The sequence below is a fragment of the Rhincodon typus genome, chromosome 40 (genome assembly GCF_021869965.1).
Source record: "Rhincodon typus isolate 14 chromosome 40, sRhiTyp1.1, whole genome shotgun sequence".
NCBI lineage: Eukaryota > Metazoa > Chordata > Chondrichthyes > Orectolobiformes > Rhincodontidae > Rhincodon > Rhincodon typus.
This window is the reverse complement of record NC_063371.1, coordinates 16,556,945-16,617,892: the sequence shown is the minus strand read 5'-3', so window position 1 is coordinate 16,617,892 and position 60,948 is coordinate 16,556,945. Positions and strand designations below refer to the sequence as shown.

The 60,948-nt window shown below is 42.5% G+C and overlaps 1 protein-coding gene across 1 annotated transcript; it reads right to left on the bottom strand.

The window, feature by feature from the left end:
* Positions 1-2,293: 2,293 nt before the first annotated feature.
* LOC125487331 (probable G-protein coupled receptor 139) lies at positions 2,294-39,869 on the bottom strand. Its single transcript, XM_048618526.1, has 4 exons — positions 39,831-39,869; positions 36,884-37,095; positions 3,534-3,661; positions 2,294-3,192 (listed from the first exon to the last, which is right to left on the bottom strand). Exons 1-4 carry the CDS (start codon positions 39,867-39,869, stop codon positions 2,294-2,296), a joined length of 1,278 nt encoding a protein of 425 aa, XP_048474483.1.
* Between the last annotated feature and the right edge of the window lie 21,079 nt (positions 39,870-60,948).

The following is a 60,948-nucleotide window of genomic DNA, read 5'->3' as shown; positions in this document are numbered from 1 at the left end:
GCTGCTGCCTGGTTCAATTCTAGCCTCGGAGTTTGTGGAGCGTGTACGTTCTTTGGATGCTCCAGTTTCTTTCCACAGTCCAATGATTTGCATGTTAGGTGAAATAGACCCACTGAATAGACCCGAAGTATGGTGTATGAGATAGGTTAACTAAGGTAAATGTGAGGTTACTGAGATAGTGTGGATGCTTCTGAGAGGATTGGTACATACAAGATGGGCCAAATGCCTTGTATCTGCATTGGAGGGTAACGTTATACTTTCAGGGATGTTATGTCATGTTTGAGGGAATTGCTCAGACCTCCGAACCACAGCTCCATGCACACCGAATGCAGTTTGAACAAACTTACCATTCCTGACAAAGCAGTTAGAAGGTAACACATGAAGAACGCATAATCGGTGGGCTGTAGCCTGCAAAAACAGCTGGTTATAATCAAAACTTAATTATCTTTCAGCCAGAAGATTTTCCTTTGCAGACTTCTCAAATCATAGTTTGCGTCAGTTTATTTTTATGCTTTACAAGATGGTGCCAAACGAGTTGAGAGCACGTTAGAACTGGAAAACAATAACAAATGAGGTAACATGAAAAGCAGTATCAAGTCGATAAGTTTGCTATGCGGAAGTAGAACATTTCATTCATCTCCGTGGAAATGTCGGTACAACAATCTATAAAATCCATATTCCACGACTGCACAATAATAAATAACATCCCGACTGCACGACTGCTTTATTCAATTACTGGCAGTGAATTCGACGTCTCTTTCCACGAGTGTGATGCAAATTGCAGCAGTCAATGATCTCAGAAATAAATTGAGTGATATGGAATTCCTATGCTTAACGGGTCAAGTGTGGAGAAGGAACTGACTCGACTACTTCACGGGGAACCAGCGGAGACAATGAGGGCCAAATGGCCTCCTTCTGCACTATTAGTTAAGGAAAACCATGAAGTTTGTTCTCAATCTGCAATTTTAACGCCAGTGTCGTGGATAACGATATTGTTACTTTCTCTCCCTCAATCTTCCAAACAATAAGTTAAAAAATAGTATGTGATTTCTCAAAACTCACACCTAAGAAGGTCAGAAATCACACATCACCAGGGTTATGGTCCAACATAAATACTTTTCTTCTGCTCGTCCTGCTGTCAGGGATGTTTCTCTATTAATTCGACTTTTAGCTAGAAGTGCCGTGGTACCTTTTATGGATATATGGTGCTTTATTAGATTGCTTAACGATTTCGTGTGAGAGCTCGATGCTTATTTTTCAGATGCTGGTTCGCTCTCACCCTGATTTTCAAAATCCACTCCTTTTGTACCTTAGATGACATATAAAATATTTTAAAATACCATTGGTCCCGAGGTTGCCAAAACCATCAGATTTAAATTCGGTTGACTTTCAATCGCTAAGGGCTTGGTTTAAATTATTTGGTTGATCCCAGCTCGTTGCCAAAACTTCAAGTCAAGCTTAAGCTTTCCAATCACACAGCCAATTGATACATGCTTTCATTTCAGAACTGGCTGTACAACTTCAGTTACATATGGATGCAGCTTTTTTTTTCTAGATAAATCACTAAGCTTAGAAAAGCACTTTACCTCATAAAGGAACCACACACTCTTTCCCCCTATAATTATTAGAAAGAAATTCTGGCTTCCTGCCTTTCAAGTCACGAATATTCTGCACAACTTCGTAACACTTAATTTTTCCAAATAGAATCTCTAGTTCGTGATGGATAATATACCAGCCAGTACAATGTTGTAATTCAAATTGAATATTAAAGATGGAAGAAGTGAAGAATCCAATTGTTAGGTAGAATGTAGGTTCTTCCTTAATTCCCACGCAATATGTGATAAGAGAATCTTCCTTTTTGACTTTGAGGAAGTGTCTACCTAGAGATTGCAAAATTCACACCATACTTTCAGCAGAATCGGCAAGGTCTTCTAAAATAGCAAGTGAGATAGTTCGACGCCAAATATAATTTTCTTGAGTTAAATTCCAGTTAGTATTATATTATTTTGGTGCCATTTGTCTGACGTTACTGGACCTTATCATAATTATCTTTGATACCTGAATTTGATGCAATAGGAATGTTTAATCAGCAAATGATTCAGTAAAGTAGAAAACAGCAACTGGCGACAACGTCGAGGACAAAAACCCAGAATTTTGCACGTGACCTTCCTCCAGTTTTCACATTGCTAGTAAAAGAAATCTAAAATAGGAACAAATGGAAGTTGTGACGTCACTACCAGCAAATTTCTCGAAAGAGTTGATTTATTTGTATCCATTTTTTGCGTTTCTGTTCTTATCTTTTCCTGTTGATGTATCTGAATGGAGATTTTACCACACTCTTTAGCTCTGCTCTGAACTTTCTCTGGGCTACTGCATAAATACACGGGTTTTGAAAACAACTCAACAACTTCAAGAATGATCCAGTTTCAGTGGCGATATAATCAGGGTTATTTTGGTTTCCCTGGTAATACCTAGTGCTTACAAATCTGGTAGTTACAAAACTCACAGCGTTTGTCAACCAGAGCAATATAAAAGTGACTGATATGGAGAGGAGTAAAATGATGGATTTCCTTCGATTCTCAGTCTCTGAGTCTCTGTGATTCTCACTCCCGCGGCACATAAGTACTGAACGCGTTCTATTGGCCACTAAAATACGTCTGACAGTTATTGAATTAAACAGGAAAATCAGGCCAAATGGAAGCCAAACGACTGAGGTGCTGTAAAACCAGACAAACGCTATTCCTGCAGGTGAAGAGAAATAAGCAGCTCTTTGGCGACAACCCCACTGCACCTTGTTAATTATTTGGTTAGGTTCAAATTGAAATAAAATTGGTATTTCCTTTAAAAGAGTCAGAAACAAAAATGTTATTATAACTGCTACTGCCGTTCTTTTGGTGCAATACTTTATTTGAAACTTCTGGCAGCAGATCACGACAAATCGATCGAATGTAAAGGAGACTACGTACCAAACAGATAAATCGAGAGACACAGCAGTCAGATATAAAATGACCCTGCACACCGGTGTGTGGGACAAGAATGAGAATGGAAAGTGATAAATGAAGATATGATACACAATCACATTGATGATAATGACCAGTAGATCTGTTATTGCCATTGCCACCATATAAACAGAGATACACTTGGAAAGGCCACAGTTTCCACTTGAGAGAATCAAGATTGTCACCAAGTTAGCTGTAAACAGTTAGAGCAGATAATTAATATTCCAGTGTCTGATTGGAAAAAGAAAACAGAGATAACTATTGATAGTACATCAATCCATTCAGTGTAACTATCAAAATGGGAGAACAACCCACATATTGAATAAGATGAATACTCTGCTGCAGACATCTACCTGCAATGGATGGCAAGACAGTTATAAAATCCAGGAAATCCTTTTATCCAGGTGCTTTAAAGAATATAAATATCAAATCATTTTTAGAGGGTTATGTGGATACTGCAAAAAAAAAGACTAACTTTTTTCATTAAGAAAACACTTAACACAGGTGAAAAACTAACAGGTAAAACTTACTCACCAGGAAGAGCAACCGATGCGAGAATTGGGTAGTAAGCCTCTTTCACCAGCTGAATAGCAGGTTTGTACATTTCTTGGTCAGAATATGATTCTTTGTCTCCAACCTGAAAGACTGTGGATGATACACACCTATAGTAAGAGAAGGAACTTCATATTTGTACTGACATCAAACCTACAGGGAATCAAGCATGTTGATGCATCCCTAAGATTACTTACAGTAATTTAACAAATGTATTCGTGTCAATTATTTCTTCTGAAGAAGAAAACACCAGCTTTGATACAACGTAGAATCCCTACAGTGTGGAAACAGGCCGTTCAGCCCAACAAGTCCACACCACCCCGCTGAACAGCGTCCCACCACGACCCATTCCACTACCTCTGCATTTTCCTCATGTCTAACCCACCTAACTTAAACATCCCTGGGCACTATGGGCAATTTAGCATGGCCAACCCACCTACCCTGCACATCTTTGGACTGTGGGAAGAAACCAGAGCACCTGGAAGAAACCCACGCAGACACAGGAAGAACGTGCAAACTCCACACAGACGGTTGTTCAAGGGTGGAATTGAACCCGGGTCCCTTGCACTGTGAGGCAGCAGTGCTAACCATTGTGCCACAGTGTCGCCAAGTTGGATAAAGAATTATATGCAACTGGAAAGTGCAGCCTCACGGTATTAGTTGACAGTTTACTTCAAAATGAATGAGGCATAGGAGGTCCATTCAGTGCTTGACCAATGGTAATTCTCTCACCTTGCCCAGATCAGACTCCAATCATATACCTATAACCTTCTCCAGTTCACAAACTTCTGTAGTATCTACACACTTCATTTCCTGCCCTTGAGTTATCACAATTTTAGTCACTGCCTCATTGGTACATTTTAGACTGCTTGTGTTTTATTCATGAAATTCTATCTGCACTCAGATTCGCTTTAGTTCGGAAGAGGAGATGGTTCAAGTACAGCCAAGTTACAACTCCTCAAAGGGGTTAAAAAAGATAGTAAACAATTCCGGAGCTCCTTTGGTGAGAAAGTGATGCAATCAATCAGCTAGTTGTCTTATTTTTCCTGACAAGGGTTAGTCATATATAGTTTTCCAAGTAATCGTCTCGTCCTTTCTTCGATAACATCTTTCTAAGTGGTTCAGTGCCGGATTTCATTTGATCACGGACTGATAAATCAGCGTGGTATGTATTAAAGGCTATCAAAGTTGCTATGTAGTGCAGTCACGGGTTGTAGAAGGAAAGTCTGCCGGTTTTGAAGATGAAAAATCAAGAATGACTGTAATCTTCTAGTGCTGTCGGCTGCTATTAGTTGCACATGCAATGAGTTTCTCTTCCTTCAGTAGTGGAGTGAGATAGAGACATAAAGTTGGACAGCGTGGAAAATATCCCTTTGGTCCACTTCGTTCTTGCTGACCAAGTATCCGAAATTAATCTAGCCCAGTTTGCCACCATTTGTCCCATGTATCTCTATCTGGATGCTATTCAAATGATGTAACTAATTCTGCATCCACCACTTCCTCTGGCAGGTCATTCCATAGATGCACCACCTTCTGCATGCAAAAGTTGACGTTTAAGCACTTTTAAAATTTACCCCTCTCACCTTAAACCCATGCCACCTACGTTTCGACTCCCGTATCCTCGTAAAAAGACCTCAGATATTCACATTGCGTATGCGCTTCACGATTTTGTAAACCTTTATAAGGTAACCCTTCAGCCTCCGACGTTCCAGGGAAATTAGCCCCAGCTTATTTAGTGCCTCCCGAGAGCTCAAACCCTCCAATCTCGGCGAAATCCGTGTGAATTTTTTCTGCACCCTTTCAAGTTTAGCAACATCCTTACAAAAACAGGGAGACCAGAATTGAACGCAGTATTCAAAAACTGGCCTAAACAATGTCCTGTAGAGCCACGACAGGACACAGCAACCCCTATATTCAGTGTATTGAATGAATTCAATGAACAACAAAGAGAATCGTACAAAACGCCTTCTTCACTGCCCTGTCTACCTGCAATGCCACTTTCAAGGATCTATAAACCACCATCCCAAGTTATCTTTGTCTGGCAACTCTCCACAAGACCCTGCTATTAAGTGTATTTTCTGCCCTGATCTGCTATACCAAAATGCAACACTTCACATTACCCTTCTTCTTTTGGTCCGAATGCAACTACAGTTTCTAGTATCTTTCCTGTATCTGAACTGACGCCGGAAGTGGTGCTGTTTCTAAGTTGCGTCTAGCGTTTACAAACACACTGAGCGTGCTTGTTCATCTTAATGTCATGAATGTAATGGAGTATATAGTAGATATTTCATTTCATTCATAGGAAATGAGCATCCCTGGCAGGGATGGAAGCATATACCATATTCGCTGCCTCACACTTACAACTCAGTGGCAACTGAAACACCTGGCTGTGCAGTCAGACTATTGTATTTACAGTCATAGAGATGCACGGCACGGAAAACAGATCCTTCAGTCCAACTCATCCACGCTGATCAGATATCCTAACTAAATTTGATCCTATTTGCTAACATTTGGCTCATATCTCTCTAAACCCTTCCTATTCATGCACCCATCCAGATGCCTTTTAAATGTTGTAATTGTGCCAGACTCCAGCACTACCTCTGGCAGTTCATTCTATACATGCATCACCCCCGGCATGAAAAAGTTGACCTTTGGGTGCCTATTAATTTTTTCCCATCTCAACTTCAACGTCTGTCCTCTAGTTTTGGACTTCCCCACCCTGGGAAAAGACCTTGTCTATTTACCCTACCCATATTCTTCTTGATTTTATAACCTGTATAAGGTCACCCTTCAGCTACTGATACTCCAGGGAAAATAGCCTCTCCCGATAGCTCAAAACCTCCAACTTTGGGAACATCCTTGTAAGTCTTTTCTGAATCATTTCAAGTGTCAGAATATCTTTCCTATAACAGTGAGACCGGAATTGCACGCAGTATTCCAAAAGTGGTCTAACCAATCTCCTGCACAGCCGCAACGTGACCTCCCAAATTATATAATCTGGCGGGGCACTACCTTAACATTTCTGTCTTTAGTAATATGATCAGAAAATAAACACACATAGAAAATCTGGGCTTGGTTTCAAATGTATTTCTGTTGATACGGCAGGTACGTTTCTTTACGTTTCTAGCAAAGAAATTTAAAAGGTAAAGTCCTCTTCGCCTGTCAGTAGTTGCGAGTCAGCATTACCGACACATTTGATGTTATTCGGCAGAGATGACAAGTTCCCGCACATAACAAAACAATCTGATCAGAATTTGATATTTTTCCAACTCAACACGTTGAAGACTTGTTATGCAGGACAAATCGACACTAACATGTACTCCCTGCAAATGTTGTAACTTTCAACTGAAACGTCAGGCAGTAGTGCTCTCATTTCAGCATGTACATGAATCATGTTCGTTGAAAAACCGAAGTAAACGCATGCTAAATTCGAATTTTCCGTGTAAGAACGTTATGCAACTCTTCCCTTTATACCCTACCCCAAAGAAAACCACAGCGTCCCACCTGAAAACCTCTCAGATGCCTTTTCAATGTATCAAACTTCTGATGGTTTTATTTATTTTCTGAACTTCCTAGCAATTATATTTCCGTAGCATTAATGCTTTGTACTATTGTTTTTTTTTTAATGAATTAAAAGTGTGGAGTTCTGCATTTCTGACGAGGCTTTCCCCTCAGGGCTACCTTTGAAATGAAGAACAATACTTATATTGTGATATTGCAGCTTACTAATATTTGGGGAAGGAAAAACACAGCCATTTTTTCACAGCAGTCAGCTTCAGCATTCTGACATTTAAAACTCGACACAAACACTCAGAGAGCTGTTGCCAAAGTGTAAGTAGATATGGTGAGTGTAATGTTGAGGTGTTTGCGTGAAAGTGCCATAGTGTTAGGGGTGTTGTGGCAGGTAAGTGGGATGTCAGATGGATAGGGTACCAGCTTGGAAAGTGGTGGTGTGCAGAGTCTAAGATGCCAGAATGGTAGGGATAGTTTCCAGGTTAATAGGTTTCCAGATAGGTAGTTTAGAAGCTGTGAAGTGATAGGCTATAAGACAAAGGATTTCAGGGCAGTAGGTAATATGTTGCCAGCTTGATATGATGCCAAGACAGAAGGGGTAGCGTGCCAAGTCACAGGGACAGCGTTGAAATTGGCAAAGTAAATGATATGGACTTTAGAATGTGTTAGAATGGCTCAGAGAAATTCGGCCTGCTGGCAGTTGGGAAGGTAAAGCTGAAGGTTAGTCCAGCGCAGAATGATTTAGTGGTATGAAATCTCGGGTTGGGTCTTGTGTGGGTTTTGTTGGTGGGCCGTATCCCTCTGGTCCGCCGTGGGAGCTGGCAAGTGTCAGGTTAGATCTAGCGCCAGAGGTATCTGATTTGAGCCGATCCAGCAGTTGCGTCAGCGGGCTAGATTCCTGGTGGATGTGTGACAACTTTCTTATTCTGGAGAAAAGTGAGGTCAGATCTCCAGTCCAGTAAGGATCTGCAGGTTGAGTGTTGGGAATTTGAGCTGCAGTGGGAAGAAGCGGAGGAACTGGAAGGGGAAGGAGATAGAGGGTTTGAGGTTTATCACCTGTCTGGAGGAAGTGTATATTGAGTTGAATGAGTTGAGTATGTGCCAGTTGGGTCGTTACATAGGCATTAGATGACATACTTAATAGTCTAACGTTTCAAGAATAAAAAAAAAATTGAAACCTTACAAAATCTCAGATTGAAATGGAAACTTTGAACAGTTTCAGGTGTAGGTTTATTTACAGTTTGAAAGTATAATTTCCAGGGCAATTTTTTCGTTATCCTCTACAAGCAGGATTCTGCAGGTCCCCATGTACAACTTCCATGTATGTTGGCCGAAAGACTGCGTGTTTTCAGCATTAAATCTGAAGGCAGAACATCTGGAACTGTTAACTCTTTCAGATACTCCTCACTTAGTAGCACACTAAAAGAAAATAAGATCCCATTCCTGGAGTTGTTGTATAAATTGAACATTATGAAAAGTATGCAGTAATTTCCAACAGACCTGTCTATGAAAGCCCTGTTTGATGGAAAGTACAGACCAGATTTTTGTACAGAAAAAGAATAAGTCTGTTACTAATACATAGATCTGGAAACAATGGAAAAGATGAAAAATTATAAATCGACAAAGTGACTAGTTAGAGCTTTAGCCTGCTAATAATCTACTTTTCGACACAATATTCGGACAGACACAGAATTGGAAAGAAAACAGCGAATTTGAGGTGGTCAGTACAGATCATGAGAAGGCAGACTGCTTGCATGCAATTGTCACTGGAATGCACGCCGAATTACTGAGTGATATGTTAAGAATGAAAGTGAACATAGTGCTGCCTATAATCCCCAAATCCTGTTTATGAGTGGGAACAGTGCCACTAGTGGGACTGCATGGTTATTATTCAGGCAGCAATGACATTTACACATAAAGTCTAGTTCAGAAATTAAGTTTACCAGCCTGATTCCTGGAATGGCGGGAATGCGGATTTAGGTGATGGATCAGTTAACATTATATCACTACAGTTTATAAGAAGACGAGGGTAACTACAGAAAGCTATCAAATTCTACCAGTATCACTCAGGGTAGAGGAAGTTCCACTTTTACTGTGTTCTCCTATCATTAGGCTTCACACTCAATTCCCCTCACGCTACTATCTGTTGTAACTCGTACTCTATTCAATTAGCAACATATCTTACGTCTATTCAAACTCCACACCTTGAGTATCTGTATCCCTCCGCCCAGGCTCACACAATGTCCTCCCGTCAACAATTCTCCCGCTTCCGGAACCCAATCTGTTCCTTTCTCAACCACTCTAGGCCTAGTCCCATTCTATTCTCTTCGCAAATCTATCTCTCGTGCCACACTGTTACGTTAGCAACATGTTAGCTCGATTTGCATTCTGCTCCGTGAACATCAGTCAGTACCATGATTCCCATTGTGTACTCCCACTCTGCTCCCTTTTAAATGCGCTCCAATCCCACGCTCACTGTTGTAGAAGTTGATGTGTTTGCCGAGCTGGGAAGTTTGATAGCAGACTTTCATCCTCTTACTAGGTGAATCCTTGGTGCTGTGGAGCCTCCTGTGAAGCGTTGTTGCTTAGGAGGCTACACAGCACCGAGGATATCACCCAGAAAGGGGACGAAACATCAGCTGTCAAACCTCCCAGCTCGGCAAACACACCAACAAATACAACCAGTACCCAAGCTACACCGAACCACGCTTACTGTGTTGCACATGATCGGACCTAATTCAGACTGTGCTCTCCTGGCAAAAGATACTTGCCCCACCCAAAGCCCTATTTCCCAGTAACAAATACCATGCACACTCCGACTATTCCCAGACTAAGAAGTTTGAACTCCTCTCGCAATCTGTTCCCCTACAACAATCTCGTTACTGCTACTCTGTACTAAGTGTAAGAGCCTCCTTTCTCCTTTGCAGTCTCTTCGCAGATTATGAGGCTCTTTTTCCACTCTCAATCTGCTCCATTATCAACAAGTTCAGAACATACTTTTTATATGTTGCTAGGAAATAGACTGCAGTCACAATCGCATTCTATTCTAGCAACAGACTCCATCCTTGAGCAACAACCTCCAACTGAACCCCAATTCGATCTAACTTAGCTACATACACCGACTCAAGTCCCAGTCTCTTCCCCTACAATAAGCTTTGGTTCCAAATGACTAGGCAATTCTAACAATAGGCCAAAACCAAATTCCCACGATCTCCCTCACAATTGGCTCAGATGCCAATCCCACTCTTGCCCCCTGCAAATCTATCCAGTCCCCTCAATCACTGCTTAACAGGCAAGAGATTCTAGGACTGCTCCAACTCTGTTCCTCTGGCATCAGCCTTTTCTCCTTCTTCCATTCCTTTTTTTTTTATCAGCAACAAGCTCTTTCTGTATTCCAATTTATCGAACCCGCTATTGACTGCTATATCACTTCCAGTCTGTTCCCTTTTAATATACTGCAGCTCAGCTCTGAATTTGTTCTGTCAGCAACAGGCCCCAGTGAGACTCCCAAACTGTATTCCGAGAAAATCTCTAACCCCAATTCCATCCTGTTCCGTTAACAACTGTCTCGGGTCCAGTTCTCATTTTGCTCCATGAACACTAGCATTCTTCCCCATTTCCAAACTTTTCTCACTTCTACTCTATCCCAGAGCTAAAGTCTCCATGACCGCTCCAACGCCAAATCTGATCTTCCAGCAACAGAATTCTGCCCCATTCTCACTTTTTGTCCCTAGCAACCGTCTTCAATCGCTATTCATCAAGATTCGCCAAGCAAAAAAAAACAAAATGGTTCTCTCCTCATATTCCCCTAGCAACAGATACATGTTCCTAGGTTTTCTCTGTTCCCCTACAAAAGACTCCGACCCCACACCAATATTGTCACTGAATAACAGTATACTCCCACTGTGTTTCCCTGCCAACCAACAAAGTCCCACAGCCACATACTTTACTTAACAATGGCATCCAGCTCCACTCCCAATCTCTTCCCTGCACGACACTCTGCTGCCACAGCTCTCGCTGCTTGTCGAACAACAGATATAGTGACAAGTCACATCAGATTCATCTAGCAACTGAATCTCGCCCTCTCCCTCTTATGTTTCACAAGAAATATGTTCTGACATCACTCGCACACTCTTCCCGAGGAACAGGCCCCAGATTCACTCCAGTTCAGTTCCTCCAGTCACTGAATCCAGAATAACTTCCCAAGAAACCTGCCGTGGTTAAACTCTGATTTTGCTCCTGGAAAAACGGCCTCCGAGCCCACTGCCATGATGTTGTCTAACAAACAGTTTGATTATTTGATTCCAATCCCTCACGGTTTCCCTTTCAACTAGTGCCACCTACATTGCCATCCCATTTTCAGAATAACTGTCTGTAATCCCAGATAAGCTGTTTCAGGTCAAATTCATACACTACTCCCTTATTCCCCATTTCGATTTTATCCGAGAGAAGGAGAATCAGGCCCCATTCCCAATCTGTTCCCAGAGAAATACTCGCGCATTTTCCCATTTCCTAATCTATCCCACTAGCCATAGAAAGCAGCTATAATCCCCATTGTGTTCCCAAAGTAACAGTTTTCTGCCCTACACCAAATCGTTTCCCATTAGCACATTACAAAGGGAAATACCTGGCTCCATTCCCTTCGCTCTGAAGCTTCTCTGAGCTGTTCCCCTCCGGCGTAAGTCTTCAATCCCACTATATTTCTCGGGGAGCAGATTGTGTCTCCTCCCCACTCTGTTCCACTGGAAACAACCTGTTGTCCTACCTACGCTCTGTTCCCCTGGCAATGGCCGGTTGCCCAATCCGCACTTCATTTCCAGTGGAAATGCCTATGGCCCAAAACCTTGTCTGCTTACCTAGCAGTAGCCTGAAATCCTACACCCGCTCTGTTCCATTAGCAATGCCCCGGGTACTCACTCCCACTGTTTCCTCAGCATCATGCTTCAACTGATGTTGTCAACGACTGTGTTAAGAAACAGAACAAATATGAGAACAGCACCCAATTGCACGTTCTTCATAAAGCCATTCACCGTTCTGATATGTAAATGAATCATCTTTCCTTTAATGTTGCTGAGTCAAAATCCTGGAAGTCCTTTTTCAGGCTTTTTGTAGGTGTATTTGCAGCACGTGGACAAAAGCAAGTAAAGAATGCAGCTCACCACTTGCTTGCTAAATGAATCTGAGGATATGTAATAAATATCTGCAAGACGTTCATTCCATCAGGTCCACCAAAGTTTCACATCCAGTCCAGAAAAAGAATCAGATATCCCCGCATCCAAGGTGCATAAAAGGCTCTGATTTTCCAGAGAGTGTCAGGTGTAAAGCTTAAAGTCAATCAGCAAACTGAACAGAAAACAAGGCTCTGTCCCTCCCTCTGTACAGCCGGGGTGCCAGAGGAAACATAGTCAAGGTGGCAGAGTGGGATTTCTAATGCATAGTGCCTTGAGCAGTTTGGCTGTTTGGCTATGGGACACGGAGAGGCTGAGAGAGAGGGACGGAGTGAGATAAGGAGAAGGAGCCAAAAATGGAGAGAGAAATAATGAAAGGAATCTAGCATGGAGGGAGAGAAAGTGAGCTGGAAGGGGGATGGGAAGATAGAAAAAAAAACGAACAAGAATTATAATGTTGACATAGTGAGAGCGAGAGGCAAGAAGTGAAGGAGATTTTGGGAAAATTGGGAGAAAAAGGAAGAAAAGTGAGAGAGACGGTCAGAGGAATAGCCGTGAAGAGAGAGTGAGGAAATTGTGAGAGAATGTGTGTGGTACAGAGGACAGGAGGGACAGAGAGAGAGAGTGTGTGCAGAATGGGGGTCCAATATTCAGTAAGGTCAGGGAGAAAATGGAGGTGAGGTCGGAGGAAGGTAAATATAATAAAGGAGGGAGCGAGGCTAAGAGGGAAAATAGGTGGGAGGGGGATATGAATTGAGCTCAGAATACAAGCCACCACGGGTGAAAACAAAAACAGAATTATTTAAACCCAACTCATAGGGTCTTCCATTTTCTAGCCCTATCGTTTGGCATTTTCAACGCATATTTAGTTATTACAAATTTAATTTGGTAGATTCTGCAATTAAATTGTTGAAATTTAAAACTAAAATGAACACTTATTGTTGTCTAAATCTGACGAAAAGTCACCGAACTCGAAAGTTTAACTCTGTTTTCTTTTTCCTCAGATGCTGCCAGACCTGTTGAGCTTCTCCAGCAATATCTGTTTTTATTTCAGGTATCCATAATCTGCAGTTATTTACATTATATTTGTATTGCAAGGTTAGACAATCCTGTACTACATTCAATATATTACTTCAGTGATAGGCCGTTTCACTGCTGAAAATTTGAATTAAAATGAGAAAATATTGGATTTATTGATTAATTGGTGTATATCATTGATTAATTTGAGTGAAATGACATTTCAGCATATCCCTCAGTTGACGTCTGAATATGGTCATAAATTGTGGCGTTTTTGCAGCAACTGATGAGCTGCAGTATGAAGCCCAAATCTATCACAAGCCAATCGAGATATATAGACTGATACAACGCACTGTACATCCGGTTCCCATTTAATAAACCATTAATGTTGACCATAACAGGATGAAATTTGTTGTGATCACAAATTTTAAAATGATGGATTTTGTCTGCTGTCAAATGCTGTGTCCAGGTGAGGCTATGTGGACTCTGTTAGTCATTTAAATGTGTCTGACATTGAAAAACCTGAGCAGCAGAATGTTGATAAATGGGATATTCGGGGTTAGAATGTTAGGAGGAACTGGATTGTGGTCCAGAGTGGGAAATAATAAGTATCGACTGTTACATCAAAATAATAGTAAATGATCTTAAAATAGCTCAGCACGCTCAATATTCCCAGAAGCACAGCCACTGTTTTCACATTGCTATATTTAATTTTCAGCTCCTGGTCAAAACTAGTGACAGTGAGTCACAGAGAAAAGTCAGTGAGTGCATAAAGCAATACGCATGGGTGTATATTATCCCTCAGGAAATTAAGAGTCCCAACTGTGCAGAAGGAGGCCTACAGCTCATCGCGTGCGCACTGTACCCAGACCAAGGTCTCTCCCCATAACCCCTTTAATTAGCATAACTAATCCTCCTAGCCTGCACATCTTTGGACATTATGGGACGATTTCACGTAGCCAAGCCTGCACCTTAACCTGCACAATGTTCGACTGTGAGAAGAAACTGGATCACCCGAAGAAAAGCAAAATAGACGCGGGGAGGAAGTGCAAACTCCACAAAAATAGTCGCCAAAGGCTGAGGTGGAATTCAGTCCCTGTTGAAAACTGTGCCACGGTGACGCCCCTGTTCATTGTGAAGGATCAGAATGTGTCTCAATACCAGGTCCAGGATAACGACCAGGTGATCAACTGCTGCCATGGAGCAGCAGAAGTGACACATGAAGATAATCCATTGTTTTTATACAACAGGAAGAATATTGTCACTAGGTTAACTGTGAGGAAAGAAAAGAAACAAAAAAAAGGTCATTAGCCTGAAGGCAAAGATACAAGAATATCTGTTGAGTTGGGGACCTGTCGACATTTTAATTCTGTGCCACTGTATTCAGTGATTTGTTGAAATAATTGGAGCTAAAATAACAAAGGAGAACGTCGGAAACATTTTTTTTAAAGTGAGGTAAAACACATGAAAAAATACCTCCCCATACACATCCATAAAAAAGAAGATTTGTCGAAACTTCGTATTCACTAGAACACACAAGAGCAGAACAAGTCACCTCCTCACTTTAACCAACAGGAAAGGTGAAAATGTCACTGTCCTGAAAGAATCTTTCCCAGTTCCTTGGAGACAAATTGTGGTTGAAAATTTGCGTCTGCTGGTCTAAATTGTGTTCGATCCTCAATATAACACAAAAATTTAAATGTGAGAAAAGTATATTCGCCCAACACACACGCATAGGGTTACCCATCTCAAGACACATCTCAGAGGCAGTCATGCAAAGACTAGCACAAGAAGGGCCTAGGCCCGAAACGTCAGCTTTCCTGCTCCTCTGATGCTGCTTGGCCTGCCGTGTTCATCCAGCTCTGCACCTTGTTATCTCAGATTCTCCAGCATCTGCAGTTCCTACACTCTCTAACACACTACATTTCCCCACATTCAACCTAAATTGTGGATTTGTTACATGGATGACACATTTTTCATTATGAAATGCTCCAATCTAAAAGTGACCCTCCGCCTCACTAACAACGTATTCACCAGGATTAAATTCATGAGAGAACAAGAAAACTACAATCAGCTTTGGTTTCTGGACGTCTGAGTTGAACTAATGACCAACGGGGAATTCCAAACCTCAGTATACAGGAAAGCAACGCACACTGACTAAATCCTCAAGTTCCACAGCAACCACCTCAATGCACATAAATAGAGCTATATTAGGACACTATTTGAATGGGCCACCACTCACTGCAACACGCCACAACTACGCAGGAAAGAGGAACAGCACCTGTACAAAATCTTCAGTATGAACGGATATCTCTGCAACATTATCCACAGATGCCTACTAAATAGTCAACAACAAGAGGGAACAGTATACTGTAATACACTGGCCACACTGCCCTACATCAAAAACATATCGGAACTGGTGAATATGTTGTTGAGCTTCCTTGTTGAGGGGCGGGAGTCGGGAGAGAGAGAGAGGGGACTGCTGGGTAAGTAAAATCATATATTCTGGCAGTGGAAATCTGCAGTAAATTTAAGAAAGAATCCACGAAAGAAGTATCAACAAATTTAATTAACTCATTATAATAAATTATATGAATTAATAAAGTAATTAAAAAAGTAGAAATGGCTGGAAAGGTGATGTGTTGCTGCTGTGTGATGTGGGAGCTGGCTGATCCCATTGAGAACTGCAGTGACCACATCTGCAGCAAGTGTTGGTTGCTGGAGGAATTTCGGCGAAGAGTTGGTGAGATCAAATCGGAGCTTCGAACAGTGTGGCACATCCGGGAGGGGGAGAAGTACCTGGACGCTTTGTTTTTCAGGAGGCTGTCACAATATGGTAGATTAAGTACTTCAAATTTGGTCAGTAACCATGCGCAGCAGCGTGTAACTGTAAGCAAGGCAGGTAGAGTATCCTGCAGTCAGGAACAGAGTAGAATCAGCTCTTGACTTTGTCCAACAGGTACGAGGTACTTGCTCCCTGTGTCGATGAGAAAAAGGGCTGCGGGGAGGATGAGCCAACTGACTCCTGCACCGTAGTATGTGAGGCCATTCAAGAGGGGGGGAGCAAAAAGACAAGTGGTAGTTGTAGGGGATTCTATAATTAGGCGGAAAGATAGTGTCCTTTGTAAGCAGAATCAAGAGTCTCGCATGGCCTGCCCGGTGCCAGGGTAAGGGATATCTCTGACTGGCTTGAAAGGATATTGGAGGAGGAGGGGGAGGATCGAGTTGTTGAAGTTCATGCCGAAACAAACAACATAGGAAAGACAAGAAAAGAGGACCTGTTCAGAGATTATCAGGAGCTCAGAACCAGATTAAACAACAGGGCCTCAAGGGTTCTAATCTCTGGATTACTGCCCGACCAACGTGCTAATTGGCATAAAGACATGACAATAAGGGAAGTAAATACGTGTCTAAAAGAGTGGTGCGGGAAAGAAGGGGTCCTTTTCACAGTACTCTGGCATCAGCATTGAAGAGAAGGAAACTGTACCCTTGGGTACATCTGGGACCAATGTTCTAGCGAAAAGGGTAAATAGGCTGGTCAACAGTACTTTCAACTAGATAGTTGGGAGGTCGGGATCGGAAGGGAATGGTGAAACTTGCCCCAGTGGGAAACAAAGCAGCAGGTTATCACGTGCATTGGTGGATTCAACTACGTGGACAAGTATGAAGGAAATCACAGGGAAGGAGAACTCAGGAGAGGTTATTAAAATCTCCAGCACAGGCACAAACAGGACAGAGTGTTTGGAAAGGGGTAGCAATCAAACACTGGAAAAACGAATGACAATGATAAAGGGGAGGGTTACTACAGGACTAAAGGTGTTATGTGTAAATGCACGCATTATAAGAAATAAAGTTAATGTGCTTGTGGCGCAGATTGAAATTGGCAGGTATGACGTGGTATGCATCACGGAGACGTGGTTGCAAAGGAATCAGGATTGGGAATTCAATATCGAAGGATATACATCCTATCGAAAAGATAGGCAGATGGGCTGAGGGGGTGGGATTGCTTTATTAGTGCGAAATGAAATTAAATCAATAGGAAGAAATGAAGTCGGGTCAGACGGTGTAGAAACTGTGTAGGTAGAATTGAGCAACCGCAAAGGTAAAAAAAAAGACATAGTTGGAGTTGTGTACAGGCCTCCAAACAGTAGTCAGGAGCTGAGGCGCAAGATGCACCAGAAGATAGAAAAGGTGTGTAAGAAAGGCAAAGTCGCAGTGATCATAAGGAATTTCATTATGCAGGTGGACTGGGAAAACCGTGTTGGCAGTGGATTGCAAGAATAGGAGTTTGTGAATGTCTACGTGATGGCTTTTTGGAGCAGCTCATGGTAGAGCCCACAAGGGAACAGGCAAAATTGGGTTTAGTGTTGTGCAATGAGGCAGACTTGATAAGGGAGCTTAAGGTAATTGAATCCTTAGGAGGTAGTCATCATGAGATGATAGAATTTACTCTGCAATTTGAGGGGAAAAGATAGAATCAGAGATAACGGCATTGCAGCTGAATAAAGGCGACTACAGAGGTATGAGGGAGGAGTTTGGCAGAATTGACTGGAAGAGGAGCCTAGCAGGAAAGACAGTGCAACAACAAGGGCAGCAGTTTCTGGGATTAATTTAGGAAACTTAGCAAAAATTCATCCCGAGGAAAAAAGAAACATGGTACTTCTCGTCAGCCTTCACGATGGCAGACACGAGTAATCAAGAGAGTAAGGAAGCAGAGCTGAGTATGGTGGCCATCACCAAGGAAAATGTGCGAATAAAACTGATTGGCCTGAAGGTGGACAAATCACCTGGACCAGATGGGCTACACCCCAGAGTTCTAAAGGAGATAGCTGAAGAGACAGTGGAAGCGTTAGTGGTGTTCTTTTAGAATATGTAGAGTCAGGGAGGGTCCTAGACGACTGGAAAATCACTAAGGTGACACCCCTGTTTAAAAAGAGAGTAAGGGAAAAGATGAAAAATTACAGGCCAATTAGCCTAACTTCCATCGTGGGTAAGATTTTGGAGTCCATTGTAAAGGATGAGATTTCAGAATATTTGGAAGTGTACAGTAAAATGGGGCAAAGTCAGCATGGTTTCATCAAGGGGAGGTCATGCCTGACAAATCTGCTAGAATTCTTCTAGGAAGTCTTGCGCAGGGTAGACCAAGGAGAGCCAATGGATGTTATCTACCTGGACTTCAAGAAGGCCTTTGAAAAGGTGTCGCACAGGAGACTGCTGAGTAAGATGGTGTTAGAGGCAAGATGCTAAAATGGATAGTAAGTTGGCTGTCTGGCAGAACGCAGAGAGTGGGGATAAAGGGGTCTTTCTCAGGATGGCAGCCGGTGAGAAGTGGTGTTCCGCAAGGGTCAGTGTTCAGACCACAACTTTTCATTTTATAAATTATTGATCCGGATGAAGGAAGTATTGGCATTTTGGCTAAGTTTGCAGACAATACAAAGATAGGTGGAGGGACAGGTAGTATTGAGGAGGTGGAGAGGTGGCAGAAGGATTTGGGCAGGTTAGATAGTAGGCAAAGAAGTGGCAGATGGAGTACAACGTGGGAAAATGTGAGGTCATGCACTTTGGTAAGAAGAATAAAAGCATTGACTATTTTCTAAATGGGGACAAAATTCAGAATTCTGATATGCAAAGAGACTTGAGAATTCTAGTCCGGGATTCTCTAAAGGTAAACTTGCAGGTTGAGTCAGTAGTCAGGAAGGCAAATGCATTGTTGGCATTTATTTTGAGACGACTTGAATATAAAAGCAGGGATATACTACTGAGGCTTTATAAGGTTCTGGTCAGGCCACATTTGGAGTATTGTGTGCAGTTTTGGGCCCTATATCTCAGGAAGGATGCATTGGCCCTGGAGTGGGTTCGGAGTAGGTTCACCAGAATAGTCCCAGGAATGAGAAGCTTAACATATGAGGAACATTTGAAGACTCTGGGACTATACTCTTTGGAGTTAAGAAGGATGAGGGGCGTCTAATTGAAAGTTACAGAATACTGAATGGCCTGGACAGAGTCGATTTGGGAAGATGCTTCCATCGGTAGGAGAGACTAGGACCCGAGGGCACAGACTTAGAGTAAAGGGAAGGCCTATTACACTAGAGTTAAGGAGAAAGTTCTTTAGCCAGAGAGTGGTGAATCTATGGAATTTACTGCCACGGAAGTCTGTGTAGGTCAGGTCATTGAGTACATTTAAGACTGAGATAGATAGGTTATTGATTATCAAGGGGATCAAAAGTTACAGGGAGAAAGCGTGAGAATGGGTTTGAGGAACTTATCTGCCATGATTTAATGGCGGAGCAGACTCGATGGGCCGAATGGCCTAATTTCTGCTCCTATGTCTTATTGTCTTATGGCCTAACTGACAAGGGGGCTCCTACAACAACGAGGTATCATGGTGGCACACAAGCCCACAGCAACTCTACGACAAATACTCGCAAGGATTAAAGACCCCTTCCCCACAAAATGCAGAACAACATAGTTTACTAAATACCATGCAACCACTGCCACAAGCATGACATTGAACAGACAGGAAGGAAACTAGCAATCAGAATTCATAAACATCAGCTCGAAACAATGACACAATGAACTTTCCTTAATATCAGTACACTCGGACAATGAAGGCCATCAACTTAGCTGGGACAAAATAACCATAGTAGGCCAAGCCAAACATAGCCACACGCAGGAATTCCTAGAGGCATGGTTCTCAACCCACAATGCAATCAATAAACATATAGAGTTAAACCCCATATACAAACCCAAAAAGAAGACAACTGGAAATGACGCTACACACCATATCAGACCAGACAGAATAAATTTTAAGCTGAGTGGAACAACATCGCTTCATTGGAGGCCTCACTGATGATGTTACCTAGCATGATGACAAAGCGTCTAAACGAAAACAAGCCAGCTCTGCGCGCAAGTCAACAACCTCAATATATTTAACTGCCTAGGGAATATTCACAGCAGTGTCTTCTTCTCCCTGGAAGAGATTCTTTCCCTTGAGGTCTTATTTTCTGTTCACTTAAATGACATCCATCCTTTCAAATGTAATGTTGGTTACAGAATATTCCACCGAATATTTGGTCATAGATCGTTCTGCATAAAGTTGGGTATCGAATTTTCCAGAGAATGTCAGTTGTAGAATGTTCTGGAGAATACCCGCAACAGAACGTTTCACATAATTTGCGTATATCCTGTTCCAGATTCAGGTAATTATAGAATGTTCCGGATAATGTTTCAGACCGATCCAGGAGCAGAAAGGCCAGTAGGTGAATTAGCAAACTGGAAAAGGGACTGAACAGAGTCGGTTTATTACAAACACAGGAACATGCACTAAAGGTACGTCAGAAGGCCATTCAGCCCCTCAAGTCTGTTCCACCATTCATAATGATTCTGGCAGATGCAATTGTGTCCTAAGCTCCACATTCCCACCGAGTCCCCACAAACATCGATTCCACTGTTATTTATGAATCTATCCTTCTGTGCTTCAAAATATTCAATGATGCTGCCATTACCTCTGTCTGGGGAAGAGATTTCGAAGGAGTCATAACTCTCTTGGAGAGAAAAAAAATCACTACATCTGCAAAGTGAATCGTATATACATTTAAAAAAAAACACAGAAAACGTGTCTCGAACCCTAAAGCCATTTTTGACGTTTACTGCAAGTACTTAACTTTGAAGCAAGGAAGCGTCACTGCAAATGTACGCAGTCTTACTCAGATCACGTATGGATGACTGTGGGTCATGTTTTGTCTATTTGCCTGAGAAAGGATAGAACTAAATTAGAAGCAGTTCATAAAAAGTTCACTCAACTGATTCTTCAGATTAAGATGATGTCCTGTGTGGAAATGTTGAGCATTTTGAGTCTAAACCCAATGTCGTTGAGAAGAATGAGTGGCAATCTTATTCAGGTGTAACCAGCACTGTGGTGACTTGACGTGGTGAATACTGACAGGATGTTTCCCAATGGGGGGGATGTCTAAAGTTAGTCGGGGTGGGGGGGCACCATTTAATATATTGGGTCTTCATTTTTAGACAGAGATACGTACGTATCTGTAAGGGGCTTCCCCAGAGCTCAGCAAATGCTGAAAATGTTAAATATTTGATCGAATAAAGAGTCAATGATTATGTGAATCTGGAAGACACTTTCAGTCATACAAGACCACTACAAGGAGACAGGACGAGACAAAGCAGCACCTCTGAAGAGTTACACAGCAACAGGATGATGTCATTCAGCCCGTTGTGTACATTACATAGTGCTAGAGAAAATCATTCAACTCTTCTAAGTTGCTACGTAAGAATTGTGGAGCTCCAGTTAACTAACAGGAGGTAGAAAGTCGAGGTCAATTCTTATTTTCAGGTTGGAAAGATGAAAATATTGGAGTCCTTCAGAAGTCAACTTGGATCGTAGAGTACTTATAACCGAAAGCACTGATTTAGTTAAGGGGAGTGAATGGGTTAGAGTGGATTACCGCATACACACAGACAGAGTTGTCAAGTAGATTGAGAGTTCACAATGGAATATAAACAAGTGAAAAATGTGAGCAAATGTTCGGCAGCAAACAAAAGTGTAATTAGGGTTTTTGGAACGTGTCCACTTTGGCAGGAGCAGTAGAACAACAGTAGCTATTTAAATTGAGACAAATTTGAGAATACGGTGTTACAGAGAACGTTTTGTCTCCTGGTACGTGCGTAAAATTTGTACGCAGATGCAACAACTGATTAAGACGGTAAATTGAATGGTGTTGTTTCTTACAAAATGTGTTTTAAGGAAAAAAAGTTAAGCAACTTTTTTCAGCAACTCGGAGGCTGAGGGTGTTACCCAGCATGATAACGAAACGTCTGTGGAACAACAAACCAGTTCGGTGAGCCAAACAACCTCAACACCCACAACCCAAGCTACAAATCTACTCCAAAACCTTAAAGTTAAGCAAAGCAATGTACCAAAACAATATTAGGAATGTGTTACTATGTCGATACAGGGCATTGAGGAGCCAAACTCTATTGCACTCTATACACTTTTGATCTCCTTAATGGAAAAACAAGGTGTAATTGCTTGGAGCAGTTAAAAGCTGTTCCAGTCTCTTTTTATAATCCAGTTTTGCTTCTCTTGCTTGTTTTTTTCACTTCCCATCTGCAACTGTTCTCGTCATGTTAAAATTTTGAATGCATTTTCTGACAGTTATAAGGACAGTTTTACTTATATGTCTTAATTTATATCTTTCTATCCTTCATTTTCAGCGGACAAACCTTGAATTTACGTTCACCATCTCAATTTTCAAATCAGCAAATTGACCAGCTGCGACGTTTCTCATGAACATTGTTACGCATTCCAGCAGCAGAGGTCCATTCTTAATATATTGAAATTGGCTTTCACCCATTTCATCATTGACTCTTTATATTTTGTGCTTTTCTTTTCCTACCGAAATTCTGAATCGCATTTTTCTACCACATTCTCAAAAAAAAATCTCTTCAAAAGCGGTTTTTCTACAGGTGCACAGAACAGATAGTTATGTAGAAAACTTGCCTGAGCAAAATATTGGATCGCTCTCTCCCACTCCGCCCTCACAATCATTCATAAACGTGTCCCACTTTCTTTTACCTTCTGGTCAAAACACTGTAAGTCACATTTTCATGAATAGTAGTTCATGAAACTCCAAACTCATCAATTTTTGGACAATCTCTGGCATTCTGTGAATATTCAAAGATGCCCGTCATTTTGTGCATTAAAAATAACCTCAGGCTGACGTAGAACAGAAATACACTAGAAACTTCAACGTTTGCATTGTAATTGCTGAGCGGTCATACTTTAATGTGGATTTCTCTGAAGCATCATGAGATATGATTTTGAGCCTATTGGTTCTGAATGAATTACACCACGATTGGTAAATTGCAATTTAAGAAAAGGAATAATTAACTATTGTGATTGGAATTCTGCAGCTGAACCTTTTTACTAAATATATTACATCATTGCAGGGAATTGACTGTCATGAGATGCTTCGCCTTATTTAATGCTTTGTATCGCAATCTCAATGTTCTTATCGAGATCGAACAGCATATAACTTCAATACTTTGAGAGTCTACTGATTCAAATTTTGACATAGTGAGATTATCTGCATCAAAAAGAGAAAAATCCCTTGAGATAGAAATGCATTATCTAATCGGCAGTGTCCTGAAAATATATTACAATACTCTTACTGTTACTGGCATACCTGATAAGTGGATCATAAGCAATCAAACTTCTGTAAAATGGTGTGGGAGTTGGGGTCTGGTTAACATTCTGTAATGGGTAAAGTTATATTCTGTTCTACTATTTACTGTTAAACAGGTATCAATCAATGATATTGTTTTTGTAGAGATAAATGTACTGAATTCCTTCTAGTATTTGATTGTGAGCCACCAAAAATGAATGCATGTTTTCAGCTCACAGGTGGTCTGAATCATCAAGCTATTTCATACCTTGAAATCCCATACACATAGTCGATATTGGGAGAAGTATTAGCAACGATAAAGTTCTATTAGTTATATATCACTAGCATGTGCGGGTTAGCTAATGTGAATGGTATACATGAATGGGAAATTACTTTCTTAGAAATCCACTAAATAGATCACAAGACAGTAATATACACCTGAGCCAGTGGACATATTTTATTAAGAGCATTCACTGAAACATTTTCTTCAATGTGGTTTACTAGCTGGAATTAAACAAGTTAGTTCTATTTCTAAATTAATCTTCAGGCTCTCCCAGTCAATGCAGCTGCCTCTGCATGTCTGATAGATTAGAAAATTTGCAGACAGATTAACATTTCTGTTTTCAGCTACAGTAAAGAAGCTTGTTAGCTATTTATTGACAGATAAACAACTGGATAGTGTGCCAGAGCGTAGCTGTATAAGGGCGCTCACTATGCCTTGGGTAGTCATGTAAGGGTGTCATCATGTAAGGGTGCTGTCATGTCTGGGGGACTCATGTCGGGAGGTTAGTCATGTCATGGGCAGTTTTGTTAAGTGGCAGCCGTGTCAGTGGTTTGTGGTGCCAGGTGTGAGGCATATCCGAGTTAATTATGATAGAGGGTAGTCTTGTCAGTAGTTAATTGTATCTGAAGTTTAGTCATGTCATGGGATAGACATTTTGGGGGATAGCTGCATCAGGATAGGATCACATTGGGGACGTTGTGTTGGGAGGCCAATAGTGTCAATGAGTAGCCATGTCAGGCAGCAATCACGGTGAGGTTTGGACGTGTTGGCGGCTGTTCTGTCATCGTAATACATGTCAGGGGTTAGCTGTGTCAAGTGTAGTCGTGTGGAGTGTGGCCATGTCAGGTGGTAGTCATGTCATGGCGTTGTCTTGTCGTGAGGTAACTATATCGGGGGAAGCCATGTTAAGACACAGTCGAGTTGGGATTTAACCATGTTAGGGGATAGTTGTATTGGAAGTGGGTGTTCCCTGTCAAGGGGTAGCCGTGCTGTGGGTAGCTGCCGCAGAGATTAGACATATCTGCGAGCAGTCATGGGGTGTTGTGTCGGGATTAGCTGTTTTTAGCTTGGTCACTGTTTCTGGGTTAGTCATGTTGGGGTGCTGTCGTGTCCAGGGCAAGTGTTTCAGTTAGCAGCCTTGCCAGAGGAGTGGAGTGTAGCTGGTAAGTCGGTGGATTACTCTACCCATTTCGATCGAGGGTGTGCAGGTAATTGGATTGGTGAGGTGGGGGAGGTGTACAGTTATTTCAGGGGTGGGTGGTAGTTGGGTCAAGTCGGAGAGAAGGAGTTCTCCTGCTTCTTAAGTATAATTAATATTTCTACAGTGGAAGCATAAGAACGAAAGCAGCTTTTGATACGTTTACCCTTCTCCTGTGCTGACAGAATTCCAGACCTCAACTGGAACCGTCCACAGTGGCTGTACCCCGTTTAGGATTGTACCAAAAACAGCAAATGCTGGAGATCACAGCGGGTCACACAGCTTCCATGGAGCGAGAGTAAGCTATCGTTTTGAGTCTAAATGATTCCTCATCAGAGGAGGCGATGGCCTCGTGGTATTATCGCTGGACTGTTAATCCAGAGACGCAGATAAAGTTCTGGAGACGTGGGTTCGAATCCCACCATGGCAGAACATGGAATTGAATCTAATAAATATCTCTAATGATGACCATGAATCCACTGTCCATTGTTGGAAAAAAAAACATCTGGTTCACTCGTGTACTTTAGGGAAGGAAACTGCCATCCTTACCTGGTCTGGCCTACATGCGATTCCAGACCCACATCAGTGTGGTTGACTCTTAACTGCTCTCTGGGCAATTAGGGATGGGCAATAAAAGCTGCCTTAGCCAGCAACGCCCTCATCCCATGAATGAATAAAACAAAAATCAGAGCTGAAGTGAGGTGTAGAGGAGAGAGCATTAATGTTATAGTTGAAGGAGGGTGAGTGGGAGTAGTGAGTATAGGGTGCCGGTGGAGAAAAGATGCAGGTAATTCAGATTAAGTGATCAAAATGTTGGAATGGCAGATCAATGGTGTGTCTCCTGATGGTAACTGAAATTCCAACTCTTGCAGGAGACACATCATTGTACTGCCATTCTCAAATTCTGATCACTTAATCCGAACGATCAACATCCTTTCACCACCAGCACCCTACACCCACTATCCCCATGTCCCCTCTGTCCAGACTACATCTTAAATGCTGTCCCCCTTCACACTTCACTGCAGCTCTAATGAACAGTCATCTAGACGTGAAACGTTAGCTTGCTCTTTCTCCATGGATGCTGCCTGATCCGCTGTGATCTGCAGGATTAGCTGTTTTCAGTACATATTCCAGCATCTTCAGTAATTTGTTCCTACATTCTAACGTGGTAATGTTTAGTTTATTTTGTCCCTGCACAGTCTAACATTTTTAAAAAAAAAAAAAACAGTTCACATCTCGCTGTAATTCATCCGCTGAGGGACGATAACCTAAAAAGTGTCAGGTGTGTTTTAATCTGCAAAACCCAGATGAATGAATCTGAAGGTGTCAGTCGGTCAGCCACTGCTCAGGCCACATACTTCATGTTAGCACGGCAATGACATTGGCTTTCTAAATAGAGAAAAGCAAGAAAGACACGGACTTGGAAATCCATGTGCGTTTGTGTGCAACGTAGACTCACCAGAATGATGGCTGGACAGCAAGTGGTCAATGGCGTGGGATTGAAATGAGACAAGCACGGTGCTGTGTCCTGGAGTTTAGAATACTCTGAAATGAAATGTTTGTAAGAGAATAATAGAGATAGATTTGAGATAGATGGAGAGAAAGGCAGTCAAGGGAATTCATTCTCTTCCTTTCACACCTGAACTTAAAACCATTTTGCATCTCTTTGTTTGTCTTTCACCACCATTAACAGCTGCTATGTTTTTGGCCCTTGCCCTCTATGCAAATCATAGCGCCTCTGCTGTTTTTGCTTGAAAGAAAAGGTAAAAAGCAATTTGCGAACATCATTCAGTTTGGTAGAAATCCCACCGATTTCGAAACATTAAGTCTGCTTTCTCCCTCCACAGATGCTTCCAGATCTGCTGAGTTTATCCACCAGGCACTGCTGTTGGCAGCAGAGTTACAGCACACACGGTATTTTAGTTTAAAAACAAACTTCTCCAGACCTCGGGACTAAGGATTTTTATTTTAAAAGAAGATGAGCTGGGAAGCGTAATTCCAGCGGGCAAATGAAGTAGCAAAAGCCAAATACAGAAGTGGAATTTGTGGGAAAGAAACAACTGGCAGAGAGAAACCGTCCATGCAGGGGGAACTGCAGACCAGGGGAGAAAATATGTACGGTAATAGCAATCACATTGTCAGAAGTGCATTGCAAAGTGAAATAAAAGGAGGCAAAAGACACTCCCTCTCTTGGACCATGATATAGTAATCTACTTTCAGCTCGATCGCAAGCCACCACGTCTACAAATTCTGTGGTCAAGTATTCGGCTTTCAGGGCGGTTGCATGTGTCAGCACACCCTGTAGCATCAACCTGACAGTACCTTTTATATGATTCCTGAACAAGTAGTGAAGACTCCGAAAGCTTGTGATTTCAAATTAACCTTTCTGACTATAACTTGGTGCTATATGATTTCTGTCCTTGTCTCTACATCCTCATCAGTGGGTGTGGCCCTTTGATCTTTTCCTTACAAATTGTGTGACTGATGCCACCTCTCTCACTAACACATGAAGACAAACTGTTGGACGAAAACCTGGTACTGTATGATTTCTGACAATGTCTGCCCCCAGTCCACCACCAGCAGCTACACATCAATATCTCTGAGCCCATCCCAGTCCAACACCAATAACTCCACATAAACTGATGACTTTTAACACTGAAAACATTGATGCACCTTTTCCTCGACGTTGGGGCTGGCTTGCTTTGTTCTCCCAGCCTCCTCTTTGTCCACCTTGGACTGCAACGTCTGCAGTTTCTATTTTTCCCTGCATCTAACCTCTCACTGACTCACATCACACAACAGGCACAGCCACTCACTGTCAGACTTATGCACCTTCCCAAATCGCCTCCTCAAAGTGCAGTGCTTGTGAAATATCGTGAAGATCACGAATCATGTTGAAAGTCTGTTCTTTTCGTGAATTCCACACTGAAACCGAGTCTGATTTATGCATTTGCATATCTCTCTATAAAGGAAACACCCCCTCCTCTGCTTCCCACAAGCTGCAAGCTGATTTACGGAAAGAAATCCCCAGAAGTGTGCAATACACCCGAAAGTAAAGGTTTCACTTCAGTCTGAGACAGTGTTCAGAATTTGATGTCAACGCCAGTAAAAAGCAATTACTAAGCTCTACTTGAATCACGTTCACGAATTTAACCAGATCCTCTCCAAAATGACACACGTCTTCCTTGTTATTTTGCTGGGGCCTGGAACCAGTTGGAAGGGATTTCATTAGGAAGCGATTGCCTCGTCTTCTCAGCTTGAAATCATAGAATTGCTACTGTGTAGAAAGAGGCCAGTTGTCCCATCGTGTCTGCACAGACTCTCTGAAGAGCAAAGCACCCTGTCCCTGCAGCCCTGCCTTTCTCACGGCTAACCCATGTGGCTGCACACCTTGGCACTGTGTGGAACCTGGAATTCCCAGATGAAACCCACGCATTCACAGAGAGAATGTGCAAACTCAACCCATACAGTTAACCGAGGTTGGAATCAAAACTGGGCCCTCGTCGCTGGGAGGCAAGTAAACACTGTGCCATCTTCTTGTCTCAACTGTTTTCGCCAACATTCCCAAGTAGAGGCTTGTTACAGGTTGGACACAATAAACGCTAGTTGCTGAGTAGTGGCCTGTTACAATCGAACATGATCGACACTTGTTGGTCAGCCTGTAACACTTTGAAAACAGTCGATTGTGGTCTAGGCCCGAAACGTCAGCCTTTCTGCTCCTATGATGCTGCTTGGCCTGCTGTGTTCATCCAGCTCTGCACCTTGTTGTCTCGGATTCTCCAGCATCTGCAGTTCCTACTATCTCTGATTGTGGATGCTAATCTGTTTCAGATTGAACACAATTAACACTGATTGCTGAGGGCTGTTACAGGTTGAACATAGTAGACACTGGTTGCTGAGCAGAAACCTGTTACAGGTTGAACACTGTTGACACTATTTGCTGAGTTGAGGCCTGTTACAGGTTGAACACATTAAACACCGGTTGCTTTGTAATGGCTTGTTGCAGTTTGAACATAGTTGACATTTGTTGCTGAGAAGACGCCTGTTACAACTGGAACACAGAAAACACTGCTTGCTGACTATTGTCCTGTTATAGTTGAAACAGGAGATACTGGTTGCTGTTCCCGATGGCCAGGGTAAGGGATTGGAAGTACAGACCTAGAGAGTCACAGTTTAAAGGATACAGGGTAAGACTGAGACAAGGAAAACTATTCTCACCAAGAGAATGGGAGAACCTGTGGAATTATCTGCCACAGAAAGGGGTCAGAACTGAAACATTGATCAAGAAGGAGATGAATATAATTTTCAAGACTAAAGAGATTAAAGGGTATCTGGTGAAGCGTGTTGAGTTGAAATGTATACCGTGATTTTATTTATTTTATCAACAGTTACTTGGAATCGCACTGTGATGGCTCACTGACCCACATCAGAAATTGACTTACCCCCTCTGGAGGACTGAGTGATCGAGTTGATGGGGGATAAATCCACCACCGAGGAGATCTCAGTGATCGCTGTGATGGCGCTGGTGGGGTTGGGGGTTGATCTGCATGCTGGGGGATAGCGCCAAAATTCGAGTGTAGCTCACAAGAGAAAAGGTTACCTCAGACTACAATGGGCTTTTGATTAGATGGGCCTATGGCCGAGGAGTGACATAGAATCCCTACATTGTGGAAACAGGCCCTTCGGCCTAACAAATCCACACTGATCCTCAGATCTCCTCACCCAGACCAATCCCACTGTAACCCACATTACCTACGCATCCCTGAACACTTTAGGCAATTAAGCGTGGCCAATCCACCCAGACTGCACATCTTTGGTCTATGGGAGGAAACCGGAGCACCCAGAGGAAACCCACGCAGACACGGGGAGAATGTGTAAACTCCACACAGACAATTGTGCGAGGATGGAATTGAATCCGGGCCTCTGGCTTTGTGAGGCAGCAGTGCTAACCACTGGGGTTCCATTTTACAAAGGCAAAACAGTGCAGGACTTAATGCTAATGTCCTGGAGAGTGTTACTGAACATATGACACCTTGGGGTGCAGTTTCATAGTAACTTAAAGTGCAATCAAAGATAGAGACAGAGTTTTGAAGAATTCGCCTGGTATGTTTGCCTTTATTGATCAGTACAATGTGTGTAGGAGTTGGGAGGTCATGTTGCAGCTGTACAGGACATTGGTCAGGCCACTTGTGGAATACAGCACACAATTCCGGTCTCCCTGCAATAGGAAAGGTGTTGTGAAACTTCAAAGGATTCAGAAAAAAATTACAAGGATGTTATCGGGGTTAACAAAGTGTAGAGCTGGAGGAACACAGCAGGCCAAGCAACATCAGAGGAGCAGGAAGGCAGACGTTTCAGAACTAAACGCTTCTTCAGAAATGGGCCTATTTCCATTTCTGAAGAAGGGTCTAAGTCCGAAACGTCAGCCTTCCTGCTCCTCTGATGCTGCTTGGCCTGCTGAGTTCATCAGCTCTAACCTTGTTATCTCAGATTCTCCAGCATCTGCAGTTTCTACTATCTCTGTTATCGGGTTTATAGGGTTTGACCTACAGGGAGAGGTTGAATAGGCTAGGGCCATTTTCCCTGGAGCATTGGAGGCTGAGGAGTGACCTCATAGAAGTTTATAAAATTACGAGAGGCATGGAAGGAGTAAACAGCCAAGGTTTTCTACCTGGAGTGCAGGAGTTCAAAACTAAATTCCATCAGTTTAAGATGAGAGGGGAAAAGTATAAAAGGGAGCTTAGCGGCAACATTTTTACCCTGAGGGTGGTGTGTGTATGGAACGGCCTGTAAGAGGAAGTGATGGAGACGGGTACAATAACAACACTTAAAAAGCATCTGGATGGCTGTATGAATATGAAGGCTTTGAGGGATATAGACCAAATGGTGGCAAATGAGACTGGATTTATTTCGGATCTCTGGTCTGCATGGACTAGTTGGACCGAAGAGGCTGTTACTACGATATGCATCTTTATTAGTCTATGACTCTACAATCGTTGTGATGTGGGTACGATCCACCCACCCTGATGGCTAGGTGATCAATGTGATAGGTGATTGATTCACTCCCCCCGGATGACTGGGCAAGAATTGACAGATTGCCAGGCTTTGGTCCTACCTGCAGAATATCAATCTGGTGCTCATGCAGTGGCATGAGGCAGCCAGGAGAGAGTGATTTTGCATCACGTTAAACACAAGAGAGACAGAAACAGAGCGAGGGGCTGTGAGACTCAGAATCAAGATTTTTCATTCATTAATTCAAAGTGGGCCTCATTGCAGGCAGAGCTGTTCATATCTGGGGTGTAGTGGGTGGTGGCAGTTGTGTCGGTGACAGTCGTGTCCGACTGTTACCACACTGAGGGGGCCATCATATTGATGGGGTTATTTGTCAAGCCAATGTCCGGCGAATAACCGGAGTCAGTTTTCCAGCTCCCCAGGTATTAGAATATCACTTCCTATGACATGTCCCTTGCTGCCCATTCCGACTTGATCCAGGAGCCAAGAAATGACCAGACACAACCTTCAACACTTAAACAGACCCTTTACTTGAAATCACTGAATGACCAGGAGGTGGAAACAGCCAAGTGGAAGGGTCTTATAAACAACTGCGTGACTTATTGACAAACAACAGATCCTGCTCTGTCGCGTGTAAACTGAACAAAATACAATATCAATAAATAACATTACTCCTCTGCAACTAAAGGCGGGAGTCTATCTCACAACTGAGCGCAGATTAGCAAACTGACAGCACTGAGCTCCTCCAGGATGTAACTCCTTTCAGAAGAGCTGCTCCCAAGCTAGGAGCGGGACCTGGAAAGGGACAGCCCCATGCTCTGTGTCTGCCGTTTGGAGCGGCTTTATTCCTGGAACACCAGCCACTGTTCGAGCCCAGAACACTCCAAACTGTCCCTGTCCACTCTCACTGCACTTGGCATTTCAAGTTTAATTTTCATAAAGACAAATTATGTGTATGTGTATGCGTGTGTGTTTGTGTGCATTTCTGAAAAAAAAGACATGAAAGATGATATTGTTGAATCTGGCTCAAAATAAAATTGTTGCTTCATCGTCTTCCTTTGAAACTTCTTGCAATACAGAGTGTCAATTAGTATGGTACAGCTGGTAATGGGTGCCCTCGGTCTACAATGTGTGCACATCGCTGATCACAAGACTGTCTCATTTCAGCTTCTCCCTGTCAAAAATGTAAACCAGCTCCCTGAAAGCAACTTCAAATTACACTATTGGCGCGTACTTTCAAATCCCATTAAATCCAGTCCTTTGTGAGTCGTGACCACTTCAAAGATTTCAATTCGCATTGTGTTATCGAGCAACCATTGAATACAACAGTGTTGAAACAAGGTTCTGATTGGTGTATATTATTAACACAGTCACCACAGATCAGAATGAATCTCGCTGCATCTTTTCTGACACGGGCATTCAGACAGCTGTCTCGCTAACTGATTTAACAATCTTGTAAACCTTTATGAATTGGCCCTGATGAGCGATTCGATCCAGCTGGATTGAAACCGGTTGGGAAATAGTGATCATAACTGAGAGCTGGGTTCTCTATCATCGAACATGTGGAGGTAGACGCCATGCTTGAGAAGGCAAGTCCTCACCAAGACAAGGCTTTTACAAGCTGCAATCCCAAAAATAAAAGGGCTACTGGTCCCAAAACATTAACTCGGTTTCTCTCCTTCTTTCCACAGATGCTGCCAGATCTACTGAGTTTCTCCAGCCGTTGCAGTCTTCATTTCAGATCTCCAGCTGTTCTTTGGACTGACTTGTATTGGTGAATGAGTCGCAGTGTATTTTAAGTAATGAGCACGCTTGCTACAAGTTAATTGCAGTGGAAGGGTGGTAGTAATGTTTGAGACAGTACCCCTTATCAGGGCGACGATAAACCAATCTCCCTTGACCAGTTTTCACTTCTGCTTAGTATTCGAGAGATTGCCACCCACGGAAAAGTTCTCTAAGCAGACAAAATGGCGAAAACGAACATCAGCATCTGACCCCGTGACTCCTCCACGGAATCATAAAAGTGTACTAAAAATGTCACAGTCTCCAATCCCTGCCAAGTTTCACAAATTTGCCCCAAATGTTTACAAAAGTGTGCACCAGCCCCATTCCCCTGGTATAGCCTAAGTGTCCATCCGTGGTGGAAATGCCAAAACACTACCTAACTGGAAGCTGAGGGCACTGATCAGTGGTGGGCAGAAGTGGGTGGAGGGACAAGTCTCCACGGCCATGTGAAATGGACAGGGCACGGGGTAAGACTGAAGGTAAATTGGCTTCTAGTGTTGCCCAGTCTCCCGTATCAGACAGGCAACCACCGTGACAAGAGCTGCCCCCTTGGTGCTGCCAACTTCAGACTGGATGTAAGCATTGCTGTGCCAAGCATGCCACTGTCTCATGCATTGTCGAGGAGAAGCTGCAAACGAAAAAGAGGAGATCAGCTGGTGATGGATCCCAGTTTCGAGTACCAACCCATATATCACAAAAGGGAAACCCAGGGGCCAAATTGGAGGTGTCAACAGGGGAAGGCGGTGGCTTAGTGGTATTATCACTGGACTGTTAATCCAGAGAACCAGATAACATTCTGGGGACCTGGGTTCGAATCCTGCCATGGCAGATGGTGGAATTTGAATTCAATAAATATCTGGAATTAAGAATCTAAAGATGAGCATGAATCCATTGTCAATTGCTGGAAAAACCCACCTGGGTCACTAATGACCTTTAGGGAAGGAGACTGCCATCCTTACCTGGTCTGGCCTACATGTGACTCCAGACGCACAGCAATGTGGTAGACTCTTAACTGCACTCTGGGCGATTAGGGGTCGGCAATAAATGCTGCCTCGCCAGTGATGCCATCAGCCCGTGAATGAATAAAGGGAAAAAAAAAACATTGTGCCCCCTCTCAATCTTATCCGACCTTTCACTTGGACCGTCATCAATCTTCGTCATCTTCCTGACCCTCTGTGGTCTCGACTGGAGAGATGCTGCAGGCTCCGGGATCGGGAGACAATTTGCGGATCAGGGCACCTCCCACCACAATTGAAGTCCAGCTTTCGACGTCAATATTTAAAATTCAGTCAATTTGGAGGACTTCGATGGGGTTGGAGGAACTGGGGGTGGTGTATTGGTCAGCGAATGCTCCAATGTCAAGTGATCAAATACTAAGCCGGCCCTCGGAAAGGAATGTGAAACTGATGCAGAAATCTAGAATATGAGCTAAGTTCCAGTAAAGATGTATTGTTGCACTTATCATCGATTCGTGTCAAACCCAATCATGTTCACTCTGTTCCTTTAGTAGAGGAAATCAATCATCCTTACCCGATTTGGCCTATACATGACTCTGGATTCCCACTCTGAGAGGAGAGGGGGCGTTTATTTAACTGTCTGTGAACTTCTTTCCTCAGGACAACAGTTGGTTCAGAAGGAGAGGAGGAGTGCGAGCCAAATGACTTGATCAGACCAAATGGTAGAGATAACACCAGGAGGCAAAGAGTATCGTAGAGCTCAACAGCAGAGGAAAAGATGCTTCAGCCCACACTGGTCAGAAATGAAACAACTCACGATACTAAACCCCAGTTCCCAGCACTTAGCTCATAGCCTTGACATCATGAGTGCTGATCTAAATTCCTCTCAATATGATGAGTGTTTCTGTCTCTCCCACGCTTACAGGTAGTGAGTTCCAGATTCCCCACCATCCTTTGGGCAAAATAATCTTATCCCACGTCTCCCTCGAAAACTTCTAACCTTTCCCTTAAATCTGTGATTCCCCCAACTACAACCCACCCTGGAAAAGATCATTGTACCTCTTACAATAAAAGTACCTCTTACAATCTCCTCTGCTCTCAGGTAAACAACCCCAGTCCATCCCAAAATCTCTTCAACAACTGAAACTCTCCAGCTCACAGAAGGCAACATCCTGGTAAATCACCCTCTGCACTCTCTCCCAGTGCTATTACATCCCTCGTGCAATGGGAATTCCAGAATTGCACATACTCTCTCTGCGTGGCCTAACTGACGATGTATACAGTTCCCAGTCACACTTCCCTGTTTTAAACTCTGCACCTGCTTTAATAAAGGCAGGGATCCCATGAGGCTTCTGAAACACTTTATCCCCTGTCTTATTACATTACGGGAACGGGGTATATACACACCAAGGACCCTCTGATCCTTGGTGGTTCCCAGGATCCTGCCGTCCATCATGTATGTTCCCTAGCCTTGTTTGAATGGGCATCGCTCTACTTTTGATCGGGATGGAGGGGCTTCACCCACAACTTTGCTAGTAACCGTGTGGCACGGTGTAGCGTCAGCTACAGGTGTTACTGAAACAGGCTAAGTGTGTAACTTACGAGAGATATTCATTCGGTGTCTGCTCAAACCCAAACCTTTCTTCCACGAGATTAAAGAGACACTGGAATATCTTCAATAGCAGAGCCAAAGCCATCAATTAAATCGTAAAGTTTATAAACGGCATTCTGATTGCAAGGCTCCTGTGAGACCCTCAATTCAGACATTCGTAACTGAAGTGGTTCTATAGTTTTGTCCACAAATCTGGCTTTGTAAAGAATTAAACCCTGCTTCTCTCCGTTTTGACCTCAGTGCCTGTTTCGATCATTTTGAATGGTATGGAATTCACATTTTCTGTGGCAAGGATTACTCAGGGTTTACCCTTTCAAACAATTTGGAAAATACTGATCAAATAGACTTCCTGGATTTTACCATCTTGGAATCAATGTCACAAAAGCTCAGCACAGAGGGGGCTGGCTGCATTATGGGCCAAGGACTGGCAGATGGAGTTTTCTGCAGATACATGCAATGTGTTACATTGTGGGAAGACAAAGCAGGTCAAGGCCTACACAGCTAATGGCAGGGCCCTGGGGAGGGCTGTCCAACAGAGAGACCTACGGGTGCAGTTTCATAGTTCCTTGAAATTGGTGTCACAAGCAGACAGGGCTGTGAAGAGGCATTTGCTATGCTTGCCTTCATTGATCAGGGCATTGCATACAGGAATTGGGGTGTCATGTTGCAGCTGTATAGGAAATTGGTAACGCCACATTTGGAGTACTCTATACAACATGTTCACCCTGCGATAGGAAGAATGTCAATTAATTGGACACAGTGGAAAGATGTACAAGGATGTTGCCGGGACTAGAGGGTTTGTGTTATAAGGAGAGGCTGCATAGTCTGTTACTTGATTCCCCGTGGTGTAGGAGATGACGTGTGACCTTACAGAGGTTAATAAAATCACGAGAGGCGTAGATAAGGTGAATAGCCAAGGTCTATTGACTGGTTTAGGGGAGTTCGAAACTAGAAGGCGTGGGTTTAAGGTGAGAGGGGAATGATTTATAAGAGACATGAGGGGCACCTTTTTCATACAGAGCATGGTGCGTGTATGAAATGATCTACAAGAGGAGGTGATGGAGGCTGGTACAATTACAACATTTAAAACGCAACTAACTGGGTATGAATAGGAAAGCTTTAGAGCAATATGGACAAGACCCAGGCAAATGGAGACTAATTTATTTTGGAAAATCATTTCAGCATTGATGAGTTGGGCCAAAGGGTCCGTGAACGTGCTGTATGAATCTATGACACTATGACAGGGCGGTAAATATAGGATACACAGCCTCGGCTTTATTAACATGGCTACAGCCTCAGTCACGGTAGCAGTCTATTCTAAACTACAAGCAACACAGAGCTGAAATGTTGGCTGTCCTCGCTCTCTCCGCTGATGCCGAGTTTCTCCAGCAATTTCTGGCTTTGTTTCAGACTTCCTGCATTCCATGTCGTGAACCTGAACTAAAATGCTCCCAAATGTTGCGTGCATGGGCTTCAAACCCTTGTACTTACGAGTCATGACACTGGATTACAAATGGCGTGAGTTCCTTTTCCAGCCTAGGCCATTAACGCTGGCTGTCTGCTATCTAATGCTGACAGAAGTGCAGAGCTGACCAGAGTGAACTTACTGTGGGTGCAGTTTATATAGATTGTCATCCCTTCCCACTTTGACCAGGAGGCAATCCATATTCTGGTTTTCTCGAATCATTTCCACCACGGTTGACAATCCTATGATGCAGAAATGGGCAGTCCGCCACGGTACGATGCCACATACCTTATTCATAATGATGTTGTCATCAACCGTACTCTGCAGCTCCAACTTCTGCAGGATAGCTCGGACCTACAGCAGCACCAAGCAATTACTGAAACAGAGCAGAAACAGACTAATATAGTCAGGTACGTAACCGTCACCAACATTTCAAATCAATATCAGCATTCATCAATATCCTGGGGATTACCAGTTTCATAATTACAGGCATTGCATTTGAAGGCATTAACTCTTTTGCTCTAACGGAGTCCCACTCAATATGGGGGCATTTGAAATCACGGATAATGACAACTCTGTTTTATTGATCTTACAATGATCTCCCGACATTTTTGTTCCTCAATGTCTCTCTTGCTGTTGCATTTATTGTATAATCCTGTCAAAGTATGCCCCCAAAATATTTTTGATGTCTACACATATTGCCACAGTGGATGGGCCCTCCACTATATCTTCACGAAGTGCAGATGGGACATTGTCCCTGATTAGTAATGGAACACGTCTACCTCTTTTAGCTTTATCCACATATTGTCTGCAACATTGAGTAGCCCGTCCCGACCATCTACTAACCAAATCTCTGCAATGGACAAAACATCATAGTCCCATGTAATGATCCAGGCTCTAAGCTCATCTGCCACTACCTTCAATACTCCTTGCATTGAATGAAGCACACTTCAGCCCATAGTTCCATCGTCTTCATTTATTTTTCTCTGCTTGTCCATTCTTTATGATTTATTTGTTCAAATAAGACGCTTGCTTTCAATTTCTCCACTTACAGACCTTCTGTTCTGGGTTCCAGCCCTCGCTACCCTAGTTTAAATCTTCCTGAGTAGCAGTAGCGAAACTCCCTACGAGGATGTTAGTTCCACTGCAGTTTCAGTGCAAAACGTCTCTCTTCTACAGGTCACCACTGCCCACAAGAGGTCTTAATGATCCAAGAATCAGAAACCCTGCTCCCTGCATCAGTTTCTTAACCACGCATTCATTTCTCCTATCTCTCTATTCCTTACCTCACGAGCAGATGGTGCTGGTAGTATCCCAGATATTACTGCCATCGAAATCTCACTCATCAGCCTCTTTGCTAATTCTCTGAACTCACTTTGCAGAACCTCATCTGCCTATGTCCTTGGTACCGATGTGCACTATGACTTCTGGCTACTCACCCTCTCTCTTCTGAACTATATCCTTGACACTGGAACCAAGGAGGAAACACACCATCCTGGAGTCTCAACCGCGGCCAAAGAAACAACAGTCTTTGTCCCTAACTAGTGAGTCTCCTACCAATATCACTAGATTGGATATTGCTCGACCATGCTATACAGCAGAGCCAGTTGGCCTAGTTCCAAAGGCCTAGTTGCGGCTGTTATGCTCAACCAAGAAGTTGTTCCACCTACAGTTTCCAACAAGATGTTCCTGTTACAGAAGAGAATAGCCACAGGAGACACCTGCACTACCTGACTTCCCCTCCTGGCAGTCGAAAATTCAACTGACTTGACTTTTGAAGTGACAACCTTCCTGTAACTAGTGCCTATCACACTGTCTGCTACATGTATGCTACTAAGTGTGTCCAGCTGCTGCTCCATAAAAACGATGTGATCTGTGAGGAGTTACAATCTGTCACACTTCCTGCAGGCATAGTCGTCAGGAAAACTAGAATGCCCCCTGATCTCCCACATCTGGCAGGAAGAGCTCACCACGGCCCTTTGCAGTAGAAAGATTAAAGAACCTCACTTTGCTCCCTTCCTCTGTAAACACAGTATTCACCTAAACCCACACTTATTCCAACTAGTAGCACGAGTTAGTTGCTTAAATGACATAGCAGTCTTTCTAACAAACAAGCAAATCTCTAGGTTAAAGCAAACTTCTGGACAGTTTGTCTCAATCTCTAAATCCTCCTTTTGTTCGAGGAAGAGAGAATGATGGAAACATTGCAGAAATGTAACCACTCCTTGTCACTATGTTCTTCCCCACTACGCCGATCAGTCGTGATGGGTGAGCCCACTTCTCCCTGTTTAGATTACAATTTCCCAAATATACTACGATTATTTCCTTCATAATTGATTTAAAAAGTGTTTTCCTGACATTAGATGCTGGGCCAATCGGTCTAGCATTTCCCAGTATTGCCTTCTTTCATTTTTTTTTCCAACAGGATTGTCACTTTGGGCAGCATTCCAGTCATGAATTACTTCTCTGGTATCTAGTAATTTGTTGGAATGTTACAATCAACGCATCTGACTTTTGTCAGGGATCAAAATAACAGGTCATCAGGGCCTAGGGATGTATCTGACTTTAGGGCCATCCCAGTATCTAATATTTCTTCTTTAGGAATGATGATGTTACTTAATTCCTTTCCCATATTCTTTTGACACAATGGGAGATATAAAGTTTCTTCCACTGTTATGACAAGTCATGCAAAATACCTGTCTTACTCTTCTGCCATTTCGTTCTTGCCCTTAACTGTTTCCCCAGATTCAGTTTCCTCAGTTCACTTTGACCTTTTTCTTCCCTTTTCTATGTTTAAAAAAGGTGTTTTCATTGTCTGTTTTTATATAGCTCACTAGTTTGCACTCTGAGTTTATGTTCTCTTTCTTTGTTAACATTTTTGGTCCTCCGTTGTTGTCATATGAATTTATCCAGTCTGCGGGGCTCTCACGACATTTGTGTCCTCCTTATCGAGTATTTTCTTTCAACTTTATCCTCGCCTTAACTTGTCTTGTTAGCCATGATTGGTTTGTCCTCCTCTTAGAATCTTCCTTCCTTCTGGGATATATTACAGCAATATTACACCGCTGCTATCCCTATAGTGCATTTACCTGCTCATATTTATTGTAATCGTCAACATTCCTGGTCATAGCGTAGTCAGACAATGTAGAGATATGGTCGAAAGATGAAGGTGGTGATCCCAACATTAATCAATTAATCTGGTGCAGAGGAATGTGATCTTGAAGAATCATCAACTGAGACCATGAAGGTAAAATTCAAATCACAAGAAGGGCAAACACACTATTGTTTTGGACTATATGTCCCAAAACAGTCAAAGAGAGATAGAGAATTGAATTCGTCAACAATTTCAGAATAGTGCAGGAACAATAGAGCAGTAATGGCCAGATTTGAACGACGCAAATTTTAACAAGCTCAGCTTTAAAGTGCAATGCAGAGAGGTATCAAAACTCTGAAAATGCAACCAAGCGACAGTTTTTTTTTTTTTTTATCAGCCTGTCCGTGGGAAGCCCAACAATACAGAAGTCACTTCTGTCCCAAATATTTGGAGCCTGTTCTGGTGAAATCAGTCATTGTGCATTTTGAAATTAGTGATGATATGTAAGAATAGGATAGGAATAAAAGTTCTAAACTAGGGGAAGGTTATTTATTTTCAAAAATCACACACAGGATGTGGACGCCTTTGTTTGGGCAAGTAGTTATTGTCTGTTCCTTGTTAAAATGTAAAAGGCCATGCGATTCAGGGCAATGTTTCAACGTGGACGCAAAGTTAACTTAAGGGCAAGAAACAAAGTATAATGTTCAATGGCTGCACTTACGAATGGAAAGCTGTTTCAAATGGTGTTTCGCAGGTCTCAATGTTGGGACCACTGAAGTTTGTTTTACACATTAACGACTTGAACGTGAACGTGGACAAACAATTGGAAAATTTTCAGTGAACACAAAAATTAGCCATGTATTGGATAGTACAGAGAATAGGTGTGTGCCCAAAATGACGTAGATCGGTTTGTGGAGAGTGCAAGAAAGTGTCATATATGAAGTTTAACTCTGATAAGTGAGAGGAAATGCATTTGTGGAAGTCAAACAACAAAAGGCAATAAACAATAAATGGGAATATACTGAGAGAGGAAGATGAAATGAGATAGTTTGGTTTGTAAGTGCATGTGTCCTGTAAGGTGGCTTTATGGATAGGTGAGGTGATGAAGAAGGCACATGAAATGTCCTCCTTCCATCGGCAGAAGTATAGAATAAAAATTAGGGCTAAAAGGCTGAGGTATTGATGAGAGCTGTAGTGGGGTCAGAGTCCTTGTGAGTAATTAAGTGCAATATAGATAAATTCTTGATCAGTTAGTAAATCACGGGGAAAAGGAAAGAAAACGTTTTTGAGAAGTTTCGGCTCAGCCATGATCCTATCGAATGGCAAAGTATGTTCGAGTGGCCAAATAGCGTACTAGTGCTTCTATTCCTCATGGTCCTATTGTTGAGCCAGGGGAGATGGGTCATCTGTTGTTATGGGCCAGACCAGACCCCGCCAAGGTACATTATTGAGATAACATGGATCTTAATTTTTACATTTTATTTGAAAAGGCTAGTGTAAGGCACAGTGTTCCAGATGCATTCGATTAATTCGTCACAAAGCTTTCATCAAAATGCAATTCATTCTTGCACTGCAGTTAGTTACAACAAAACTAAGAATTGTTGTCACTTTAGTCTATTGAAAAACTGAACAGGATAATGTATTATGTAACCATCAATTATCAATTGTTTCACTTTAGGCAGAGTCCCATAAACATCCCCTTGGAACAGGACATTTAGCAACGTAGTTATCATTATCACGTGTTGTTACTCTCCAGTCTAACAGAAAGACTCATCATCAGAAGCAATCTGTCACATTTGATTTTTAAGATGAAACTCCTCTCTCTGGGATTGCACTCCAGCAGCCAAGAGCGAAAACCTTTTGCTCCACAAGCCAGCAACAACCACCAAATAACTGAGGCCAGAACGAAAATCCTCTGTCTGTGTGAGTCTGAGAATGACCACTCATCATTTTTTGGCCTTACTTTAAAAGAAGTAGAGAGAACCGAAAGCAGTTTACCAACTGCCTGACTGAACGAGACACTTCGGAAGCACTGCAACAATGCTCATCTGCAAGTGAATCAGCACAGAACACATCTTGTAAAGGCACAGTGCCATCACACGCTATGAATGATGGCAACTGGAAGAAATGCACTCAGAGCACCTGCATGAGTCTTTTTTTTCTGCCAGATTAACAGTTGTTCCTTATTAGAAGAATGCATTATTCCACAATTCATCAGGCAGTACAGATTTACCAATCTCTTCTTGCAGCCATTAGAGCGTCTGGTAGGCGATAAGAGTTACAATGCCTTGAGTAATATTTAAAGGTAATGTATGGGTGAATTCTCAGAGACTAAGGTCCCAAAGGCAGAATCTACGAAGTTATAACGGATACAACAGATAAGTACGTGGCTGGAAAATATAGTGTGTGGAGTAGCATTTCAGATTCGTGGAATATTGGGACCGATTCTTGGGGCTGTGGAACCAGAACAACCTGGAGTGATTACAACTGGGCAGGACTGGATTGATGTACTAGCGGGGAGCATTTTCGAGAGCAGTTTGGGTAGTTTTAAACTAAAGAGGCAAGGATATGGCAGTGGGAACCTATGCAAGAAGGTAGAAAACAGGGTGATCAGGGGCAAAACCAAAAGGCAGAAAGAAATGTCAGGAAGGTGTTGAGCAAATAATTGAAGCCACAGTGGCAAATGATGTGAACAGGACTAAAATATTAAGAAGATGCAAGGCCATGTGTCTTAATGCACAGAATATTCGCAATAAACCAGATTAATTAGATATGCAAACAGATATGCAATAGAATGTAGCTGGGATTACGGATTCTTGGCTGCAGAGTGACCAGGGATGAGAACCAAATATCCAGGGATATTTAGTCATGTATTGGATAGTACAGAGAATAGGAAAATGAAGCAAGCAACAACAATACATCTGCAATTATGCAAGACTTCAATCAGCATTTCGATTGGGTAAATCAAATCAGTAACAATTACATCGAGAACGGGTTCCTGGAATGAGTACTGAATGGTTTTTTTGCATCAGTACATTGAGGAACTAATGTGAGCTGGCCATCCTAGACTTAGTATTGTTTGATGGCAGGAATAAATTGCATTATACCTGTGCAAGGTCCCTCGGGAAGAGACACCATAATTTGGAGAAGGTTAACTCAGAGTACAATTGCACCCTAATCACCGTGCAAATGGACAAAGGAGCAGTAAATAGAGTTTAATTTAGATAAATGTCCCTGGCTACATTTTGCCAGTGCAAATCAGGGCACGATTTAGACACCTAATAATAAGTCCTGGAGAGGTGCATGTAGATAGGGTAGCGAAGAAGGTGTTTATTATGCTTTCCTTTATTGGTCACTGCATTGAGCACAGAAGATGGGTTAGGCCAGTTTTCGATGACTGCATTCTGTTCGGCTCTTCCTGCTGTAGGAAAGGTTTTGCGAAACTTGAAATCGTACAGAGGTGATTTACAAGGATATTGTCAGCGTTGGAGGCTTGAGATACCGGAAGAGGCTGAATAGGCTGGCGCTACTTTCCCTGGATCCTCGGAGGACTGGGGGTGAACTTACAGAAGTTTATAAATTCATGTGGGGCGTGGAATGGATAAATAGTAATGGTCTTTTCCCCAGTGGAGGAGAGATCAAAACCAGAGGGTATAGGTTTAGGCGTGAGGGGAACGATGTCAGAGGGCCATGAAGGGCATCGTTTTCATGCAGAATGTGGTGTGTGTACGGATTGAGCTGTCAGAGGAAGTGGTCAGGGCTGCTTAAGTTACAACATTTAAAAGGCATTTGGATCAATATATGAATTGGAAAGGTTGAAAGAGATATGGGCCAAATGCTGGTAAATAGGACTAGATTAATGTAGAATACCTGGTTGGCATGGACGAGTTGGATCGAAGGATCTGTTGCCACGGGGTACACATCTATGAATCTATGACGTTATTATAGAATTCCTCATCAAGGTGGAGAATGGCATAGTGGGTTCTGAGACCAGGATCCTGAAGATAAATGAAGGAATATGATGGCGTGAGGTACGAACTTCCTATGATGAATTGAGGAATTTTTCTCAAAAGAAGACAGTGGATAGGCAATGGAACCCATCTAAAGATTGTATGGAGGAACTGCAAGAAATGTTCATTCTTGTCTGGCAAAAAAGAAATTAGGAATGGTGGCTTGACCATAGCTAAGAAGCGAAATGGGTGTTTTAGATCCAAGGAAGGTACATGTTCTTTGTCCAAAAAGGAGCAGACCTGATGGCTGGCAGCAACTCAGCTTTTAGCAAAGGAGGACCAGGAAATTGATTAAGTTGGGAACAACAGAGAAGAAGCATAGGTGCTGGAACATACAAACTGATTTTCAAATTTTCTCCACACATATAAACGGTAAAAGAATTGTGAACACTGACGTTTGTCGATTATTTTTACAAACAGGGAATTATATTGGGAACAAAGAGATGACAGAGTAATCAAATACACAGTTTAGTACTCTCTTCATAAAAGGGGTTTCAAATAATGTTGGGAAACATAGGACTAGTGGAAGGACCTGCAGGAGATCAATAGTCGTGCGGAAATGCTGATGGGGAAATTAAAAGCATTAAAGGCCAATAAATCACTCGGGCCCAATAATCTACAACCCCTTAAAGTAATTACGGCCTAAAAATTCTAGATGCATTGATGGTCATATTTGAATAGTAGACTCGGGAAAGTTAACCATAGAATGGTGGTTGGCTCATGTAACTGTCTTTTTTTAAGAAAAAGAGGTCGGGAGAAAACAGATAATTATAGACATGATAGCCTGACATGTACCGTCAGAGAAAAGGCTAGTGCTTTAAGTTTTAAGAGCAGAACACTAAGGAAAATGTGAAGAATCGGAAAGAGCCAGCATGCATTTACAAAAGGGAAATCGTACTTGACAAAGACACTGGATTTTTCATTTGGAGAATGGAACCACTAGATTTGATAACGAAAAGCCATTCCTGGCTTTGGACTTTCAGAAGGCTTTCGATAAGGACCCAGTGTGGTGTATAGGAAAAACATAAAATCCGTTGTGGTGCACTGACATGCGTAGAGAATGGTCTGATAATTACGAACGAAAAGTGGGAACAAGCGGGTCATTTTCTGACTGGCATCCAGTGACTAGGGGGGTAACGCTGGGATCAGTCCGAGGATCCCAGCCATTCGCAATAAATATTCATGATACAGAGGAAGGAACTCAATGTAATCTCTCCAGTTTGCAGATTGCACGAAGCTAGGTTGCAGGGTAGGCTGTAAGGAGATTGTAGCGATGATTCAATGTAATTTGGACAAATTGAGTAAGTGAAAAAGGCATCGAAGCAGATAAATTGGATTGTGAATCAATGTGATGCTATCCACTTTTGAATGAAAAATAGAAAGGCTGATCATTGTCTGCGTGGCAATATATTCGGAAAGGAAGGAAGTGCACCAAGACCTGGGTGCCACTCATACACCTGAATGTCAGCATTGCAGGAGGAGTGGGCGCTGAAAAGAGCAAATAATATGTTGGCCTTCATCGTGACAGAATTAGAATACAGCAGCAGGAATCTCTTGCTGCAATTGTACAATGTTTCACCATCTGACGTCCTTGGCTGAGGAAGGATTTCTGACTATGAACGGAGCTCAAGAAAAGTTTACAGCGTGATCCTTGAGATAGCAGGAATGATGAATGAATAAAACAGTTTGAGTGAAGGAGTGATCTCATTGAAACCGATACAATTCAAACGTGACTATACAGGAAAGATATAGGAAAGATGTTCTCGATGGCCATTGGATTCAGAACAGGGATCACAGGCGAAGGATACGTGGTAGGCCATTTTAGACGGAGATCAGGAGAAATCTTTTTACATGGAGAGGAGGATGACAACAGGATACCATGTACGTTCTCTACTCAGCTCCACTGGATTAACTTCATTCTTCAGTGAATTAAGTTGCCGTTGATAAAATAGAATGAGGACATAACGATGCTTGACTCCTTTGTTTGATGACATTGAACAGACAATATAGAGGCAACAATATAACAAGCAAAGTCAGAAAGACGATCTGATTAACTCAACCTAAGATTGTTTTACTCAATTAACAATCGGGATACGGGTTCACCTTAAAAATGCTTTGAAAATAGGAACAGAAGTCGCCCATTGAGTCCTTCGAGCCTTCTCTCCCAATCAATAAGATCTTGGCAAATCATCCAACTCAGTCCAATGTTCCTACGTTCTCCTCCATACTCTTTGACCTGTGAGGGCCCAAGATCTTTACCTTACTTCTTCTTCAAAACATTCAAAGTTGTGGCCTCATCCACCGTTTGTGGCAGAGAATTCCACCAGGTTCCCACTCTCTAGGAAAAAGGCATTTCTATTCATTTCAATTCTACTGAGATTAAGACATTTCTACTCATCTCGTTGTATCAGAGAAAGAGAGGGGAGTGGAGAGGGAGAGACAGAGACAGTGACCGAGAGAACGAGTGAGTGAGTGAGAAAGAATATGAGGGGAAGTATACTGTTGTGGCAGAAATGCAGTTCGACAGTCTTCAAAACCATCAAGGTAAATGAAAGCAATTCGTATGTGAAAAAATATGCAGAAATAGAAGGTGGTGAAAGAGAAGTTTAAGCATCAATGTTTACATAAACAGGTCTAGTAAAAGACACTAACTGAGCAATATAATCAGATGAATACAGGTTTTTGTCAAAACGAAACAAGGTCAAACTGTGTTTACTGAACAATAAGCTTTCAAGTGGAATCAGGGCTACAGTTCACATTGGGGTAGGAGTTTGACGATTGATCATCTGTAAAGTTGAGAGTTAAAGTATAGAAACTCCAGCCTAATATTTGTAATAAGAATCAAATGAGTTGTTTGCCCTGTGAGGAATTGTCAGCTGCACCTGCATCGTTGGTGATTAGAAGAGTCAACAGTGACTTATTGGACACAGGTAAGGTCCTGAAGAGACTGGACCGAGTCGATTGGGTGACAATATTTCCTCGTTGGGGAAATCTAGGATGCGGGACAGAGTTTTTTAAAAAAGTGTCGGGCATTTAAGACAGAGATGAGGAAACATTCTTTCATTCTTTTCTTTCTTGACGTGAACTCTTTGCAATTCTTTCCTCAAAAGGCAGTGGATGCAGAACCTTTCCAGATTTTTGCGGCACAGGAAGACAGATTCTTAATGACGTCGGCAATGAAATATTATATGGGCTTTTGCAGAAGAGGGGAGTTGGTTTAAAAATTCGATCAGCCAAAGTCATATTGATTTCTGGTTTGGGCTCAAAGTGCAAAGTGGCCTCCTCTGTGTATTTAGGAGATACTTTTAAAGAATCACTTCATAGCGTTAAATCATTTTTTCTTAAAAAAAAACAATGTGCAGTATGAATTGATATTCGTTTATACAAGAACATTGCCAACCTCGTGTGAATATGATCAGTGATTCACCATGACAGAAACTAAACTTTACACCTAAAATGTGTGGCCTATCAATTTCGCAGAAACTTCGGTGGCACTAAATTCTCTTAAGAAATGCACAGGTTTCTTTCAGAGACAGAAGCAAATCATTTCATGGTGTGTAGCAGGGCTGGCAGAGGTCAGTCACGTCAGTAGTGGAGTTCAACGGGCTTCGCAACAGGAAAGAAGTCTTATCTCTCCCCCGTCCCTACACTCTTGTGGTAATCTTTCATTTCATCCACAGTAAGCGTCTGGAAATGGTTACGGGAAATGATTCTTCATGGCAGTACAGATGCAACCAAACTGAAGCTAGACACTGAGCAAATTGAGAATTTGTAATGCTGTTGGCAATAAAACAAGAATGATCCCAATTAATTAAACGTGGTTTCGCTTAAATTTGGTTGCCCAAAAGTTATGACAGGAAATTTTCAGAGACAGCATAAACATTAATTCAAAGAGATGAGAGAGAGAGCGCGAGAGAGACAGCAACTGAGACAGAGAGAAAAAGCTTGTTATGTTAATGGATGTATTGAGATTCTCTTGCTGCCCCACAGGTATCATTTTTGACTAGCAAATGAGCCAAAGGTTCTGCTTGAATGGTGTGAAAGTCTATGAATTTCGCAGCAGGCATTGAAATGATTTTGATGTAAGTAATCATCTGAGCTGTAAAGTTGTCTGAATCCGAAATGCCTTCGTTCGCCAATTAATGTCAGTCTCCGTGGATCCTAACCGTGTGACTGGAGGGTTCTCTCCTTTCTTAATAAGGGATTGTTTTCAGCGTGTTATCTCATAGTGTCTCCAGCACCGTCACCTCCGACACGAACACAGGTGAGCAAATCTAGAGAGAGGGACAGGAGAGATCAGAATCTGAGAACAAGACATTGGAATGTTACAACAATGGATCAGAATCTGACAGCAAGAGACAGGAATGTTCCAATAACGGATCGCGATTTTTCATGGACTGTTTTCGTTCTTTCTTTGTTGTCAGTGTCAGAATGTTGGATCGAACATATGATTTATCTTATCCAGTATTTTTCCTGTCCAATTTTGGCTATTGTTGGAGTCCCTGGTAAGTTTCCTTATCCAGCTATTGATTGCAAGTGCTTTAGTTAACAGTAGGAATGACCTGGCCATTCATTCTGTGACTATCCCTGCTGATGTCGTTCTTAATGAAACTCATTGAGATGTCAATTTCACACTTTCATCCCCTGAGTCTGCACTGAATCCACGACACAATCATCAGAGAACATTAGCACAACCTGAGCTGATAAAGGTGAATATAGTTACAACAACAAATTATGCAAGGATTAAAATATTCCCGAAATCTCCTTTCAACTGCGGATATTTATTCTAAAGCTTTTTCGAAATTTCGCGATCTAAATGCATTTTTCAGCATGAAGTAACATCAACACCTATCCGCCTACAAACCCTGCCACCTCTTAAACTGTTTGAAAATTTTTCTACAGACTATTAACAGATTTTGTATCGGTTTCTTAGTCACTGGAACTATATTTCAATCATCAATAATATTTTCATCCCAGAGGTGCTTTTTTTTACTTTTTCTTTTTATTGAGCGGTGAGCAACACATCATTCTCCGCTGCTACAACGGAAACAAGCTCCGTCTCTGAAAACTCTTGTCATTTCAAACTTTCTGCAGTCTTGATAAAATTCCTTTGTTCTCTCTCCAGTGCAATTGCATCTTCGTGTAATGTGGAATCCACACAGAATACTCGAGCTGTGGTCTAAACAACTGTTTATGCAGCTGCATGTACACTTATGAATTAGGAACAGGAAACTAGAATTTCGTGTATTGAGAAGAATTCTTCTGGGGATGTCTCAGAAACTGAAACTCAACAAATTAATGAGAGCTCTGAATTATTTGACTTCCATCAGGATGTCAGGTGACTTTGTGGAAAGACTGGCTGGAGGTTTTCAAATATGATAACAGCCAGAATTTCCTGAGTTTAATTGCTCAGTAAACCACCTGGAGAGATGTCCAATAATCTATTCTGCCATAAAGAAATGGCCAGTATGTAGTGTAGGGTGTTTCAGTGGATGGTAGTTGAACACATTAATCTCCTATGTGTATATCTGTTAGTGTGAGGAATGACTGTTCCCTTATTTGGCATTTCACACTTTGAAATAATTCGGACTGTTTCTTTTGTAATTGAAGCGCAAGAAATTCAGTAAATATGCACACTTAAAAAATCTCAACAGGTTTTCAATCAAACTGGTATCATTCTCTGTAGGCTGGTGAATAATATGTTTTTCTTGCCTTCCTTACAGCTAATGTTCTGGCAATTTTCACACTGCTTCGCAGGAACTGTGGGCTGTCTAGATGTATCACTCGTTATCTGTTGGCGATGGCCATTGTGGATCTATCATTCATTATTCTTGATCTGATTGGGACATATGCCAATCATTTATTCAATTTAGTCCTTCATATCCCTCCCTGTATGTAACATCCACCCTATCGTGCTTAATGCAGCCACTGACAGTTCTGTCTGGTTCACTGCCAAGGTCACATTTGATCGATTTGTCGCCATCCGTAGCCTGAATCTGAAAGACAGATATTGTAGTGAGAAAACTGCGACTGTGTTTCTCGGAACAGTGGCTGTCATCAGTTGTTGAAAGAATATATTCTGGTATTTCATGTCTGGGGGTTGGTATCGGAAGTTGAACTTACCCTGGTTTTGTTTACTAACATCGGATGGTCTTCATTCTGTGGTATAACTGAGCTCCTCCGTAATATTCTAAATCCATGCGTTCTGTTTGTCCTGATACTACCGCTTAATGTTTTCACGGTTAGACAACATTTCAGTGAGCAGCGGAGCCCGCAGGAGCCTCTGGGCTTACAGCAGTGCAGAGGCTCCCAGGGACCAAGAAATGGAGAGTGAAGAAAGTCTATGATTTTGCTCTTTCTTCTCTCAACCAATTTCATAGTGTTATGGTCATTGTTTATGTTTAATTCCGTAAGCTGGTGGCTGAACTCTATGCAGTTAATGTCGCTCTATCTGCCCACATTTATGCAGGATTTGGGCTTTTTGCTGCAGCTCCTCAGTTGCTGCACAAACACTGCAATTTATGCTGTGACTCAGACTTAAATTCACACAGCAGTTATATAATGCGTTGGCATATCCATTTACTCAGATTTATCAATTAATTAAATACACTTTTTCTTCAGTTTTTCTAGGATTCTCATACTGTTTTCACATTGCCAAAAGCGAAGCGTTTTGTTGCTGTGGTAGTAGGCTGCAGAAGCAACTTGTTTCTAAGAAAACAATACAGGGTAACTGTCTCATGAGTAACAAAAAATGTTCAGTTATTAAAACCAAAATGAAAGTAAAGTATTCCAGAAGCTGGAGATCTGAAACAGGAGTAAAAAGCTATTGAAAACTCAACAAGATCAGTGATGAGGTAAGCAGTTAATAATTTGAGTTCCAATAAAACATCTCATCGGAATAGTGGATTGAGTTGGATGATCAGTCGTGATCATGCTGAATGGCAGAGCATGATCAATATTCCAAATATCCTATTCATACTCCTTTTTCCTAATATTGTCTAAACTAATTGGAGATGAAAAGATAGACTTTAATTTTCGGTGTTACTCACACACAACGTGTCGCTGTGCTGAGAAACAAGCAAGCCATTTGGAGAAGACAGTTTGGAATTAAATTGGAGGTTAGGGTTCATCGAATAGGACACATCAGGAGCGCTGTTTTCGACTTTGACACCAGCCACACACTTTTTTCTGTTCAGACTGAAATTTATCATGAACCAAACTTCATCAAAACTTCAATTCCATTGTTCAGTCACCATCTCAATCATCAGTCAAAACAACGGATCCTGAAATCACATTCAACTTTCTAGTCTTCATGTCCAACATCACTCACCTCTCCTGTTCCACCATCTCTATCACTGGGCCAGTCTCCATGTCTATTATTACTCTCCCTTCCTGCTCCACCGTCTTTCAAGCAGCATGGGCCAGTCAACATTTCCATCATCATTCTCCCTTCACTCTCCACTAACCCTCACACACCATGTGTCATTCTTTATGTCAGTGAGAGCTCTCTCCTCCTTGTTCACTATCTCTCTCACACCATGGGCCAGTGTCTATGTCCATCATTACTCTCCCCACCACCTACATCATCTCATACACTCAATGGGCAACTCCATGTTCAGCATCACTCTCCACACCCAGTCCACCATCTCTCCCGCACACCAAGGGCCATTCACCATGTCCGTCCACACTCCTGCGACAATCACCCCATTCAATGACATTCTGTTTGTTGGTCCCTCTGTCCCTCATGTTTCTCCCTCATATCCTACCATACTTTTATCACATTCGGCAGACCACAATCCAAAATTGTGCGTCAATTCTCTGCCCACTCCCAAATATCGCTGACCGTAATGGTCAGATTCCAGGTCCATGTTTACCAAATCCTCTTTCAACTCGGAAACTCCAATCACTATCTTTTATTTATTCGTGTGCTGTGGGAGTCGCTGGCTGGGCCAGCATTTATTGCATGTCCCTAGTTGCTCCTGAGAATGTGATGGTGAGTTGCCATCTGGAACTATTACCGTCCAAATGATGTATTTTGAAGCAAAATTCGCTCAGGGAAGGAGTTCCAGAGTTATTACCAAGCAGCAATGAAGTAATGGCGATATATTTGGAAGTCAATATGGTGAGTGGCTTGCAGAGTAACTTGCAGACGTTGGATATTACCATGTATTTCCTTCGAGATGGAAGTTGGCATTGGGTTTAGAATGTGCTTTCTGAACATGTTTTAAGGATTTCCCTGAGAAATACTGACAAGGGAACAAAGTGAAATACATGTGTGGTTGTAGCAACACAGTAGAGGTGACAGAAATGGCAACGTATGGTGCGAGAGATGTTGAGGCTGATAGAATGGAAAGTGAGGACCAGGGGGGCCTTCTCGTCACTGTGACAGCGAAGGAAAGGGTTGAGTTCAGACATAGCTCAAGGCCCTTTCATTCAATATAGTGGAGATTCCTCATTTGAGGAGCAAGATGGACATATCTGATATAACCTTGTAGAAGGCTGTGACATTAGAAGAAATGTGATGGAAATAGAGAAACCAGGACAATGGAATGGAGTCTTTGGAACAAGCGCGCTGTGAGGATGTATAGTTTGGGGAACTGTGTGAGTCTCTGGCTTTGTATTGGATATTGGCAGCCAGTCTATCCCCGGAATTAGACACAGAGATGTTAAGGACTGGAAGGCAGGAGTCTGAGATCGACAAGGCGAATGTCAGAGCAGGTTGAAAACCGGAAACTAAATTGATGAATTTTCCAATTCCACGCAACAGAGGCAAACAGCACAATTGGTATCATCAAAAAAAGTGGAGCAAGGTTTGTGGGTAGGGCCCAGAGTGCGATTGGAACAAGGCATTCCTCACAAATAGAGAGGCATAACTGGGGCTTTTGTGGGTACGCGCTGTCAAACCCTACCAAAGTCAGATTAGTTAAACGAGAAGATATTCAGTTTAAGGGCAAGCTCATTCATTTGGAGGAGGGTGATTTTCGATGGGAATGGTTCAGGCTTTGTCGCCAGAATGAAGAGGACAACCATGAGATCTTTCTGATGGGACATAATGATACACAAGAATTAATGAAGAGGAGGCAGATGGAAACCATGAGCTTGAAATTCTGAAACTGACTTAATGCTTCATCATGCATCCCTCCGACAGTACAATTATCGCATTGGTCTGTCTCCAGGTCAAATATCATTGCCTTCCTCTCCACTCAATAATAACATGCAATTCGTCAGTTTCAATGCAAATAAATACTTGCCCCCCCACCACACCATCGCTCCCATTCCATTGACCCATTCCCATGTCCATTATCCATGTAACCTACCCCAAACTTCTGAAAGCCATTGGCGAGTCGTCATTTTCATCATCAATCTCTGGCCCCCAACAAAAGTACATTACTCTAATCCCATTCTCCAGTCTCCATGTCTAACATCAATCTTCCATCACACCCTCCAACACTCCCAACCTAATGGTCAGTCCCACATCCATTAAAATGGACGATCCCACTCAATGATTACTCTTACGTATTTGGCCATTCTTGTGATGTAACAACAGTCTGTTTACTATGCCACACCATTGCTGCCATCCGATTGGTCTTGCTCCAAGTCCATCAACAGTCCTCCCTCGCCCCCACCTATGCCCTTAGCCCATTAACGTGTGTCCTCTGACAGCTAACTCCGACAATTAACCCATTCCATTACCCAGCCTCGTTATCGATTATTACTCTTCTCAACTGAACACCACTACTCCATCCCCAGTGGCCACTCGCATGTCCATCAGAACTCCATCCACCATTCACACTATTACATCCATTCCATTGGTCAGCTCTGTGTCGGTCATCTCGCTCCCATCCAACCCCCACTGATTCTCTCATCCCATCGGAGGGCCTCGTAAGCATTCAAAACTCTAAGCCCGCATCCCACCTTTCTGCCACTCCACTGGCCATTCCCAATATCCATCATAACTTTTCTTTCACACCATTCTGTGTCCCATTCTCTATGCCCTTGCATAAGTTGCCAGTCTCCATGTCCAAAATCACTCTCACCCCACCCATGTTCAATTTTAATCATCTTTCATTGGCCAGTCCAGATCTTTCTCATACCATCGACAAGTTTCCATGTCCATTAAGAATCTAATGATGGCCATAAAACATTTGTCGATTGTCAGAAAAACCCACTTTGTTCAGGAACAATTAGGATTATCACTCTATACCCACTCCAACGTTACACAAATCCCACTGGCCAGACTTTTTCTCAATCATCATTGGCCTCGCTCACTACATCTTCGCTAACGTTTCTATGTCCATCATACCTTAACAATCACGCTCACCATCACTCCACCCAACTTGAACAGTACTCATGTCTATCATCACTCTGGCCCAAAACTACACAATTACTCCCAACCCATTGGTCAGTTTTCAGGTCCAACATCACCCTGTCCAACCTCACATTAATACTTTCATCCCTTTCGTAAATCCCCATGTCAGGGTGGCAAAGTGGCTAAATGGTTAGCACTGCTGCCTTACAGTACCAGGGACGCGTGTACTATCCCAGGCTCCGGGTACTCTGGTTTCCTCCAACAGTCCAAAGATGTGCAGGTTATGTGGATTGACCATTCTAGATTACCAATAGTGTGTATGTTAGATGGGAAATACTGGGATGGGGCAGGGAGACGGGTCTGAGTGGGACTCTTCGAAGGACTAGTGTGCACTTGTTGGGCACAATTGCCTGTTTTTCTGTTGTGGTGATTCTATTCTATATATAATACACAATGTCAATCATTGTTCAGTCCCCCTATCACATCAATACTACATCACATTGGCAAGTCTCCAAGTCTGCCATCACGCTGCCTCTGAACTTGTCCTATCCCCATGCCTCACTGGTTATCACACTCCCTTGGATTTTCACGCTGTCCATTATCACGCTTCCCGCCTGAACATAATCACTTTCGATCCATTGTGAAATAACTTTACAGCTGGCAGTATCCCGTCACAATGTCACTCTTTATTTGTACATGGATAGGCCTTCACCCTGATCCAGCTTCCTCACAGTCAGCTCTCCAAGTGAACAGGACGTCTGACACCTCAATAGATCAAACGAGACTTGACCATCTGAAATGATTTACAAAAGGTAGCCTCAAACTTAAGTTTATCTTATTTTAAAGGCAAATGATAGGGTGCTGCGTTCTAGATCCAACTCAACTGTTAGAACAGTTAAAGCAGTAAGTAAAACACAATTTATGCAAACATCTGAGTTACAATACAACAAAAGAAAGAAGAACTTAGAATAACTTAATTCAGTGGGAAAACGTAACCAAATAGTTGCAGTAACTATTACTAATTAACTGCTGAAATATACAAACAACCCATAAAAACACTCTTGACAAAATTCAGAAAATAGATCTGTCTCAACATTGACGCAGAAGGAAAAACGTCAAGAGAAATCTCAGACAGAGTAACACTAGGAGACATTTATCAGCACTGTTGAGACTCCAACAGCTACTTCTGCTGAATCTCAAAGTTAAAAACTAAAACCTGGAAATCCTGGTCTATGAGACCTGGCCACGTCCATCCAGGTTACTTCTAACGTTCCAACTTGAAAAAAATCCTCAAGGCCTCCCAAGGTGTTCGTCTTTCTTCTTCATTTCTGGGACTTGGACGTCGCTGCTTGAGCAGCATTTATTGCCCATCCCTATTTGCCCTGAGAATTTGATGGTGAATTGCCTTCTTGAACCACTGTGGTCCACTGGCAGAGGGTTGACACACAATGTCATTAGGCTTCACCACCACCTTGACAAGCTCAACTAGGGACAGGCAATAAATGATGCCCAGCCAGCGATAGCCACGTCCCACAGATGAACAAAGAAAAATTAAAGAGCGTGGGAGGCCTTGAGGCTTTTTTCAAGTTGATACAATAGAAGCAGCCTGAATGGGTGTGGGTAGCTCTCATCGACAAGGACTTCTAGTTTTTCCTTCATTGGCCATTTTGTGCGATCTGCCTTAAAACGTCTCTTCAAACATAAGTACAAAACACACCTCTTAAAACCACAACATCGTCACATCTCTATTCCTTAATAAAAAGAGCAATCAATATACAATGATCATGCCATTTTTTTCAAATGATTAGTATTACGCTATTAGCTCACGACAAGATATATACATTACATTGACTCTAAGGATGCGAACATCCACTGCAAGTGTTTGCTTCAGTCAGTCCATTCCCACTAACAAATGCCTGTCTTTCTTCAAAGGTTTGACGCCGCATCCACAATTATGTCCTCTCGTCCTGCCACATGTCTGATTTCCAAATTGAGTGGCTGCAATAGCAAGCTGCATCAAAACATTCTCGAATTTTGTACTTACTTTGGTCCTGGAGCTTTAAGAGGTTATCATCAGTATATACAGTTGTCTCAGAAATATTACTGGCAAGATGAATTTTGAAATGTTGTAACATCAACACCAAGTTCAAGGTTTCCTTATCAATCAGGGAATATTTCCATTAATGATCATTCAAAGTTCTGGAAAAATTACGCAACGTGCCTTTCCATCATCTCGTTGACCATTGCCAGATTACAGTACCTACACCAACATGTCTTGCATCCATAGTCATCTTGAATGGCTTTGCGTAATTTGGTGTGGCTAACAATGGGGCCATTGGTAGTACAGCTTTCAGGCTGTCAAATGCCTTCTGACAATATTCCATCCAGTGCAATTTTCTACACTTCTTCAACAAGGCAGAGAGTGGAGCCAATGCACTACTAAAATACAAACATCTGATAAAAACTATTCCAACTCGGGAATCGTGCTACTGCCCCCTTCATTGATGTTATGTTGAACATCCCACAGACTTTTGTTGTCATATCCCATGGAGCCATCCATCCATGTCCAACAATAAAGCTCAGGAAGGTGACTTTGGCATTTACAAATGTACTTTTAGCTAAGTTTATCAACAAGCATGTCTCCCAAAGTCAATTGAGCAATTCCAATCAATACTGCAAATGTTCCTTCCATGTGTCACTAACAGTCTCAAGGCCTTCAATGTACACAACTCAATTGGATAATCTAGACTTCGTTGGTCAGTCTTTGAAATGTGGCTGGCGTATTTATCATGCCAAATGTCATGCCCTTTAACTGGTACAGCTCACTTTGTGTCACAAAAGCCGAAATTGTCTTCGCTCTTTCGGATAAAGGTACCTGCCAGTATCCTGTGAGTCAGTCCGACATAGAAATATAAGTTATTTGCCCCATCTTCTCAATACAGTCTCCGAAACACGGAAGTGGATACGTATCAGAATTTGTAACTGCATTGACTTTGCCATAGTCCATACATAATCATTGGTTATCACCTGGGTGAGCTGCATGTGATGAACCTGTGCCAACATTAGAGAGATAAGTCCATAAGGATGTTGCTTAATTGGAACAACACTCCCTGTCTCCACATTAGGCATAATTAGATTAGTACTTCCCACTTATTCCCACTTATCTCCCTATTTGATTGTATGAACTCTTTCAGGTAATTTCGGTTTTCCTCTGGAAGGTAACTCAATAAGTTATCCCAATTTTTGACAACTTCATCATTGTCCAATTTAATTTGAAGTATGTCCAATTCAGAATCGTCTGAATTTCATTCGAAACTCAGTATTTTAACCAGCAACACTTTCTCCTCTTGTTTTCCTTCCATAGCAGACTCCCTTCTGACCATAGTTAGATGACGCATTTTATGAGATCTCTTTCAATCTGACGTTCCGCTCAAATAATTCACTTCACTCAATTTCTTTGATAATGGTTTGATAATGTCCACTCATCCGTTCTTTTAAATGTTCACCTACCAGTGGAAATAATATAAACATTTTATCTCCAATAGCTAAATTGTCAATTTTTCACTTCTTGTCAGCTTCCCGTTTCATCATATACTGTGCTACTTATAAAAGCTGTGTTGCCAACTCACCTACTCTTTCAACTTTTCGCTAAAGTTTGCCACAGAATCCGAATATGCCGTCTCTGAACATTTGCTCACCAATTTCTCCTGAATTAATTTCTTACCTCCTGCCCAAATACTAATTCAAATAAACAGAATTTGGTACTTTCATCTAGTGTAACTCCAATTACAAAAAATACAAATTGAATTAATTACCTCAGTCCTTCCTCTTGTTTTCAGCGGCAGCAGCGCGAGACAGAGTGCCGACGGGAAGATAAGGCGGTTTTTGTTTCTCCCTGTATAAAAACTTACCTCGTGCAGCAAGCGGCCCTCTTGTTTTCAGCGGCGGGTCTGTAGAGGGAATGCGAGCCAGGAAGAAACAGATAAATTCGGGCATTGGCTAAACCCGAAACACGACACGTGTAGTGTCTCCCAAACGTCCTCCTCCTCAATGAAGAAAGACTGCGTGGAGGTTCGGTAAGGTAAGGCTTTTTTTAATTTTTCTTCTGGAAATCTCGAGTAGAGGGGATGGAAGCTAGGGTAGTTGCATCCTTCTCTTGCAGGATGTGGGGGGTAAGGGTCATTGCTGGTATCCCCTCTGACTTCACCTGCGAGAAGTGCACCCAACTCCAGCTCCTCAAAAACCGTGTTAGGGAACTGGAGCTGGAGCTGGATGAACTCCAGATCATTCGGGGGGCTGCGGGAGTGATCGAGAGGTGTTACAGGGAGGTGGTCACACCCAAGGTACAGGAAAAAGGTAGCTGGGTGACTGTCAGTAAGGGGAAAGGGAATAGGCAGACAGTGCAGGGATCTCCTGTAGCCGTTCCCCTCAATAATATGTATACTGTTTTGGATATTGTTGGGGGGGACGACCTACCAGGGGAAGACCATAGCGGACAGGTCTCTGGCACTGAGCCTGACCCTGTGGCAAAGAAGGGAAGGGGGGACAATAGGAGAGCAATTGTAATGGGGGATTCAATAGTAAGAGGCACAGACAGGCGGTTCTGTGGATGCGAACGAGATGAAAGGATGGTATGTTGCCTCCCGGGTGCCAGGGTCCGTGATGTCTCAGATCGTGACTTCAAGATCCTTAAGGGGAAGGGTGAGCAATCAACAGTCAAGGTACACATCGGTACCAATGACATAGGTAGGAAAAGGACTGAGAATGTGAAAAACGAGTACAGGGAGTTAGGTTGGAAGCTGAAGTCCAGGACAAACAGGGTAGTTATCTCTGGATTACTGCCAGTCCCACGTGATAACCAGGTAAGAAGGAGGGAGTGAGTGCAGCTAAACACATGGCTACAGGGCTCGTGTAGGAGGGAGTGCTTCCATTATGTGGATAATTGGAGCACATTTTGGGGAAGGTGGGACCTGTACAGTAAGGACAGGTTGCACCTGAACCGGAAGGGCGCAATATCCTGGGAGGGAGGTTTGCTAGAGCTGTACGGGATGGTTTAAACTAGTTTGGCAGGGGGTGGGGAACCGGATTTATAATTCAGAGGATTAGGCATTCAGCCTTCCAACAGCCACAACAGGAAGTGAGGTGATTTATAAAGAAATGCGGTCGATGCAGCGTAATTGCGGACACCGAGATGGTTTGAGGTGTGTATACTTCAATGCTAGAAGTATCAGAAATAAAACGGATGAACTTAGAGCATGGGTCGGTACTTGGAACTACGATGTTGTGGCCATTACAGAAACTTGGGTACCTCAGGGAGAGGAATGGTTGTTGGAAGTTCCGGGATTTAGGTGCTTTAAAAAAATACGGAGGATGGAAAAAGAAGTGGGGGAGTGGCATTGCTAGTCAGGGCGAGTATAGCAGCTACTGAAAGGCAGTTCGAGAATGATATGTCTACAGAGTCCGTTTGGGTGGAGGTCAGGCGCAATAAAGGAGCAGTCACTTTGTTGGGGTTTTTTACTGACCCCCAAATAGTTGCAGAGAAGTAGAGGAGCGGATTGGGAGGCAGATACTGGAAAGGTGCAGAAGTCGCAGGGTTGTAGTCATGGGTGACGTCAACTTTCCAAATATTGATTGGAAACATTTTAGTTTTAATAGCTTAGATGGAGCAGATTTTGTCCAGTGTATTCAGGAAGGATTACTGACATAGTATGTAGATAGACCAACACGAGGAGAGGCCACTTTGGATTTGCTGCTTGGCAGAGAATCGGGCCAAGTGTTTGACCTGTTGGTAGGAGAGCATTTTGGCGGTAGCGATCATAACTCTGTTACTTTTACAATAGTCATGGAAAAGGATAGGTACATACAGTAGGGTAAGGTTTATAACTGGGGGAAGGGTAATTACAATTCTGTTAGGCAAGAACTGGGTAACATAAAATGGGAACAGATGCTGTCAAGGAAGCGCACTATAGAAATGTGGAGATTGTTTGTTTAAGGAATGCATACTACGTGTGCTCGATATGTTTGTCCCTAGCAGGCAGGGAAGATGTGGTTGAGTGAGGGAGCCTTGGTTCTCGAGAGAGGTCGAACGACTAGTTGAGAGGAAGAAGGATGCTTATATAAGGTTTAGGAAACAAGGATCGGAAAAGGCTCTAAAAGGATACAAGTTAGCCAGGAAGGAGCTAAAGAAAAGGGCTTAGGGGAGGTATAAGGGGGCATGAGAAAACCTTGGCAGATAGGATCAAGGAAAGCTCCAAGGCTTTTTACACGTACGTGAGGAATAAGAGAATGATCAGAGAAAGGGTAGGGCCGATCAAGAATTGGAAAGGGAATTTGTGCACAGAGCCTAAAGAGATAGAAGAGGTCCTTACTGATACTTTTCTTCAGTGTTCACAACTGAGAGGGACCTAGTTATAGAGGAGGACGTTGTGAAACAGGCAGGTAGGCTAGAGGAGGTTGATGTTAGTAAAGAAGATGTGCTGGGAATTCTGAGGAAGTTGAAGATAGATAAGTCCCCTGGGCCTGATGGGATTTATCCAAGGCTTCTACGGGAAGCGAGGGACGAGATTGCAGGGCGTTTGGCGATGATCGTTTCGTCCTCACTGTCCACGGATATAGTGCCGGAAGATTTGAAAGAGGCAAACGTCATTTACTTGTTCGAAAAAAGGAACAGGGATAACCCCAGAAATTACAGGCCAGTTAGTCTTACGTCAGTGGTGGGCAAATTATTGGAAAGAGCTCTGAGAGACAGCATTTATGATCACTTGGAAAGACACAGTTTGATTCGTGATAGTCAG

Coding starts and splice junctions, on each gene's coding strand:
- LOC125487331 (XM_048618526.1), bottom strand. CDS start 39,869: ATGACCAGGAATGTTGACGATTACAATAAATATGAGCAG. Junction 37,096..39,830: donor ATTACAATAAATATGAGCAG/GTAAATGCACTA, acceptor GTGCTGCTGTAG/GTCCGAGCTATCCTGCAGAA. Junction 3,193..3,533: donor CGCATCGGTTGCTCTTCCTG/GTGAGTAAGTTT, acceptor AACTGTTTACAG/CTAACTTGGTGACAATCTTG.